Source organism: Callionymus lyra, chromosome 3 (assembly GCF_982586985.1).
Source record: "Callionymus lyra chromosome 3, fCalLyr1.hap1.1, whole genome shotgun sequence".
NCBI lineage: Eukaryota > Metazoa > Chordata > Actinopteri > Syngnathiformes > Callionymidae > Callionymus > Callionymus lyra.
The window spans coordinates 39,842,150-39,911,823 of record NC_141820.1 but is presented as its reverse complement, the minus strand read 5'-3'; the positions used below and the strand labels follow the sequence as shown (position 1 = coordinate 39,911,823).

General features: G+C 39.4%; 7 protein-coding genes across 8 annotated transcripts in view; 4 read left to right on the top strand and 3 right to left on the bottom strand.

The window, feature by feature from the left end:
• Positions 1-1,423, bottom strand: part of dnajc2 (DnaJ (Hsp40) homolog, subfamily C, member 2) — a 4,784-nt gene extending 3,361 nt beyond the window's left edge. Inside the window, exons 1-5 of the mRNA XM_087787969.1 lie at positions 1,211-1,423; positions 564-754; positions 409-484; positions 236-334; positions 1-169 (exon numbers count right to left, since the gene is read on the bottom strand). The exon at positions 1-169 is cut by the window's left edge and continues 54 nt beyond it. Of these exons, the coding sequence (XP_087644095.1) occupies positions 1-169; positions 236-334; positions 409-484; positions 564-754; positions 1,211-1,265 (590 nt within the window). The 5' untranslated portion in view covers positions 1,266-1,423. The remainder of the gene's footprint in view (positions 170-235; positions 335-408; positions 485-563; positions 755-1,210) is intronic.
• Positions 1,424-1,600: 177 nt separating this feature from the next.
• Positions 1,601-4,793, top strand: psmc2 (proteasome 26S subunit, ATPase 2). Its single transcript, XM_087787971.1, has 12 exons — positions 1,601-1,751; positions 2,016-2,053; positions 2,132-2,213; positions 2,280-2,379; positions 3,013-3,144; positions 3,230-3,302; positions 3,376-3,471; positions 3,540-3,704; positions 3,777-3,864; positions 4,123-4,325; positions 4,391-4,487; positions 4,567-4,793. The coding sequence occupies exons 1-12, from the start codon at positions 1,682-1,684 to the stop codon at positions 4,722-4,724; spliced, it is 1,302 nt and encodes a 433-aa protein (XP_087644097.1). The 5' UTR covers positions 1,601-1,681; the 3' UTR covers positions 4,725-4,793.
• slc26a5 (solute carrier family 26 member 5) lies at positions 4,757-19,396 on the bottom strand. 2 transcript variants are annotated; one of them, XM_087787967.1, is made up of 18 exons: positions 19,290-19,396; positions 17,477-17,756; positions 16,940-17,079; positions 16,567-16,677; positions 13,677-13,849; positions 12,314-12,478; positions 12,015-12,250; positions 11,792-11,939; positions 10,373-10,486; positions 10,200-10,277; positions 10,032-10,127; positions 9,811-9,917; positions 9,662-9,731; positions 9,512-9,604; positions 6,758-6,865; positions 5,722-5,910; positions 5,398-5,452; positions 4,757-5,322 (listed from the first exon to the last, which is right to left on the bottom strand). In XM_087787967.1, the coding sequence occupies exons 2-18, from the start codon at positions 17,647-17,649 to the stop codon at positions 5,198-5,200; spliced, it is 2,181 nt and encodes a 726-aa protein (XP_087644093.1). In that variant the 5' UTR covers positions 17,650-17,756; positions 19,290-19,396; the 3' UTR covers positions 4,757-5,197. The 2 variants fall into 2 exon arrangements, with proteins under 2 accessions (XP_087644093.1, XP_087644094.1); XM_087787968.1 differs by having other exon boundaries at positions 19,294-19,389.
• Positions 19,397-27,123: 7,727 nt separating this feature from the next.
• Positions 27,124-36,603, top strand: LOC148084961 (chloride anion exchanger-like). Its single transcript, XM_087786025.1, has 21 exons — positions 27,124-27,268; positions 27,530-27,765; positions 28,781-28,920; positions 29,191-29,301; positions 29,370-29,530; positions 29,879-30,043; positions 30,121-30,273; positions 30,360-30,442; positions 30,806-30,953; positions 31,015-31,128; positions 32,075-32,152; positions 32,223-32,318; positions 32,379-32,485; positions 32,838-32,907; positions 32,972-33,064; positions 33,635-33,730; positions 33,997-34,224; positions 34,292-34,346; positions 34,419-34,564; positions 34,638-34,691; positions 35,396-36,603. The coding sequence occupies exons 2-21, from the start codon at positions 27,638-27,640 to the stop codon at positions 35,420-35,422; spliced, it is 2,253 nt and encodes a 750-aa protein (XP_087642151.1). The 5' UTR covers positions 27,124-27,268; positions 27,530-27,637; the 3' UTR covers positions 35,423-36,603.
• Positions 36,604-36,850: 247 nt separating this feature from the next.
• slc26a3.1 (solute carrier family 26 member 3) lies at positions 36,851-43,604 on the top strand. Its single transcript, XM_087786083.1, has 19 exons — positions 36,851-36,978; positions 37,047-37,186; positions 38,498-38,608; positions 38,672-38,832; positions 38,900-39,064; positions 39,723-39,875; positions 39,941-40,023; positions 40,437-40,584; positions 40,991-41,104; positions 41,166-41,243; positions 41,313-41,408; positions 41,877-41,983; positions 42,104-42,173; positions 42,235-42,327; positions 42,406-42,501; positions 42,589-42,795; positions 43,275-43,329; positions 43,390-43,520; positions 43,584-43,604. Exons 1-19 carry the CDS (start codon positions 36,851-36,853, stop codon positions 43,602-43,604), a joined length of 2,157 nt encoding a protein of 718 aa, XP_087642209.1.
• Positions 43,605-44,123: 519 nt separating this feature from the next.
• Positions 44,124-49,977, bottom strand: cbll1 (Cbl proto-oncogene-like 1, E3 ubiquitin protein ligase). The gene is made up of 6 exons (XM_087787966.1): positions 49,924-49,977; positions 48,282-48,446; positions 48,101-48,180; positions 45,742-45,825; positions 45,588-45,661; positions 44,124-45,288 (listed from the first exon to the last, which is right to left on the bottom strand). The coding sequence occupies exons 1-6, from the start codon at positions 49,958-49,960 to the stop codon at positions 44,295-44,297; spliced, it is 1,434 nt and encodes a 477-aa protein (XP_087644092.1). The 5' UTR covers positions 49,961-49,977; the 3' UTR covers positions 44,124-44,294.
• Positions 49,978-50,906: 929 nt separating this feature from the next.
• On the top strand, positions 50,907-68,345 carry ppp6r2a (protein phosphatase 6, regulatory subunit 2a). The gene is made up of 24 exons (XM_087787965.1): positions 50,907-51,288; positions 56,714-56,821; positions 57,214-57,468; positions 57,560-57,746; positions 58,006-58,143; positions 58,218-58,283; positions 59,705-59,817; positions 59,891-60,004; positions 60,184-60,310; positions 62,001-62,153; positions 62,392-62,616; positions 62,682-62,746; positions 63,075-63,190; positions 63,252-63,337; positions 64,716-64,796; positions 65,051-65,148; positions 65,271-65,328; positions 65,396-65,523; positions 65,654-65,778; positions 65,843-65,987; positions 66,063-66,136; positions 66,204-66,336; positions 66,444-66,554; positions 67,400-68,345. The coding sequence occupies exons 3-24, from the start codon at positions 57,242-57,244 to the stop codon at positions 67,449-67,451; spliced, it is 2,622 nt and encodes an 873-aa protein (XP_087644091.1). The 5' UTR covers positions 50,907-51,288; positions 56,714-56,821; positions 57,214-57,241; the 3' UTR covers positions 67,452-68,345.
• The last annotated feature ends 1,329 nt before the right edge of the window (positions 68,346-69,674 follow it).

Below are 69,674 nucleotides of genomic sequence, written 5' to 3'. Positions count from 1 at the left end.
TTGGGAACATGTTTCTTTGTAGACCAGCGATCATTTCTTTCGAACACAGATGAGAAGACCTGGAAGAAGTTTTCTTTGCCTTCACTCTTGGAGGGAGTACTGTTGTCAAAGGTCGGGTCCACACTGTCGAAGGCTCGTCTCTTCACCGGGTCAGAGAGAACTTCTACAGCTGCAGTCAGACAAAAAAGTTATCAGGGTCAATGCTGAAACATGAGTAGAGTTCAATTAAGTTTACCTTTTGTGATGCAGGTGAAGTAGTCGTTGTCTCCTTCTACAATCTGCTCGCCAGCAGCTTTCCTCTTGTCCGGGTGATGCTTCAGCACGATGGATTTGTCTGAGGGGACACAGCAAAGAGCATGTGAGCATGTCACTTTAATGAAGCCAGACAAAATACAGAAGGATACTCACGAGCAGCTTTGATCTGTTTCTGAGTGGCCTTGTACCTCAGGTGAGGGAGACCTAACACTGCATAGTGGTCTTGGTTCTACAGTGCAAGAGAAGGCTCAACTTCAAAACAAATTGCTGTATGAATTCAACAACAATTTATCAAATATAGATCGTACCTTCCAGTCTTTAGGGTCAAGTGTGCGGAGCATGGGATACTCCTCAAGCTGAAACTCTTCATCCTCAGACTCCTCTGTGGACTCTTCCTCTTCCTCAAGCTCCTGGTAGGAAGTGGACACATTCCTGTTTCTCCTCTTCAAATAGGCTTCAAACCAGCGACCCACTGGCTCAACCTGCACCTGTACAAAAGCTGACACAACAACACCTGCATCAATATCTGCATATTCATGTTTTGTATTGCCAAGTCAACTTTGAGAATCCCGTGAATTCACTGAATCTGTAAAATGTCACCTTTAATGAAAAGGTGGTTGTATAGTTTAACATAATAATAAATTGTATTTTAAAAAGTATAATATTTGCAATAAATAAATTGAGTACTGTGTCAATAGAACATTGAGAATTGACAAGTGAACTGTTGAAAACAAAGTAAAGCTGAAGCAAACTCGCAATTGAAAGCAAGGCATCCAAAAACATAACATTCGTAATAAATATCTTTAATTGATTTAAAGTTGAAGGGCACAAATCCATGTGTACAGGATCAGTGGTACGTGTGGTTTTAAACGACATGAAGATAAATATAGCAACAAACCTGATAGGAAATAAGTGCTTAGCAAGCTAACGCTCATAGAATGCGCTCGTATCTTACCGGCAACAGTGGCAAGGACAACCGTATCTTCGCCTTCTGGAGCTTTGAGAAGCATGTTGGACACTGGATTTTCAGACGACCATTCAATAGATAAAACTAACGCGTGCTAGCTTTCTAAAGTGCTTCTGTTCTGGGCCCGCTCATGAACGCACCACCACATGGACCGGCCTCCCGTCACGCCACGAACAAGTCCGTGTTGAGTAGTTGGTTCCGCTTAAACTTGAATTTAATAGTTAGTTGTTGATAAAATTGTTAATACACATAATTTAAAAATAAAATTACTGGAATCATTATCTCTAAAATAATAGTTGAGTTTACTCTAAAAAAAAAATTTTTAAAAAATTAAGACAGTGGTCCTTCTTCTTTAAGCTCCGACCTTTACTTCCGGTAAAACTAAACTGCAGCGTAATACTACAGGCTAGCTGCCGGAGGAGCTCGGTGTCTAACAGTAGCAGTTTATTAGCAATAAATATGCCGGACTATTTAGGAGATGACCAAAGGAAGACAAAGGAGGAGGATAAAGATGATTCCCCGATCAGAGGTATAGGTCTTTTCCCGACCCTATTTTTGTTTTTAGATAGTGATGTATTAGCTTTATTGCTAAAGCTAGCTTATTCGGTTGGAGCTGCCTTTCTTTAATAAAACCAATGACATTTTATAAATACAATTTGCCATTGTAGTGAAATATAAACCAGAATGCTTGTGTCGTTCAAGATTACGATGTGCAATGTTTATAGTTTAAGAGGAAAGACAGGGCCTTTGTTGTTTTTGTCTACTCACGGACGTTGTGTTTTAAATCCCTCAGCTTTGGACGAAGGCGACATTGCGCTCCTGAAAACTTATGTGAGTATGCTATTCACAAGAATAACACAATTTAATCGATTATGCCCAACTTATTTGTTTGTTTTCAAACTCTGTCAGGGTCAAAGCACCTACTCCAGACAGATCAAACAGGTTGAAGATGATATCCAGCAGCTGCTCAAGAAGATCAACGAACTGACCGGTGTGTGATCAGACCTCATGCTGTTACATGTTACATGCTGGACACTCATGTGTATTGTTCCGACAGGCATTAAAGAGTCTGACACAGGCCTGGCCCCTCCAGCTCTATGGGATCTAGCTGCTGACAAACAAACACTGCAAAGTGAGCAGCCACTGCAGGTAGCAAGGTAGAGTCACATTTGTTTTTTTGTCTATTGACAATGACTGAACAATAGTCCATTATCCAGTTATCTATGTGCCCTCTGAAGTGGTTATAAACTCCTTTGCAGAAAAGAAAAATATGTAAGACAAGGCAAATTGTATCAAACCTTTTGAAAAAGTTGGATTCCATTTTTAACCTTGTTGCTTGTTTTTACATATCTTCTAGCCTTACCTTTTCCCGCATTTTTGTAAATTAAGTTTCTTGTACTTAAATATTACTTAAACAGTTCACCCAAAATTCAAACATCACTTATTTTCTACTCACCCTCAGGCCGACGATCCGATACCATTGCTGAAATATTATCATTCTTCTCTATTGTGAAATAAAACTTTGAATTGTATATATATATATGTGTATATATATATATATATATATATATATATATATATATAATCTAAACGAATCAAATAATCTAGTGTGACGCCGATTCCCAAAAGTTGCGCATGCGTGTCTGGGTGTGAGGACCTGAGAGCATAGAGGTCTGGAGGACTTTTATTATGATCGCTGTTTTAAACACAATTTGGATACAAGAAAGGCTTAACAGTGAATAATACTTTTGTAGTGTTTTTTTTTTTTAAATAATGATTGGTGTTAACAGATGCACAAAGATCATCAATGCAGACTCGGAAGACCCCAAATACATCATCAATGTGAAGCAGTTTGCCAAGTTTGTGGTGGACCTGAGCGACCAGGTAGCTCCAACCGACATAGAGGAGGGCATGAGAGTGGGGTGAGACGCTTCTTCATTATTTAAGTGTAATTATTGTGGATGGATGGAGAACATGTTAAGGTGTTAATCTGAATATCGTAAATAGTGTGGACAGGAACAAGTACCAGATCCACATTCCTCTGCCCCCAAAGATCGATCCAACAGTCACCATGATGCAGGTATGAATCTGACACAGGAGGTATTGTGGTGGAAATTATGGTCCGACCTTGATGGATACTTTTCTTGATGTAGGTGGAGGAGAAGCCCGATGTGACCTACAGTGACGTGGGTGGGTGTAAGGAGCAGATTGAGAAACTTAGAGAAGTGGTGGAGACTCCACTGCTGCATGTGAGTCCTCCCTTATTGCAACATCAGTTTGACCGATTCAAAAGCTGACCACTTGTTCCTCTCACCAGCCTGAGAGGTTCGTCAATCTGGGAATTGAACCACCAAAGGGTGTGCTGCTGTTTGGACCACCTGGTACTGGAAAGACTCTGTGTGCTAGAGCTGTTGCCAACCGGACCGACGCCTGCTTTATTAGGGTCATCGGATCTGAGCTGGTGCAGAAGTATGTGGGAGAGGTGAGTGCAGAAGAGAGGCATCCGCATCTTGGAAACACTAGGAGCAGAACATTGACGTTTGTCTGTTTTCAGGGAGCACGGATGGTTCGAGAGCTATTTGAAATGGCCCGAACTAAGAAGGCTTGTCTCATCTTCTTTGATGAAATCGACGCCATCGGAGGTAAAGCTGTAAACACTATACAAATGACAGCACCTTTGGTCAGTAGTTTGGTGCCCACATGTTTGAGCTTCGAATGTCCTGTAAATGAAGTCATGATTGTAAGGTGTATTCATGCATTTAGACAGTAGAAATTCAATCTGTGTTTTTGTGATTTTCTTTTGCTTTAAAATTTAAATTTGAGTCTCATTTTCAACTGATGTCTCAAGGTTCTCAGGATAAATATGTTCAGTGTTTGATGTTGGAATATAACCTCTTCAGGTGCTCGTTTTGACGATGGTGCTGGTGGAGACAATGAGGTCCAGAGAACCATGTTGGAGCTCATCAACCAGCTAGATGGCTTTGACCCACGAGGTAACATCAAGGTTCTGATGGCCACCAACAGACCAGACACCTTGGACCCAGCTCTCATGAGACCAGGTCGCCTAGATAGGAAGATTGAATTCAGCCTCCCGGACCTGGAGGTGAGAACACTGTAGAAAACCTTTTTTTTTTTTCCCCTTAATTCTTATGTATTTCCTGTCACCAGGGTCGCACGCACATCTTCAAGATCCACGCTCGCTCCATGAGTGTGGAGAGGGACATTCGCTTCGAGCTGCTGGCCCGTCTGTGCCCCAATAGCACTGGTGAGATGCAAACCTCCCATTCAACGCCGGAAATGAGTTCACATTTGACATCAAAATTCAAACATTGTGTGTCTCTCAGGTGCCGAGATCCGCAGTGTGTGCACTGAGGCAGGAATGTTTGCCATCAGAGCTCGCAGAAAGATCGCCACTGAGAAGGACTTCCTGGAGGCTGTGAACAAGGTCATCAAATCCTACGCCAAGTTCAGTGCAACACCCCGATACATGACCTACAACTAAAGTTGCATTTGAAAGAATCGAGTCCAGATGTATTTGTTTGTTCACATAAAAATAAAAGTTTATTCCAGACTGAAATTTCTGATTTATAACAACTTTGTTGTTGCTATGGTAACTTCATGATGTCTGACCTCATGTCTTTGAACACATTACAACCAATTATTTCTCTTTAAAAAAAAAAAAAGTCACGCAAGTGACCAAACAGTCCTTCCGCTGACTCGCCAGATGATCACAAACTTGCGCCCTCTACTGGCTTACCATAACAGAAAGGCCTCACTTCTGATTGACTCATTTAAAATGGCAGTTTCCAATACAAGCCACTTTGAGCACCTGTGTTGGTGCCCCTTGAAGGAGGGACACATTCCAAAAGTCTCAAGGCTTAACAGTCATTGAAGAAGGCCTCGGAAATGTATGTCCAGATAGGACAGGAGGTCCTAGACTGGATCTACCAAAGTTACTCTGCTCGGGACTTCCTCTCAGCGCTGGACTGGTGGCGTTCCTTGACAGTAGACCACTGCATCGTGGACAGTTGGAAAAATGATCTTGGGTTCAATTGGGTCGGTGAAGAACAGCAAGGCGTCAAGCTCAGCCAGCAGACCCCCTTAATGACACAATACAGAGAGGTCAGAGTAGATCATATTTTTTAAGCTACAAAGCAGGTATAGAGGTTTCTTACTGCTGCAGCCGGCGATGACTACTTGCACGTCCACATCTGCATAATCTCTGATGACCTGCATAGAGTAGACCTCTGATCAGTTAGGTTTAAATCACTGCCTAACTGGTCAACAGTTTCCTTTCAGGTAAGATTTATATTAGACAGATAGTTAGAACTAAATTGTTTTTCCAATTAGCACACAGCAATACAGATGATAGATTCATAAAAATAAGAAGAAGTTTCTATAAAAAGAAAGTGCAAGATGTCACAATCTAAATCTAAAGAACATAGATCAAAGACAAATAAAGACAAAGGATACAAAGATTAACTGTTAAAAGAAAAAACCTGTTTGATGGCTTTAGCTCCCACTGAATCAATGAAGCAAGTCGAAGTCCAGTCTAGGACAATGGAGTGCACCGTGTCTAGAGCCTCCAGGAAGCCTTCCTCCTCCTCCTCTCGGTCCTGCAGAGCTCCATTTTTGTGTTCCTCGTCAGTGTAGGACAGAATCTCATGAGTAACTCCTGGCTCCTTGTCCTGATCCAGATAGTAATTATTATTTTTAAAATAATAATTAAATAGATCAATAATAATAAATACAAATAAATATAGGTCAATTGATGCATCTTTCAAGGATCATTTGAATAATATTGCTTCTTCATAACATGTCTGGTAGATTTTTTTTTATCTGTGCATCACAAGCAGGCACATCCTGATCAGACAGACGGACGGACGGAGACTTTATTGATCCCTCTGTAAACAGTAGTTTGTTAACCAATCTCCTCTCTGCAACCGTCACCAGGGAGTCCTAACCTGTCCAACCTGGACAGGAGGGCTGGCTCTGTGGTTGGCATGAAGCTGGACTCACTGGACAGCAGAATGCTGTTCCATTCATGGTTCCGTTCATCACACTACCACCATATCTTTCTGTTGGTAAAGGATGGTTCTTTTTTCCGATATGCAGTGCTACTTTTGCTCAAGATGTAATGGAACATACTGCACACCTTCCAATCAGTTCAACTTTTGCCTAGTCAGACCAAAGTATTTTAGAAATTTTGAATTTCTTCAGATCTCTGCATGATCTCTAGTTTTCAGGGATCTTTTGTGGACTTCCCTTTTCCAGGTAGGTCTTATTTAAGTGATTTCTTGATTGAGAACCGGTTTGGCGGTCATTTTACAAATGACATCAAAGAACAGTGACCTTCATTAAGAACAACTGATGTCAGTTCAACATTCTTTCAGTGTGACAATAACCTCCATGTGACTCATGCGTCAACGTTTGATCGAAGGCAGGTTTGGAACAAGGTTTGCACAATAGTAACGTGCATGTGAGTTTAGCGGTTCACAGTTAAATACAGGTCAGAGAGGCTGCAGGTCCACTCACCTCCACAGGGGGATCATCTTCTGCCGACTTTCGTTGATAGCTGACTTTAACCTTCTTCTTGGCACGTGCTTCTCTCAGAGTGTGGATGAGTTCAGGGTTCACGCCCGTCTGACAAACACAAACAGAGGCATAAGCTGTAAACATGATATAATAATATTATATTATTTTATAATAAGATTTTTAAATGGAGGTAAGGGTTACTTCCTGTTGACACAGCACAACAACTATTGCAAGACTAAGCAATAAGCTAAAACTAAACTTAAGAGTAAACTGGACTGGTCCTGAAACACAGACCATGTATATAAGAAAGTTCAGAGTAGACTGTACTTTCTGAAGAGGCTTCGATCATTTAACATCTGCAAGAAGCTCCTACGCATGTTCTACCAGTCTGTGGTGGCCAGTGTCCTGTTCTATGCTGTGGTGTGTTGGGGTGGGAAGAGTGTCAACAGGCTGGACAGGTTGATCAGGAAGGCTGGCTCTGTGGTTGGAATAAAGCTTGACTCACTGGTGACAGTTGCTGAGAGGACATCACTGAACAAACTACTGTCCATCATGGATGATGACAGTCATCCTCAGAACACGGTCATCAGTGAGCAGAGAAGAAGATGGAGTGCACAAATGCTCCTTCCCAGGTGCAAAACAAATAGACTCAAGGACTCAATAATTCCTCGGACAAATAGGGATTGTATAACGGGGGGCAGGAGTGGAGTGAAAAGATGATGATATTCTATGTTAATCTTTGTATCCTTTCTTTGCGTTATTGCCTTTGATCTGTTTTTTATACTTTGTCATCCCATCCCCTTTTCTTTTTTTTTTATACAAAACCATCGTCTGTGTCTGCTGTAGACTGGAATACCAATTTCCCGAAGGAGATCTTCAAAGGGATTAATAAAGTTTATCTATCTAAACTATACTGCACACTAACACACACTAGCACTCTTGTCCATGATCTTGAAGAAGGTGGTGTCTGAGCAGCTGTCATTGTTCCTGGATCAGATAAACATCCATGAGAAGTTTCAGTCTGGCTTCCATGAACATCACTCTACAGAGACAGCCTGAAAGTGTCCAGTGACATCATGATGTCGGCTGATTTGGGTCAATACACTTCTCTGGTTCTCTTGGATCTGTCCTCAGCCTTTGCAACAGTTGATCACCAGATCCTACAGATCTTATCATAACTTTCTGGGCGCAGTTTCAGTGTATCTGCCAATCAAATAAGGTCTGAATCAGCGGATCTGTTGTGTGGAGTCCCTCAAGGTTCTGTTTTTGGTCCTTTATTATTTTTGCTGTACTTGATTCCCTGGGTAAAATCCTTCAGAGATATCCTGATGTTTCTTACAACGTTTTTGCTGATGACATCCAGCTCTATTAATCATTTGATCCAACTGAGCCCTGGAGGCTGTACAACTTAGTCAATTGTTTGCTAGAAATCAAACAATTGCTGAGTGAAAAAACTTTGCAGCTAAATGTGGACAAAACTGAAACTCTGGTTATTGCTCCTGATGATAAGGTTCCAGGTTTGAGTCAGTACTTGGGTGACTTAGGTCAGTCTGTCAAACTGAGCCTCTAAACTTAGGAAAATGATGTCACAACACGATCTGGATCTTATAATCCATGCGTTTGTGTGTTCTTGTTTAGACTATTGTAACAGTTTGTTTTCGTGTCTAAACGAGAAGGAGCTGTCTCGCCTGCAGTTAATACAAAACTCTGCAGCAAAAATTCTGACCAGCTCTAGTAGAATAACTCACATTTCTCTGATCCTTAAAACTCTTCACTGGCTGCCAGTTTCTTTCAGGATCAATTTTAAAATTCTGGTTTTTACTTTCAGAGATATTCATGGTCAGGCTCCTCCTTACATCAGTGATCTGATCCAGCCTTACACCCCAGCTCGGGCTCTGGAGTCTGTGGATCAGAATCTACTGATGGTTTCACGCACACTCACACACATTAGGAGTGTCAACAGGTTGGACAGGTTGATCAGGAAGGCTGGCTCTGTGGTTGGAATGAAGCTGGACTCACTGGTGACAGTTGCTGAGAGGACATCACTGAACAAACTACTGTCCATCATGGATGATGACAGTCATCCTCTGAACACTGTCATCAGTGAGCAGAGAAGCAGATGGAGTGCACGAATGCTCCTTCCCAGGTGCAAAACAAATAGACTCAAGGACTCATTCATTCCTCGGGCTATTAGATTGTACAATTCTGAGTTCGGGGGCAGGAGTGGAGTGAAAGTAATTGGATGTTCTGTTCTATGTTAGTCTTTGTATCATTTTTCTTTGATCCATGTTCTTTATCTTTAGACTTAGATTATATCATTTTGTTCTATCTCTTTGTGTTATGTCTCGTTTTTATTTTGATTTATTTTTCATGAAAAATTGCTGTATTTTCTGTGGCTATTGGAAAAAAACAATTTCCCGAAAGAGACCTCCTGAGGGATCAATAAAGTTTTACCTTACCTTACCTTACACACTACCGGACCAGAGGAGAGAAATCCTTCAAGGCTGTTGATCCTTAGCTTTCAAATGATCTTCCTCTCTCTGCGCTTGATGGAGTCTACTGACTCCTTAAGAAACATCTTAAGACATTCTTATTTGTGCAGGCTTTTCACTGATTTTCTGGGACTCCTGTTTTTGTGTTATGTGTCTTGGCCTTTAATAGTATATAGTTCTAACTGTGTATTGTTTGTGATTGTTAAAGTGCTTTGTGACCTGGTCTAGGCGCTTTAGAAATAACCCTTACTTACTAACTTACCTTCTTCTTGAGCACGCTCACGTACGCATCACTGTTGGCGAAGTAGATTGGAGAGTTGAAGTGGAAAATCTTAATCCCCTCACATTCTGCCGCCTGGGAACCACAACACAAGTTTTGATGGGAACATTTCAACCTCCATCTTCCTCTCACCTCTTCGTACTCATCAGCGTCAAAGTATAGACCGGTACCAGGAACATGACCCAGGATGGATTCTTTGGGGCTGCGGAAGGAGTAGGGCCGTCATGTTGTTTCATATTGACACAGATGTAACGTGACAACATCAAAGAACAAATACACACGTCTGTGTTCTGTAGATGACAGTAAGCAGGGCCACTCCAATGGCCACCAAAAGACCATAATCCAGACCCAACAGTACAGCTGCTGTGAAAGCTACAACCCAGATGACCTAAAAAGGAAGTTCATTGTGATGGAGAACACATACTTTTTTTAAATTCAAAATTAACTTATCCGTTTTAGCTTTGCTTCATTTCTTAATGTAATTTTTTTTTTCAAAACTAACCAGTTCTACTTTGCTGGTCCTCCACAAGTGAGGAATGTCTCTGAGCTGCTTGAACATCCCCACAAGGTTTACCATGATAATAGCAGCTAATGCTGTCTGCCAACAAAAGGAAGTTGAAGTGAGAAGACAAAAATCGTAATATCTGTCAGGGGCACAAACTCCACCCACCTGAGGCAAAGGCTCGAACACGAATCCAATGGCTACCACAACCACCAGCACGACCAGAGAGCCCACCAGCCCTGCGATCTACACACAAAAAAAACAACATTAGGAAGTGTCCGTCCGTCCGTCCGTCCGTCCGTGCGTGCGTGCGTGCGTGCGTGCGTGCGTGTTCTGCTTACCTGGGTTTTTCCGCCCGTGCTCTCCTGCACCAAACTTCTGGACATGGAGCAGGTGATTGTGAAGGTTTGGAAGAAGGAGCTGAGGAAGTTGCAAAGACCCAACGCGATCAGCTCCTGAAAATTTATCAGGTTTACCTTTTAAAACTAACAAATATATGTCTGAGAAAAGACACAAAAGCAATATTTTAAAACAAAAGTTAAAGGTCCAAAATAACATTTCAAAAAATGCTGAGCGAGCATTTTAAGCACAGATGACAGGAAATCACACACACAGACCCACTTCCTCCAAAGCCAACAAGTCAACCTCAAAGTCTGTTGATATGGGGAGAAAAAAAACTGACAGGACAAGGATTTATTTCTTTTTTGTCAATTACGATATATATCGAACAAAGATCAGATCAATTTTTGGTCAATCTGAAATGTTCCCGGTGATTCTTAAAGGGTATAACTCTGCTGACTCACTCACATGTTTAAAATGTTAAAATCTTCCTCCCCAAGATGCAGTAAATCTCTCATCATGATGATGATTTGAAGTTAGTTCTTTATTAGTTTAGTTGTTTGTAATGCTTGACTAACCACAGCAATGTGGGCGTGGTTATGGTAAACAAGAGTTCATCTTGTGCTTAATCACTTGTGCTGACGAGTACAATAAAGTTAATTTAGAAGGAGAACACATGAGTTGCCCTTTATCTTCAATTTCTTGATTCCAACTTGGGGAAAAAAACAGACCTTTGTTGGTAAATTCAAAACAAATAATATATAAAATATTTTGTACAAAAAAAACAACTAAATTCTCAAAATACAGTAACATTTTGAAACAAGAACAAGAAACAGGGATAAAAAATGACACAATTATCATCTTTTGCAAGTGTTGCAACAGTAATACTCGCATGAAGCCATGATTTCTATTCATTTTCTCCCATTTTCTTCCTTTTATTGTTACAGGATATAAAGGTTTATTGGTTAAAAAAAAAAAAGTTTTCCTAATAATAAATACTCGAAACCTGATTTATGCAATAGCTTTAGAACTGACACCCGCAAATTGCAAAATAAAAAATGAATTTATTTGTTCACAATTTGTTGTCCTCTCTTAGGTTGGAAAGAGACCAAAATCCTTGATTAAGAACTTAAATAGTTTTAAAAAAATAATGAGCGCATTAAGAGTAGGATGCAATCTGTGAGCCAAAGTTTTGTGAAAAGACTCAAAAGAAAAGCAATTATTTCCCCATATCAAACTGTGATCAAAATGAAAATAACGTGGACTCGTCAGTAATGTAGAGCTCACTTGCATGGCCTTGAGTTACACTGACTTACCTTTCAAAGTTTCCCTGCTGCCCTTAATTATTCAAACCATCCTGGTGTTTATACAAACATACATTTTTAACATAACTTCACCTGGGAACAGCTCTGCTGACTCACCTGGTTTCCATCCACACTGTAATTATGTTGTATTGCAAAAGTCTTTGCAAGAGAGATTCCCATTGAGAAGCTTACAATTGCTATTGCAACTGCATCTGTGATCAGGTTCGGCAAAAGTGAGAAATCTGGGATGACAGGAGGAAGAAGTCTAAGGAAGGACATACAGACAGTCAAGAGTGATGCGTCACCATTGATCATACGACATTGACGCTAGTTATCATACCCTGTGGGAATGTTCCCAACAATTTCCAGGCCGTAGTTCTCTGACAGCTTCATGCCAAACGAGACCCCTGTGGATACGATGACGACGATTATCTCTCCTGGGATTGGAATCAGCAGTTTTTTCTTGAAGCGCTCATTGAGATATTTTATTGCGTATAGAAAGATGAGGCAGGCCAGGCCCAGGAGGACTGTGGTGCTGTTGCTACTGGTTATGTTGCTGAACAGTGCCTTCAGGCTCTGGGGAAAAAGTGGTTCTTTCATTAATGATGCATGAGGAAAACACTTGTATATTTAACTTACATAAACAACAGAGAGGGGTCCACTGAAGCGCCGTGTCTTCACCCCGAGCAGGTACTTCAACTGAGACACCACCACGTGCACGGACGCAGCTGTGGTGAAACCTCGCACCAGGGGCTCAGTGAGGTAGATTGCCACGAAGCCAAACCTGAGAATTCCGAGAAGTATCTTCGTAGTCCAAGGGGAAAAGAGTGGGGAGTGGAGTCAAAGCTTACTTTTGTTTAAAGTAACAACAAAAATTTGAGCCACAACTCCAGATTACAACATGCTGCTTTGTAAACAGTGACTTGAGCGTGAGAAGAGGCACTGAAGTTTAAGTTAAGCTCAATGACACCTGAGCCAATCACATTACAGAATTTGATGCACTGACATTGAAAATTGGTTCCAGACAGGATTTCAAAAACAGCTAATCCAATATGATTTTCACGCAGAGATTAATCCAAAATGAGAAGGTTACTGGGTACCATAATGAAACCGACATAAACAGTTTGTAGCAAAACTGAAAACCAACACAAATTTCATTGCCTCATTTTAGTTTCCGTTGAATTTTTTCAGATAAAAATAGTTCTAAAAGGAAAAATATAACACTTCTCACACGAGTACAATAAAGACCCAAAACATTGCTGACAAAATGTAACTCAGGCAGAGTCTGTTGCGATTGACAACAACTACTTTGTCAAAATTAAACTACCTACCCATCTATCTATCTATCTCTCCATCTACCTACAGGTATCTATCTATCTCGAAACAGGGGGGCAAAGAGCAACAGCAGGTTGAACCAAAGTATCGGACGATTACATCATATTTGTTAGAGACAAGCTGGAACAGATTAAAAAAAAATTTAAAAATTTAAAAAAACTCAAGAAATAATAAATGCATAAAGACTATACTTAGGACTAAGATGGAATCTGTGTGCCAAATGTTTAGTGAAAAGACTCAGTTTGATATGGGAAATAATTCACTCGTTATTCAACAATGAAAACCACGTGGACTCTCCAGCACAGCAGAAAAAACAACTTCTCACACTCAATTAAGTCCCAAAACTTTACGGACAGAAGGCAACTCAAGCAAAGTCTGGCACAGTTGACTAAACTACTTTGTCAAGATTTTACTACCTCCCTATCTATCCATCTAGCCATCTACCTACCTATCTATAAACATGGGGCCGGGGGGTGATGAGCAACAACTGAGTGAACCATAGTATCAATGAAATCAAGCTCTGTTGACGAAGATCTTTCTAGCACATTAGGTCCCCAATTTCTTCTTCAGTGAGCCTTGGCTTCTGATTTCATACATATTTGGAGGAGATGGTCAAGAGGTTAAATTCTTTCTTGCTACAGAATGCTTATACATGTTGTGAACTAACCTGAATAATTCCCACCAGGGTCGTGAGAACAACAGCCACTTGAACTCTTCTCTCATCCCGAGCCAGGGAGGAAGACACGTTGAACTCATTGGCATGTTCCAAGTAGAACATGGAGTCTGGAGCCTCCCTGACTGCAACTCCTCCAATCATCAGACTTATAACGGCAAAGGTTCCTGCACAACATACACAGCATTATTTATTCGTGACTTTAAATATTAGAGAAGAAAGGACAATTCTTTCATCCATCTTGAGGCAACGATAAGAGAGATTCAGTTTAAGAATGCAGCTGCAGTGCCAAGATGAAGACCTCTGCTGTCACACGTTGATGGAAAGACCCTTAACCTTTAAGTCCATTTGATGAACTGCTGTGATTAAATCCCCTTTACAGTTTCAAGTCATTTGTGGAAAGAGGATCTGACCCGTTTATTATGTTACCCAGAGGTTGGTGCTGTTTTGGAGATCCCACCAACCCATCTTATAATTAATACAAATTTTGTCTGGAATGACTGGAAAATAAAACCTGATAAAACCTCTTTTTTTCACATTATGTTGCAGTGCTTATAGAAATTATCTTACAGACTCATATTTTGCTTAGATTAATTGGTTATCTAAGGCAGAGAAGGCATGTGGAGAAATCTGAGTAGTGTGATGAAGGCAAGTAAGAGATGTCCTTGCAGGAGTATTTAAAACTAGTGCCAAATGCCTACTGCACCATGACATTTATCTTCAGTGGAACAAACCATTAGAGAGACATTTAGAGCAGTAGGATGAAGACATCATGTAGCCAAGATGATAAGACTTCATTGGAGCAGTTGGATCAAAGTAAATATACTACGTTTTTTTTAAAGAGTGTAGAAGCCCATAAGCCCTTTTTGTTCAGGAAGTAGAAAGAAATGTTATATAGATCCCAGTCAAATAATAAAATCCATCAATATTTAATAAGTAAATAACAAGTATGATAAACCTTCTCGGTCCTTCTACGGGGCTGGATTATCAGACATAATCCTGACTGCAAGGACATGTAAGCACTTAAACAAACAATATAAAGAACAGTCAACCATTCACAAGACCTGCAGTCTGGGGTAACCTAGGAATCATGTGAGAGAACAACACAGTCCAAGTGTTTACACTGAAAAGGAGCTCATCACTTTCCCAGTGACTTCAGATCATGTGAAGAGGAAGAGGCTTCCTGTTGCTAGACAGAGATCAGCACTGAGTTTAAAGAAATTGTGAATTATGAAAGAAGTTGAGCAAGGATTTTTTCAGGAAAAACTGATAGAGCCCAACTTCAAAATTAAGTCTTCATCTATGGATTAACATTCACTCCTGCACCAAACAGGAATGTTCTATTGAAAAATGGCTATTGAGTTATTTATTTTATGCAAGTGCTCAGTATTTTTCTTATTTTGCATAACAAACTTTACAATGAAGTTGTCATAAAATAACCCAACACTTACTAAACTTGGGAAATGGAATACTAAGTATAACCATACCACTAATTTAGGTCCAAGAGAGACTCATTTTTCCTTGTGAAATGTTATTATTAAATTATTTTTTTCGGCAAATAGGCCCCATCGGCCTTTAATAAGTAAGTGAGTAAGTAAGTAATGGTTATTCCTTGAGCACCTTTCTAGACCAGGGTCCCAAAGCGCTTTAACAATCAAAAACAATACATAGTTCAAATATATCCTTAGAAGACCAAGACACATAAGACAAACACAGGAGTCCCAGAAAGCAAGGGAAAAGCCTGCACAAATAAGAATGTCTTAAGATGTTTCTTGAAGGAGTCAGTAGATCCATCAAGCGCAGAGAGAGAGGTAGATTCCAGAGCTTAGAAGCAACAGCCTGAAAGGATTTCTCTCCTTTGGTCCGGAACTAATTTCAGGCCCATTTCTAAACTCCCATTCTTGTCCAAGATCTTGGAGAAGGTGGTGTCTGAGCAGCTGTCATAGAAACTGAAACTCTGGTTATTGCACCTGATGATGAAGCTCCAGGGTTGAGTAAGTACAAACTGAACCTGAGAAACCTGGGTGTTATATTTGACAAAGACATGTCTCTAGTTCAACACTGCAGAAAATTGAACAGAAACTGAGAAAAATATCTAAACTTGCGAAGTCGATCTCACAACACGATCTGGAGCTTGTAATCCACACGTTTGTGTCTTCTCGTTTAGACTATTGCAACAGTTTGTTTTCGTGTATAAACAAGAAGGAGCTGTCTCGCCTGCAGTTAATACAAAACTCTGAAGCGAGAAACTGACCCACTTAGTAGAAGAACTCACATTTCTCCGATCCTTAAAACTCTTCACTGGCTGCAAGATACATTTTAAATTCTTGTTCTTACTTTCAGAGCTTTTCATGGTCAGGCTCCTCCTTACATCAGTGATCTGATTAAACCTTACACCTCAAGGGGAGCGATTTTCTCTTTGATCAATTTAATTTTGTCAGTGAAAAATCAACGACTGAGAAAATGGTTGCTTCTTTTAAATGATTTATTATTCACAAGACTCACTTGCTGTAGCCCAGTCATTGTTTCATGTATAAATACGGATGGTAAGTTGTACGCCATTTGTAATTACTAAAGCGGGTCAGGATACTGTTTTTAGGAAGTTGGCCTGGCCCCTTGTTGACAGTGAATGAAACCCCAAATGTTATATCACATATCAAGAAACTAAAGATATGTTCATGATGCTATGGAAAACGTCATACAGGTATGACAAAAGCAATGATAAGGATATCAGAAAACTAATATTTACTCAACAAACAAGACCAGACCTCACAAGTAAGACCTTAATATTACTTATCATATGTTTGTGCATGCGTGCTTGCGTGAGTGCATGTGTTTAAAATGACACAACACATTGAGGGGTATTAAAGCTCATTTTCCTCACCTACTGATATGTGCCTGGATGTACCAAGAAAGGTGTAGAGAATGACAGGATACAAGGACGAGTAGAGCCCGTATACTGGTGGTACAGAAGCCAGCATGGCGTAGGCCAGACCTGAGAAACACAGGCAAGGATTTCTAAAAGCAATAAAAGTCAAGACTTTCTGACAAAATCAGGGATAAAAAGTTATTAACACAGGCAGCATGACTCCATAAGTGCTCAACAAAACATCCAGGCAATATTAAGATTGTTGTAGTTCACCATTGACGTTCTGTCTATAATCTAAACTTTAAAAATCCTAATTTTTGCTGAACATTGTTCAACTGCTGGCGTTGACGCACATACACACAGAAGCCTGTAGTTCAGAGGTTCTAACCTTGAGGAAGCTGCACCATGCCCGTGCTCAAGCCTGAGATGATATCTGAGAAAAGGTACTCTTTCACAGGATATGTGGGAAGCCAGGTTAGAATGGGAAGAAAGCTCAGAACGGTTGCTTTGGCTTTTGCTGATGTACACCTGAGGACATAAAAGATGTTGGCTGGTTTTTTACACATACAAAATCATTTTAAAAAGTTTTGATGAGATCTGAACTGCATTTTCGGAAATCAATGTTTGTTCAATTTTAAATGTCAAATTGTACAAACAGAGGCAAAAATACGTTTGAGAAGAAAGTCTACTTGGATAATGATGTTTGCTGATGACATAGTGAATTAGGAGAGTTGGAATTGTCGTAATTTATGTTGACAAGAGAGACATAAGTGTGCTTTTCTTAATAAGAAGACTGAAATCATGATAAAGATAACCACCAGATAAAAATGTCAACTAAAATATTCACAACTAGTGACATTTAAAGAAATGTTTTGGAATATTTGTCGATATTAGATCAAAGATCAATATAGATTTTAGATCCTACCTTAGCTTCTGCTTCAGCCTCTTCCTCAGACTGATTTTTTCTTTACAGTGATACAGCCGCGACCTGATAAAAGCTTCATTGTAAACCTGTCGGTTGATGGAGATGTTTATCGACGCTTCATCTTCGTGGGCTGCCGATATTAAGGTGGTGGTCGTTTCTAGCTCTCGGTCCATCTTGGGCTCCTAATGTCAGGAGGCGTCTTGATCTATGGTCTATGATCTCTCCTTCAGTTGCATCATCACTCGCCACTCTTCATTCCAAATTGAATGGAACAAATGTTCTGTTGGCAGGAGACAAGTCACATTAAAGAGTTTGATAGACTCCTTTACATGATAATGACAAAATACAATACACAAATCCTGTATCCTGTCATCATAAATCCCTTTGACAAGAAAATAATTGATTCCCTCTGTAATCTTCTGTATATACAGTATTGTCACAAAGTGAAAACTGCATTAAGTAGGATTAAGAGTGTTCCGGTTAAGTGACTTTTGGAATCAACACACAAATTTTTCATAGGCTATGACTAAGACTGAAATTCTAGAAAATACATATAGATAGATAAAACTATAATAAGTAACAATAAGATTACATTTTATCATGAATGTTTATTATACAGTGAAATCTTCCAAGAACAAATTACCCATAGAGATTATAGAGAAATGCAGAAAGTTTTAAAAACAACAACATTTACTTATTGTCTTGTAAAACAAAAAAACATGAATCAAACAACGCTGTAGTGTAAACCAAGATGGTCTTACTAAAATAATTTCCAAGTATACATTTCATATGCATGATGTAATAATACAACAGGTGAATATTTAACAATAAAAATGACATGTATATGTAAATACACTCACAATGTCAGTATGTTTCCTTAAGATCTTGCATCACTTTCGTTGTCTAAGAAATTTGAACATTGAACATTTCCAGATAATTTGTTAATTAATTACATTTTACACCACATCAATCTTAACTGCTATTTGTCATGGAAACATATTGTCTTTTACTTCGAAATTAAGACTTCAAGTGAAAGGCACAGCACTCAACAGAGTTACATCTACACCAGCGTTTTCCCTCCAATGGGGATGAATTATTCTCAGACCTTTTTTTAACAAAAATATTGAACTCTCTAAAAATATAAATTATTTACTAACTTACCTACATTACCACTGTGATCTGAGGGAAAGGCCCCCAAAAGACCAAATTTCACCATAGATATAGAAAATATCTTGATCAAAGTGTCCCAAAATGAAACTTCTATAGTGATGTGAACAGAGAACATGTCTTCCCATGAATCTCAATGGCTCAACTGAATCTTCCAGGCAGACTGCTTTAAGAAATATTTTTCTCAACTTTTCAGAGGTGATAAATAAACAACACAGCAACACAAATTAAAATACTAAACATGCGTTATGGACTAGGTGGAAACTTAAAGATAGGTGCTACATTTCTCATTTGAACTTCATAAAATTGTATGCATAATGAATATAGAAATAATAATACTTAGACGATTCATATTCAGATTACACAAAATGTTGATTTAATACACTTCATTGTCAGTCAACAGATGCTGATAGCAAAACAACAATGTGTAATCATATTAAATTGGATTTGGAAACATCAAAGTGTAAATACATCACTGCGCTTGTTTAATGATAATTATCTTCTTAGTCAAGCGGATTTGACAAGTGGTTTCTCATTATTCCATTAAACAAACAGCCTTAAATCTAACACCCTGCCTGATTTCCAGTAGCTAGCTAACAAGCTAACTTTATAGAAAAAAACACCAAGAATAAAGAGATGTTCTTACCTACAGTGATCGTTGAGAGCATCAGGCGGATGATGGCGCTGTTAATGATTATATTGCATTTCTTCCGTCGAACTTTAACAGCGAACACCTTCACCGACACGGAACACAGATGCTCTCTTTGGTGAGAGACGTCTCACTCCCAGGCGACGACTCGGCACACAACCCCTCTGCGCATGTGCGATACTTTCGTGCAGTAATTATTCTTAACGCTTTTGCACCGATCATAATTGTACATACAAGTAGACATTGTGGTTTGTAAAATACATAAATATAACAATATAAACTTTAATTCGTTTCTTGGTCAGTCATTTTGAAGTATCATTACTGGCGCCCTTTGAGAGTGTCAAGTACATTAACTTGAAATATATGACCTTATTGTCATTTTTGTTTTGTTTATATTCCTAACATAAAAGAAAGAATCAAGGTCACTCGTCGATTTGACTTACACATACCTGGTAATTAAAAAATATATATTTTAAATCTGATCCTTATTAAACGGATAACGTTCAAATATTATGCGTGTTACAATTTAGTGTCCGAGCAAGAACTGTCAATACACGATCTTGGAGATGTGCGTGATCTGGGAGTTCATGCGCAGTAGCATATTTCGATGCGCCGCCACGTTTTTACGTCAAACAAAAACTGACATGATTGTGTGATGAAATAAGCCAGTCGCGTGTTACGTGTTGACGTCAGTAGTCACATGTCCACTCGTTCCCATTTTAACGTGTAACAATACGTGAGTTTTGAACTGCGATCATGCTCTATCACGCGCTCGAGTTTCTCCGGTCAAATGAGTCGCAGTTACAACTGGAGTGCCCTTTCTAGCTAGACTTTACGGTAATATCCCCGAACGCCTCTGATAAGTCATCAATGTGTCATAGAGCCAAAATATGATTATTTAAATATTAATATCTCTAAATTACCAATTTCAAATGTTGTGATATTTTATAAGATACTAGTGTATATCCTCTTCAAGACATCCATAGCAGTCATTCATTGGAACTCTCGATATTTATTGATTTATATTCTCTCTAACCTGTCATATTTGACAATGAAATTCTCACAAATGATCTGAACCCTATTAAAAAGGTTTATATCTCAATTTGTTTTAAACAATCTGTACTTGTGTCACAAAATAATGACCAACAACAAAAAAGTAATATATGAACAGTACCGAGTATGAGCGTGATAACGAAGGATGCTCTTATTTTGAAACCGAGGTTAGTCTCATGATTTTGCACGACGGTCGGGGTTATTACCGTAAACTATAGCGAAAAGGGGCACTCCATTTCTAAGTGCGGCTCATTTGACCGGAGAAACCTGAACGCGTGATAGCTTGACCGCAGTGGTTTTGAAAGGCGGTTTATTTTACTGGGTAATGGCCCAAAGTTTCATGTTTTTGACGCATATAACATACATTCTGCAAATACATTAGTGATTATTGCAAATCATTGCTCGCTTTTAACGCTCCTGTTCTGGTGCAGGAGGAACTGTAAAGCAGCATTTTACCGCTAAAGGGGAGTAAAACTCAATTTTAGACTTTTTTTTTCGTGAGAAAAAAAGTTTTTTTTAATCAGTTAATTTGTCCATCAATATAACATAAGAGAACTCATGATTGCAGTCAAAACAATGAACAACACTAACACTGTAAATTAGCTGATCAAAGGAATCCACAAATATACGCAGAATATTCTTAAAATCAGTGCACAGTGTTTACAAGAGAGGTCATCGCCCTTGGTTTTGCTGATAAGCCTCCAACTGTTGTGGAGAAACTTTCCCTCCAGTCCAGTCAGAGGTCCTGATGTCCAGCTGCTGCACATCTGCTATACACCACAAAACTCCCCTTAACTGGTCAACCATGATCACGTGAGCGGAGGTACTGGCGATAGGAGATATATCCACCAAGTTAAAAGTGTTACTGCCTAAAAGAGCCGCTATTCTGTCATATAGAATGTATTTATGATTAGGACATGCAGAGGTTATAACCCTTAAAAGCAGGGGTTTCAAACCTTTGGAGGTGTGCAAGGGATTACATTTTTTGTTAAGATGGTTAAGGAATAAAGAGAATAAAAATAAATGTCATCATTTATGTAGTTTTGATGATATATAATATACATGTATACATTTTATTTATATATATGCTCCTACATTCACTACTTCAACATTTCAAGTTTTGAAACGTCAATATACCTTTTACACTAACAGTCACCTGACTTTTCTATTAAGTAAAAGGAATATCAGTGTTGTGCATAATTATTTCATTTTATTTTATTTATTTAAATGCTTTGATTCTTTGTTTTCATATTATTTTATATACAGTTATTACGATATCCCCAGAGAGTGTGAGGCGATGCCTACACTCGCACTCACTCGTATCCTCATGAAGTGCTTTGAGCGGCTTTTCCTGCCCGCCATGGACCCCTTCCAGTTTTCATATGGGTCTAACTGCTCGACTGATGATGCCATCTCGCTGCCCTCCACTCAGCCCTCACCCACCTGGAGACTAAAGACTCGTATGTCAGAAATCTGTTCATTGACTTCAGCTCAGCATTCAAAGCTATCATCCCCCAGCTCACCCACAAACTGGACCAGTTGGGACTCAACACCTCCCTGTGCAACTGGCTGTTGGACTTCCTGACAGGGAGAACACAGACAGTTCGGGTTGGCAGTAATACCTCCAGCACCATCACACTGAATACAGCCTCCAGCTCCAACCGGTTCATCGAGTTTGCGGATGACACAACTGTGGTGGGTCTCATCAACAACAGCGATGAGACGCCCACATGCGCCTGCACTTCCTCCGCAGACTGAGGAGAGCAAGAGCCCCACCACCCATGATGCTAACCTTCTACAGAGGCACCATCGAGAACATCCTGTCAAGCTGCATCACCGTGTGGTACGGCGCCTGCACAGGTTCCTGCCGCAAGAAGCTGCATCGCATCCTGAGAGCAGCTGAGAGGATCATTGGTGTCTCTCCCCCCTCCTGGACTTCTATAACAACCGCATCACCAGCAAGTCCATCAGGATTGCTGGTGACCCCACTTACCCGTCCCACAGACTCTTCAGCCTGCTGCCATCAAGGAGGAGACTGCACAGTCTTCAGGTCAGAACCAGCAGGTTAAAGGACAGCTTCTTCCACCAGGCTGTCAGGAGACTCAACTCCCTCCCTGCCCTAACATCACTCTCACCTCTGCTTGGACTACCTGTGCATTAACTTTGTGTTTATATTCTGGTTACTAGTTGATTATTTAATTCTGTTGATTATTTATTTCATTTTGTTGGTTATTTATATTTATTTATTTTCTTGAATGTCTTAATGTCTGTTTAAGTCTTTAATTGTTTCAAGTGTTTAATGTCTGTTGTTAAGTCCTTTCAACTGTATTCATGTTTTGCATCATGGGTCTGAGAGGACCACCATTTCTTTTATGCTGTATGTCTTAATACATGCATATTTGATAATAAAAAAAGAACTTCACTTATAATGGATAATTCATTATTATTGTTTCAAAAGCACATTTCTTTCATCTCATCTCATCTTCTTCCGCTCATCCGGGTTAGGGTTTGGACTGTGTGAGGAAACCAGAGTTCCCCGAGTAAACCCACGCAACTGGGGGAGAACATACAAACTCCACACGGAAGGGTCACAAGTTGCCTCCCTCCTGACCAGGAAGCGAACCACCAACCTTCTTGCTGTGAGGCGAGTGTGCCAACCACCCTCATCACAATTTTCCTCTCTATTTTTTTTAAAGAAAATTAAAAAGATAACTTAACATAAAACAAGTGCTGTACATCTATACTAAATCCACCCATTGTCATTTGCTTTGCCTATCCGCGGTGTGCTTGCAAGGGCAGCAGCGTAACAAAGGACACTTCCTCTGGAGAGAAAAATGTGGTTGACGGAAAAGCTGAGCTGAGTATGTGTTTCTTCATAGTTGAGGTTGAAACTTTGAGAGCAAAAAACCTACTAGAATGTTAATTCAGCATTGTGCCCTAGGTTGTACATACTACAGAGTATGTATAGGGTTGAATTCCAGCCAGATAACCTCTTGGACATCTGGATCTGAGAAAATATTAAGTCTACGCAAAGAACGCAGATTTGCACTCATCTAAGCCCTGATAAATAAAAAATATACATTAAAAATACATTGTGAATACCTTGGAAAATTCTTAAACTTCATTGATGTAACATTTGAACAAATCAAGTGCAAAATAAAAATAAAGGTATTTACAAACAAATTGTACAAATTCATTATTTTGCATCAAAGCTTTCTAAAACCTACTGAACAAATTGTGAAAAACACAAATTTCATAATCCTTCTTTCCTCTTTTGTTCAACAATTCTTATTATTTGGATTTTTGGACTCCAATCTGATTACCAAAATACGATCTGATTAACGAGTGAAAATGGGTGTTGAAGAACTGGAGCACTGGATGAGATCTGGAAGTATTTACACACTAATGAAACACAACACAGGTGGGCTGCGGCTGTTGGGGACGGTCTACAGTTCAAAGACTGGGGGCCGTTCCCGGACGGCTGCGGCCCCACTGCCCCCGCCCTGCCCGCACAACCGTGGCCCCCCTGTGACCCGGGGGACCTGGGCCGGTGCCTGGCCATTGCTCCCCCGGGCTCATGCGGTGGCACTCAACCCGGCTACTGGCCGTGTCCGCAGGGTATTGGGGGGGTTCCGCCGCCGCTGCTGTGGTGGGTCCCCATCTCCTTGACTCGGTCCCCTGCTATGGACTTGTTGGCGGCCTGACGGTCTGGGGGTCCTCCGTCGCCCGGCCTGGCCCCGGGGCCCTATCCCCTGACTGGTTCTTCTGGCTGCCCCTCTGCCCCGGTGCCTGCGCCTGGTGCCTCCCCCTCTCTGCTTCCTCGGTCGTCCTCGCCTGTGCCCGCCCTCTCGCGCCCCCGGTGGTGGTCCGCCTTCTCGCTGGTGTTTGGGGTCGGCTCTGGTGGTTATCTCACCTGCCGGGTCCTGGTCTCCCGCGGGTTCCTGCCGCGGCTTGGGCCCCTGTGTCTGGATCTGCTGTGCTAGGTATGTGCCCTCTGGCCTGGCTATTTCAACCCCCCCCCTCTCCCCTCTATATATCTTCACCCGTCACCGGAGTCTGTATACCTGTGTATTGTCTACATTTGTCCCAAACCCACACCTTTTTATTTCTCTCCCGGAGCCCCAGGGATCCACCTCCAGAGCTGCTGCTGATCCAGGGATCCACGTCCAGAGCTGTTGCTGATCCAGGGATCCACCTCCAGAGCAGCTGCTGATCCAGGATCTTCACCACGTCATCAGATCCCGAGTTCTCTCCAGCACCCCCATGGACCCTCCTACACTCTCCTCTTTTCTCTCACTATTTCCTCCCTCACTCCTCTCCTTATCCATCTGTCTACCCCCCCATCCTTCCTCCCAGCCGGTCAAAGCGGCAGGCCGTCAACAATGAGTCGGGTTCCGCTCGAGGTTTCTGCCTTCTAAAAGGAAGTTTTTCCTCGCCATTGCTCACTGTACAGTGTTTTGTTTCTTGCTCTTTGTTGAATTGCTGGGATCTATTTTTCCTTAATCAACTGTAGTCTTATTTCAACTGTATAGTGTCTTGAGATAACTTTGTTATGATATGACACTTTAAATAAAATTGAATTGAATTGAATCTTATAACATCAAGCCATTGAAGTTATGGGGATGAATTATCCATCATGTCTTTCAAATCAAACTTGTCATGAAGTGTGTAATTGTCAGTCTTGGACTTGAAACAGGACTCGGGCGTAGAGAAGTACAGTTGGGCAGTCTTTTAATCGTCTAAAAAAAATCCAAAATCACTCCAACAGAGGAAAGCTCAAAAGATACAAAAACAAGAAAAAACAAAGGCTAAGGCTTCTAAACTAAACAAATTCAACAAGAACAAAAATCTCTCTTCACTAGGAAAAACAGTCATACTTGAGCGGACAAAACTGTGACAAGGCCGGGTGAACGAACAAGATGAAACACTGGCACATGACAAGGGAGACAAAGACTATTTAAACACATGAGGCTAAAGGGGAACAGGCGGAAGAAATAGGGATTCAGGAAGGAGACAGGTGAGGGAGGGGCAAGTGACCTCACCACGGTGTTACAGTTATGGTCAGGTCAGCTGACCTCATTAAGATTGCCAGAATGCTCGGTCACATCAAACAGGCAGTACAACGATTTGTGACTGATATCTAATCAACGATTACTTTTATTGTCCTGAAGTCAGCATGTTTTAAAACAAAGGGCTACTGAAACACATCATACCATTTCTATTAAATCAAACCTCAAAAATACTGTTTAATAATTTATTCACTAAATATGGTGACTGCTATTTGATTAGATTGTTATCACAAACCTATAAGAATCCGAAACAAGATCATTGTTACAAGCTCAGATAGATCTGTTTGAGATGTCTGGACTTTACGTCATAAAAAAAGCTCTGTCATTGTGACATATCTAAAGAAAAAGACCCAACGACTTATTACAGACACACACGGAATACACATTTTTAGCAAATTGCAAAACAGTTGTTAATGATTATTATGAGCTTTATCTATCAATACTTTATAATACGATTATTATGACAATAATACAATGAAACATGAGCAAATAGATCCACCCTAGATACCTTATTTTCATTCAAGTTTCATGCACATGGAACATCGCTCATGTATAATGGAAGATAGTGAACAATCTGTAAATGAGACCTACTGGGTAACCCTGCTACAGACTTTCATAAGAGACATAATACTATATGCTTCGTCTGAAATGCGAAATAATTTAATAGATATTTTCAAATTCTCCTCTGTGGACAACATTACAACACCATGTTTCCTCCAAATAAAAAAGCCTCAAGGAGTAGTTAATTTTTCTTGAAATACATAAAACTGCAATCAAGTCATATATTCTTGTGAAAAGTCTTGTTTTCCTTTGATCTACAACAGATCCAAGAAGACTTCATCATGGATCAGTCTATTCAGTCTATTTGTTTATCTTTCCTTGGACTTTAGTGTCTCTCAAGCCACACTTTGTTACATCTTGTACATCTTGTGTAGCCAAACACATGGGAATCAAAAGAGGTTCAAATGCATCCCAAACACAAAAAAAATGTGAGAATACAGGCTGTGAAATGAACCTTCCATTACTTAAGTGACTCCAAGGTGTCGCACCTGTGCGTCTTAAAACACTCTTTATTCACATGTGTTGCTGAACTTAGCGTGATGTTCAACAAACATTCCTGTACAGTCCCTTAATCCTGGGTTGACAGCTTCACAAGGTTATTCAAACATTCCTGGTGCATTTCATCTCTGCTCTAAACTGTTCTCTCTTATCTCCGTGTCGCTCCCCACTTTTCTCTCCATTCCCCCTAGTCTCTCTTCCCAGACCTCTCACACCGAGTCTGGTTCTGCTGGTGGTTTATTGTCGGGACCTGTTTTTCTTTTCTCTTATTAAGTGATATTTTAACTGTAATTTTTCATGAGATAACTCTTTCAATACCATTGAGTTGAATCAAAATAGAATAGATCTCAGCTGGAGAAGCCCCCTGTGCTAGTGTTTGACCCCAGCCACTAGCGACCCAATAGTTAATGCAGAACTTCGACTGCAAAAACGTTTATTTGGGAACTGCTGACCTTTGCCATCGCTCCACCTCCTGCTAGAGACATACTTTTGTTCCGAAGTGTAACAGTAACATGCTGTCGTGGCTTGTCCGCATCCTCTCAGGCGTCATCAGGATATCTCCCACATACTCTTGAGAGCCGGAATGGCTCCAAGAAGCAGGTTATAGATACCAAACAGAACAATGGTCAAGGATAAAGCAGGAATCCAGCAGCTGTAAGAAGCAAGGTCTTATCATAATTATTGTTAATCATTACAGCCCCGATAAGAGAAAGAGGTGGCATACATGGATGGATAAACCCTTGCAGATCCACGTCGATCCGCAGAGGTGGTAAAGGACACTCCAGATCACAACAGGTACAGTATTTTTTGAGCTGTACAACTTTATATGCTGCTGCAGTCGGAGGTTATGATGTATTTTCAGTTCAGGATGTAAGAATTTCCTGGTGTGATCTTATCTTAACAAAGAAATTCGGCAAAAGTCAGGAAGTCAGTCCGATTTTGAATGACTCTTGCCCGGGGCAGATTTTGAAAGTATTAAATCTCCCATGCAGGACCTCAGACTGTCATTGTGTCGGGTCTGGACCTTTGTTGTTGATGTTACTAATGTTTGATTAGGGACGATCAAAGAAGTGAGTGGACCTTCCTTCTCACCTAATGTGATTACTGAAACCTCAGACACATATAGAGAAGAAGCAGGAGATCGGACAGTGCAGAAACAACACAATGGAACCCGCAACCAGAGGGTATGTGGTGGCCAGGCCACTCTACACAGAGGAGGACTTCTCAAAGGAGCACCAGAAGATCTACAGACACAGAAAGACCATTGGGAATCATATTAGAGAGTACTTCACGTAAGTAATATTTTCTTTAGATTCCTAAGGGGTTGCATCTTACGAAAAAGATCAGTGAATATGTTTTGGCTGCTATGGACTGTTATGTTATGGGATGGTGCTTTTTTGAGTTTTAAATCTGTGTGAATGAACAACTCAACATTAACCATCATTATGATTGGTGTCTGTATACATGTGCTGATTGATTGGTGACTCATTCATGAAGCTTGTATTGGCTAAAGCAAGGTGATCCATTCTGGTGAGAGACCACAGTGTATACTTTGACTGTGTCATTCTGGAGCTTATCCCTGTTTCATTGGGCGAGTGGCGGGGGACACCCTGGACAGGACGCCAGTCTGTCGCAGGACACACAAGACATACAACCATTCACACTCACACCTATTATTATAATTTATTAGAAGTAGCTGTTCTTAGGGTATGGACTTTTTACCTTAAACCAATCTATATGGGGTCTTTTTGCTGTTTAAAGGCCAACTAATGTGAAATACCAACTTTCCTGACTTAGTTATTATTTTATAAAGTTCTCAGAGGTCTGAAATTTCAGCAAACAAGAGGTTACAAAAGTGAAGCCTATCATGACGTTATAATGGTCTTCCCTCCTCTTCCAGCCAGCTGCAATCACGCCCCACTTTGTTTATACAATGAGTCTCTTGGAGGTGATGAGTCATACAGCGTGTGGTTATGGAAAATAACATTTAAAATCTCCAGAAAACCAAGTTTTTTCAGTGGGCGGTGTTTAAGCACATTTTCTAATGTAATTATTTAGTTAAAAGAGTTTTGTACTAACAGACACATACTGATGAGTATAATAGAGGTCCAAAAGCAATTTAAGAGACACTCAAATCAACACATTAGTTGCCCTTTAGAGTGGGTTGGTCACCTTTCCACAGGTCCACTGTCTTTTCCAAGTAGCTGGAAAAGGCTCAGTATGTCTGATAAAGGGCCCTATAAAGGCTAAAGGGTTGTATTTAATAATTGATTGAATAATTTGAAAATGATTCACTTGTCCCTGCAGATGTGATGCCAAGCGAGCCAAGAACGTAGCTCTGTCTTTGTTCCCAGTCATCGGTTGGATGAAGCTCTATAGAATCAGAGATTGGCTGCTGAGTGACATTGTGTCAGGTGTCAGTACCGGACTGGTGGCCGTCCTGCAAGGTTAGCAAAACGCCAAAAAGGGCTAAAACGATGAGTGCAATTTCAGTTTGTTGAGATGCAAAATTGATATCAGACGGTGAACTCATTAACTCATTTTATAGTTGGTCTTATCAACAATATGCTATTGATCACAATCCATTGCTGTTAAATCTGATAGATAAAGATCATCATTATCATAAACAACTGTTTTGCAATTTGCTAAAAATGTGTATTCTGTGTGTGTGTGTGTGTGTGTGTGTGTGTGTGTGCGTGTGTGTGTGTGTGTGTCAGGACTGGCTTACGGTCTGTTGGCCTCATTGCCTCCATGGTACGGACTCTTCTCTGCATTTTTCCCCGTCATTATCTACTTTTTTCTTGGCACCTCCAGGCACATTTCAGTCGGTGAGACCTCAGTGTATTCCATCCAACATGGCTCTTGTTGTGATCCTAAAACTCTTGATCTCCTATAGGTCCATTCCCAGTTCTGTGCCTGATGATGGGTTCTATGGTGACCAGGCTGGTGCCAGATGAAGGCTCGCCTGCCAACATCACAGCATTTGAAGGGCTGACTCGTGATGAGCAGAGAGTACTGGTGGCCTCCTCTGTGACCTTTCTTGTTGGAATAATGCAGGTTAAACAATAATATTGTCTGCACTGAAGGGGGAGGGGGTTCTAATTTTGTTATACTATGTATAATGACAAATAAAGGTATTCTATTCTATTCTATTCCAATATGTATTGTTTATAGTTGTGTACATTTGTTTTTAAACCATTGTATTTTAACTTTTAACAAACCTGTTCTCGCCATGCCAAACTCAAGTAGAAGAGTGTCTTACAACATTCTCTACATTTTGTGTGTGCGTTTGATTTTTGCGATTGATCTTGTTTAATAACTCAATTGTAAAATTGAGAAGAAATTCTTCCTTTTTGAAACCATGTATGTCAGTAGCTCACTCAAAGAACACAATCTCTCTCTTAGTTGGCGATGGGAGTTCTACAGGTGGGCTTTGTCGTCATGTACCTGTCAGACACTTTGATATCGGGGTTCACCACTGCAGCTGCCATACACATTCTTGTCTCCCAGCTCAAGTTTGTTCTGGGTCTGCAGGTTCCAGGAATCAGTGGACCCCTCTCAATTATATATGTAAGTGTTATTTGAGACTTTATCTTGACTTTATGTTCAATATGTTGATTACTCTAATGTTTTCTCTCTCTCTCTAGACTCTAGAAATCATCTTCAATAAAATAAGTTCCACTAATGTCTGTGACGTGGTCATCTCCTTAGTGACCATGGTGGTTGTGTTCATTGTCAAGGAGTTAAATGACCGGTTCAAATCCAAGCTACCGGTGCCTATACCGATAGAGGTCATCATGGTGAGGATTATCTATTTATAACAAAAGGTTTTTGGAAACAACTGCATAATTATAGGTGAAATTGTGTTTTTCCCGTTTCCCTTCAGACTGTTATCGTATGTGGAGTTTCCTATGCTTTCGACTTTGAAACAAGATATGGCATCGATGTAGTTGGATATATTCCCAAAGGGTGAGTGACTTTGAAAGCGTTGTGTTCTTGCTCATGTTGTATGTAAAATAATGGCTGAGTGTTATTTTGCCCACTTTCTCTCTGGTACTATCTTGTGATATCAATGATATTTGCATTCTAGATTAAAAAAAAAATACTATACATGTTTGTGGTTATCATGTTAGCTGCAAAGCTTTTCAAAGGTACTTTCATTATCAGTGAAAATAACTTAAGTCATGCTTCAGGTATGTAACGTGACTGATAATCTGTGTTTGATTAGATAAGACATGCGGGCCTTTGAAACAACTCTCATAAAATGATTTGTGTGCAAAGTAGGGCAACATCATGCTGTTTTTAATACATCAGGTGATACCTGTTTGTCAGGTATGAGCCCCCAATTGCTCCAGAGCTGTCCATCTTCCAGGAGACAGCGGTGGAGGCTTTTCCAATGGCTATTGTCGGGTTCGCTGTGGCCTTCTCTGTTGCAAAGGTCTATTCAGTTAAGCATGACTACACCATAGATGGGAATCAGGTGAGTTGTCATTATTAATTGATTGTGTAAGTGTGTCATCTAATGGGAGTTTGTCCTGAAGGAGCTAATTGCATTCGGAGTGAGCAACATTTTTGGAGCTTCCTTCAAGTCTTTTGCTTCCAGCACAGCACTTTCTAGAACGGCAGTGCAGGAGAGCACTGGAGGAAAGACACAGGTATTTTATTTGTTCTCTGTAAATACATGTTTAGTACTTGTTTAAAAGTTTTCATCTGTATTATTGATAAAAAAAACATATGTATTCCTTATTTTTATATTTATTATGTTTTTATAACTCATAGTTAATTACTTTAAAAAGAACCACTAAAAGGAATATGTTTAGAACTGAAAGCTAAAGCTTATCCAGATACCAATTGACATTCATGTGAGTGGTCAGTAAGACATAAAGTGTGTTTATATGTCGTATGTAAAATTGTGAAAAGCACTGAAAAAGAAGGAAAAAACCCCATCATAAAGCAGATGTGAAGTTGTGACAGTTTTAGTACTCATAAATAGGCGCTATAGGATATCAGTAAAGCAGATAAGATAACATACAGGGACCCCAGAATGGCTGCCTTTGGGCTTGGTTCTGTTTTTCTATTACTTATTTTGTGTGTTATCTTATTTCATTATTTTATTCTGTTCTGCCACCACAAAAAATCCTATGATGTGTTGGCAATAAAAGTAAAATAAAATACATATAATGTCAATAAGTTTAAAATGCTCCCCCGAGATTTATTTTTTCACTTTAGGCATCTCCTTATTTATTTCAAGGCTGCATTGACACATAAACCAGAGTGAATACTACATCACAACAAAGAAATCACAATATAGATATTCTTACATTATTAACTCCTCCATCAGAGGTCATCCCATAATTTTTTGAAAGGTTTATATATTTTTACATTTTATATAATTGTTATACTAACTGTTAGTGGTTGTAAGCTAATCTGCTTTATTCAATTACTAAGTGAGAAGAAGAATGTGAGCTTTGAGGTGTAAAGCCAGAAAACCCAATTGGCAACTTCACACTATTTTATTTTTATTTGGCTAGTAGGTCTGGCAACTGGTATTCAAGGCAGGAAAAACAAACATTCTTACCAAACTTCTGAACTTTGTTTGAGGTTGCTGGTTTGCTCTCAGCTGTTGTAGTGATGATCGTCACCTTGGCCCTCGGATTCCTTCTGCAGCCTCTTCCTAAGGTAATCAAACGTTTGAGTCTTAATAATTGTTCTGTTGCCTGTTACTTACTACTGACCTCACCCTCACCAGTCTGTGCTGGGCGCTGTGGTCATAGTAAACCTGAAGGGTATGCTGTTGCAATTCAGAGAAATCCCATATCTGTGGAGGCAGGACAAGCCAGACTGTGTAAGAACTTATACGTTAGTATTAAAGCAAACAAAACAACAACATTATTGCTTTGAACAGGTGGTGTGGATGGGAACTTGTATTGCATCTATTCTACTGGGACTGGATCTGGGACTGGCTGTAGGCCTCGGTATTGAGCTTATCAGCGTCGTTCTTAGAGCTCAGTTGTGAGTATTTTTTTTTTGCCAAATCACTGCAGAAGAGGGAGTTTCAAAATAGATAATATGAAGATAAAACAATACACTATGCTTTATTAATGTGATGTAACAGCACACCTTCTGAACCGCTTTGGTTTCAAGGCCAGGTAATTCTAATGGAAGAAGATATCCAATAATGACAGGAATGCAGAATAGCACATACTTTGTATTTGGCTCTTTGGTCCTCTTGTTGACCTTTTCCTGACTTGATTGAAAATCATTCAGCGGTAACAGTCACTACTAACTGTGATATTAAACACTAAATTAGTGTATTGTATATATTCAGCTGGAAACATTTTTTTGTGGTTTCTATCCCCCTCAGTCCTCGCTGCTGCGTTCTTGCTAACATCGGAGGAACTGACATCTACAGAGACAGGAAGGACTACATTGATGTGAGAAATGCTTGTACGAATAACAAAACACATTTATGTTACTAATCATCTAATTCCTTCTTAGATAGCTGAGCCAGAGGGAATTCAAATCTTCAGGATACCGTCACCAATCTTTTTTGCTAACATTGATTACTTTAAGAAGAAACTTATTGACGCAGTAAGTATCATCTACAAAAACATCCTAAAAGTTTTCTAGTCTTGAATCAACAATCCATAAAGCAATCCATTTTTAAAAAAAAATCTAAATAATAGCTTGAGAATTTAAGATGTCTGCTGCTTTCTCCCTATAAATGTATTTTATTCCCTGTGGTTTTTAAAGTTTTATTAAAAGTTTTCTAGAACTCCTGTGTTTTTCTCAGTCTTATCTTGACCTTTAAAGTATATATTTTATGGAGTATTGTTTGAATCGTTTAAGTGCTTTGTGACCCTGGTCTGGAAAAGCGCTATATAAATACAAATTACTTACTTACTTACTTATTCAGTGTGGATGAAAGTCTGAAGCAAACTACCCTTACACATTCATACGACTAACAATGAACATGTGCTGTTTGGTTTATGTGTGTTTATCATCTCCTTTCCTTTATCACTTATTTTTGCTTTTAGTGTACTCATTCATGTGACCATTAAAAATTCTGCCTAATCGGAAATCTTCGAACTTACAAACTACACAGAGAAAGGTGTTGACTTTGTGTGATTCATAAAGTTACACTTCTTATCTCTGTTCTAGGTCGGCTTCAACCCTTTGAGGGTGTTGAGAAAGAGAAACAAAGCTCTGAGGGTGATCCGGCAACTTCTGAAGAAGGGCGATCTCCAGTGGACATCAGTGAGTGTCAACAGCACTAATGTCAACCCTGAAACATGTTTCCTCACAGAGTTAAAGCTGCAGGACATAAGATATGATGTCAGAAATGTGTTTACACAGCCATACCTTTAAATAACAACTATCCAAATTTGTGTTCTATGCCAAAGTTCGACATCTTGGGTTTGGTCCATGACAATGGCATTACCAGGACGTAGCAACATGACCCGTTTTGGAAAAGTTAAAATTCCTGAATACATTTGTCATAAAACATGTCAATTTAATTACAGAATGGTTTCCTAAACACTTCAAGTACACCAATCAATCAACTAGACGATGAGAACAACAGAGAAGATTTGGACCTGCCATCCAACTGCATGGACCTCCCTGCTCAGGTGGATTGGGGAGCTACGCTTCCTGCTAACATCATTGTTCCCAGAGTGGAAATCCACAGCCTGATCCTGGATTTTGCTGCGGTCTCATTCTTGGACATCTCGGCGCTAAAGGGGCTTAAAACTGTTAGTCCTGGAAGAAGATATCAAAAATGCTGCTGTCAGGGTTCTAAAGGTTGATCTTTTGTTTCAGATGCTGAGAGAATTCATAAGAGTGGATGTTGAGATCTACATTGTAGCATGTGATTGTAAGTGTTACAAAGTACATTACTGCCTGCTTGACGTTGATGAAATTTCTCTATCTCTGGTGTTGTTTGTAGCTCACATCCTTCAAAAGCTGCACGACTGCAGCTTCTTTGATGATGAAGTCCGCCCATCGATGTTCTACCTGACGCTACATGATGCTGTGTTGCATATACTCCAAATACATCCAGAGTGCACTGTAGAGAAAAAACATTCTGACAAGGTGAGGTGGCCAGGAAAAATATACATTTTCACTTTAACTCACACATACCTAAACTTAACTCATTTATCAACAGATCCTCACAACTGTCACGGTGCATCATTCAGAGGGCACCTTGAGGAACCGAAATGTGAGTTGTTTGTTATCATGAAACTTTTTTTTTTAGAAGAAGCAAACAACAAAGTTGTTGCATGACCACATGTCTCACACCAAAGTGGCCAGGGGGCCACTGGAGGTATATGCTTGTTGACTCTGGCATCTTTGATCCTAGTTTGATTTCTATTTTGCCATTTAATGTTTTGTGGGCTTTTCTTTTCATTATATACATATACATACTCTTTTGATTTTCCCTTGCTGAATACGCACTCGTAAACGTAGACATTAAATGGAGGGCAGCCGAATTTGTCAGCAGGTTGCAAGTTTGAGTCCATTGATACATTCATCTTCAGATGCCTTTTATGGAGATCATGCAATTTCAATAAAAACGACAGTTCTTCCATTAAGCAAGGAAATACCGACCAATAACTCCAGTGAAATTTCTTAATGATGAACTTAATTTTTTTTTTAATCTAATAATAGCTTGACAATTCAAGATGTGTCCTGACCCTGGAATTGTATTTTATTCCCTGTAGTTTTTTATAGTTCTTATTAGAACTATTTGACTGAAAAAATGTGTGGGGGTGATAAGCATTTTGCAGTTTAATATTCACAGCCTGAAACTTCTATTTTCTGTGACAGTGCTGGAAGAGGCCCCAAAACCTCTGATGATTTGTGATTTAATTAACTTTTTATCATTTAGGAACTCATTTGACACAACATTTTCTCCATCCACAGGCACTGGAGCCAGAGACCAAGTTTTGAACATCAACCAAAGAGTTATGCTATAATTTAACATTTATACTAAGGAAAAAATATGTACAGTATATGCCATGTCAGAATTGTGTTTTTTTTATAGTGTAAATAGAAAATGATTTGCAATACAAATTTTTACATTTTCTGTCAACACAATCCCACTCCCAACTCGTCATATTTCAAAGTTAGCAAGCGACGCCATTGAAATGTGACGATATTAGAGTGAGACTGTGTTGGCTGTGTAGATGTTAATAGTAGAAGGTTGAACTGTAAAATACTGTATATACTTGACGTTCAATAACATCCTTATATTCATATTTCATATTATAATAGGATCGTTTAGTTTGTAAAAATAAAATATCTGGTTAAATAAAATCAGTAAATTTAGTGGTTAATATAGTCATTGATAAACATCAAAAGAAAATATTTTATGACACATTCGATCAAATTTGAATCTCTCATTGTCATTCGGTTAGCTGGGCAAAACAAACATTTTCAAGTGACAATGAGTCTAAATTCTATTGAGAGGAAGGACAGATAAAATATATATTAAAATTGATGTGTGAAAGTCAAGGCATGGTTGCCAAATCTGTCCTTTCTAGTCAGTTCATATGTTTTGCATCAATTCATATTGACAGTTTAAAGCAATCTAAAGCAATTTAGCTGATGCATGTGCCATGTAGTGCCATAGGTCTTTCGGGTTTCCTGGGATTGTCTTTTGTTCCCTCTAGCTCTGCCTAGTGAACTACTTGTTTTAAATAGTTGGCTCAAAATTCAAGTATATATCTATAAAAAGTGCACGTCAATATCATGATGATTTTGAATGTCAATATGTTAATAATAACTTAAAATGTATTTAGCTGAACGTGAAGTAGCTGAAAATAATATGTACATTCATGTTAACAATGATTATAGCACTTTGTTTTCTTATGTTGGTTTGACTGTACAACTAAGTTAAATTGTTTAGACAGATATAATGACAGAGATAATGAATACATTTAGCTCATTATAGTTTTATTCAAGAGCTTCTAACATCAACAATAGCAATTGGGCATTCCATGTTCTTTCTGTCATGTGTTTTGTATGTTTTTATGGTCAAAAAATAGATTCTAACCAACTATTGCCATGAAAGATAACACTTGTGTGTCTGTCTGGAAACATTGATGATGGAGGTAGAGAGGTTTATTGAAATATTTTTATACGATGTTTCCCAGTGCATCCCTTTTTTCTGAAGACAATTAAAATTATACAATGGTTGTAAAAACACGTCTTCTGGTGTTAATGATTGATGTGTGTTTGGTGATAAAGGGCAAAAGAAAGATATTGATCTCAGATCAGAGAAACTCAGAAAAACTCACACCTCTGAGCCCGCAAAACTTGACCAAAGGTTCCTTTTGTGTTCGCTCTTACGGAAACGTTTTATCTGAGACTTTGAGGATGGCAATTTCGAGGAAACGCTATGTGGTGGTCAGACCTGCATTTTCAGAGGACGAATTGGCTGAAGAGCATGAAAGAATCCAAATTCGCCACAAAACTACCCTGGATCATGTCAAACGTTACCTGAGGTGAGCCAGCTTCTAATGAACTTGAATGTTCTCAAGCCGCAAAGTTAAGGTCTTTCTCTCTGGTTTAGCTGTGACACGAGGCGAGTCAAGAAGGCAGCGCTGTCCCTGTTTCCCATCATAGGCTGGATGAGGAATTACAGACTTCGACAATGGTTGCTGGGAGACGTAGTCTCAGGCGTCAGTACTGGGATGGTGGCCATCATGCAAGGTGAGGAAAACGTTCTGTTGGATGGAGAGGTCAGTGGAAAGAGGAAACAGAATCCAGAAGTAGTCCACTGAAAGAAAATTCTCAAACGAGGGCTATTCATTTTGACAAACTAAAAACAAATTATAAAAATGAATTGTGTCTTTCCATTCATAATATTGAAAAGTAAGTAAGTTATATTTGTAGAGCGCTTTTCTAGACCAGGGTCTATGTCAATGCATTGCAAAATATCCTTTAAAATCCCTAAAATAAATGTGTATACTCAAGATCATCAAGTGACAGGTGATCATTAAACACTTTTATTTTTTTAAATTTAACTTATATTATGTAATAGTTGATCATCTGTTTCTTGGCAATTGCATGATTAAGTGATTAATGCTAATAATCTAGAGACTTTCTAAGATCACTCGAAGAGCAGAAACCTTGACTCATCTAAAGCATTTTGTAATTTTTGCTTTACATTTATTTTTTGTATATAATTGTTAATAAAAATAGTTAAGTGGAACAAACTGAAAGTGGTAAATCTTAAAATGATCCATGGACCCGGTTGATGATTAAAAACACCTGGAAAGACAACAAGAAAACTATATTATATGAAAATCAGTTAATGTATTGCCACCAGATCCTTCACTACAAGGGCTTCATTGACTTTGCCCAAGCACAATATTAGGCAAGTTTCCATACTAATATTAGTGATGGCAATTCTCCCCCTACATGTCTACTCTTTTGATCACTGCAACACCTTTTTCAACTCAGAAAATTTAAAATATTCACCAGCTGATCTCATCTTACAGTTCTATTCTTCCTGGTCCCGACTACTGGCCGCTACTCTCCGCACATTCTCTAGTTTCCACTTCTACAATAACAACTAGACTCTAGCCTCTCAAGTAGTCTGATCAAAGCTTGTCCCCTCCCTTCAACTCTCATCATTTCCACGATCCTCTCTTATCTCTGGTTCAGCCCACCTACTCTTAAAACTGCTGCCATTCCACTAATACTGAGTCAGGTACCAGTCAGGCTTCCTTTCACATCAAAGAACTGAAACAGCCCTGCTCGAAATCACTGACCTTTTATTGTCATCCTCTGGACTTCATTCTTGTTCTCCTCAACCTAACTGCAGCCCTTGTAATAATGTTTAACTCATTGTACCTCTCTAAACTTTGAAAATTCTATCTTACTGTTGTTTTAACAGTGGGGCTACTAAGATGGCAGATGGGTGCCACGGCAGAAATCTGATATACAGATACATCTTAATGATTGTGCTCTGCATATTTTGTGGTCAATAGTAAAGGAAAACCTGTGACTGTCCTCCAGGACTTGCCTTCTCCCTACTTGCCTCCCTGCCCCCGAGCTACGGCCTCTACACCGCATTCTTCCCAATGATCCCCTACTTCCTTCTTGGAACCTCCAGACACATTTCTATCGGTACGTAACCTAAAAATGCCAAGATTAAAATCAGTCTGCGATCACAGTGGCATTTTTCTGCAGGGGCTTTCCCCGTCCTGAGCCTGATGGTGGGAGCTGTGGTGACCCGTCTTGTGCCTGATGTCGGACCACCAGCCAACATCACTGACTTCGAAGGCCTGAGTTCGACCCAACAGAGAGTATTGGTGGCTTCCTCTGTGACCTTCCTCATGGGCATTTTCCAGGTACGGCACTTTATCTTTTTACATACTACATTTCAGTTGTATCTCAATTCATCTACTGCACCTTCAGCTGGCCATGGGGGTACTTCAGGTGGGCTTCATTGCAATCTACCTCTCAGACACTCTGATTTCTGGATTTACCACCGCAGCAGCCGTTCACATTCTTGTTTCCCAGCTCAAGTTTGTGTTGGGTCTGACTGTCAGGGGCCTGAGCGGCCCACTTTCCATCATCTATGTAAGTAATCCTGATCATTGACAAACCAGGTCAAAGTCAAGACATACCAGCTAGAATAATGACATATGGATTTTTTATCTTACAACAGATTACTGTTGTTACCTATTTTTATTTCTCTCAAGTGAATGCTTTTTACAAGGAGTTTGTAGATTAAATAAAAACCCTCATAAGAGGTTAAATAGAATATATGTAACAAACCTAGGACAGAGGCCTAAAACCTTGGCTGCCAAGTCATTTAATGTGGACTGCCGGATGGTTGTCTGTATTCTTGTATTAATATTTGTGGTGTGGGCAGACACTTGTAGGAAAGTAAAAATGTTTTCAACTGAAACGGATCAGTGATATCCCTGAGTCTGGTTCAGCTTGATGTTTTTCTCTTCTTCTATACAGCCTTATTTAAACTGTAAAATGTTTTGGGATTACTTTGTTATGATTTGACACTTTGAATATAATTGAATTGAATTGATATGACTCAAAACATCAGAACTTACTTGGCTTAATGTTGACACTGTAATACTTCTCTGGTATTCATTTAACTTTCCTTATGTTTTATATGAATGAAACTAGCTGTAATAAAAGTCAAATAAAAATAAATACAATTTCCAGAGTTATTGTATGTGGTCAAGGGTTAGCGAACACGGCTGTGTTTTGTCCACAGACTCTGGAGGAGGTATTTGTCCAGATAACTTCTACAAACATCTGCGACCTGGTGATGTCAATAATCATCATGTTGGTGGTGTTTGTTGTGAAAGAAGTGAATGACAGATTCAAGGCCAAGCTGCCAGTTCCAATCCCTATTGAGGCTGTAGTGGTAAGTTGACTACTAACCAGAGCGACTGCCTTAACTTGATGCGGCATTTCTTTATATCAACACAGACAATAATTGCCTGCGGTGTTTCATATGGATTCAACTTCCAGACTAGGTTTGAGGTGGAGGTTATTGGGAAAATGGTCTCAGGGTAAGTTTTACTTTACAGTGAAGAATTTAAATTTGCAAACTCATACTGGACACAGTAAAATGAAGCTTTAACCGAATTACACGATAAAACATTTTTATGGATGACTGATGAAATCAATCATCAACCACAACATTATGACCACTTTATATTATAGGTTATATCCGCAAGACTTATATGACTGCTAAAAAATTCCATGTCATTACAGAGTTTTCTGAGTCATAGGTAAGAAAAAAAAGGACAACACAACTTTTTATTGAAAAAGCCAAGACCAACACAAAGTTTAATAAGACGGACTGCAAGGAGGGCTAGAATCAATAGCATACACTGTTTGGTTGGTAGTGGTAATGTACTGTACTTGAAATCGAGGAAGATACTCAAAACCTAATAAACTAAAAATGCATTTAACTGTTCAGATACGAGTCACCCATTGCCCCCAGTGTTGCAGTCTTCCAAGAGAGCGCAGTGGAGGCTTTTCCCATCGCTATTGTGGGGTTTTCTGTTGCATTCTCTGTAGCAAAGGTCTACTCTATTAAACATGACTACACCATTGATGGCAACCAGGTGAGTTAAACAGATGTTGTAAGTTGTAAGAGGCTTGAGTTTCTGACAAGGAGGGAAAGTTATACGTAGGTTCAGAGGGGTAGGTTATAGAGGTTGAATCCAGTATTATGTTATTATTAACGATATTGGTAGTGCTTGGTTTAGGGTCCAAGTTTAAAAGATTTAAGATGAGATAAGGGACATGGTTAAGCTGGGAGTAACTGGAAAGGGGCAAATTTGTCAAATTAGCCTGCTATAATTTCCTTCTTTCTTGGATAGCTTACGTTGCAAGGCAGAGGCAAGTTTAGGAGTCCCAAAATACTACAACTATGGGCAGATGACTGAAGAGCTAATATGTTACTGTGTGTAGAAATATAAGTTTGTAACTAAAAATAATTATCTTGTCTTGAAACTTTTCTGAATAAAGGAGCTCATTGCTTTTGGGGTGAGCAATATATTTGGAGCTAGCTTCAGGTCATTTGCCGCCAGTACCGCACTGTCCAGGACAGCAGTGCAGGAGAGCTCAGGAGGAAAAACCCAGGTCAGAATCTTTAAATCACTCTTATATTGTTTGTTGTTTTTACTCTTGTCCTTACTTACAGATTGCAGGTATGATTTCTGCCATGATGGCCATGATAGTTACAGTGGCACTTGGCTTCCTGTTGGAGCCGCTTCCCAAGGTGAATCCTGTCTTAGCTAGTCCTTCTTGAAAATCTTCCTAAAATGAGCAATTTTGTCTTCTTCTGCAGTCCGTTCTAGGCGCCTTGGTCATTGTCAACCTGAAGGGAATGTTGATGCAGTTCAGGGATATTTCATACCTTTGGAGGCGAGATCAACTTGAATGTGTAGGTCCTGAAGCACATACAAAGTCTAATAACCACAAATGACATGCTTTCCTTTGATTTTTTTTACATGTTAACTGATTATTGTAGTCATACATATTTCTGCATTTAAAAAACAAACAACTTAACACATCTTCAAATGACATCCCTTGTATTATCAATTCCATAACTCAGACTTTTAGTATTTCTGAGAAATCACAGGGGTGTTCCAAGCCCAAGATAAGAGACAAACTCTTAAACATTTCTTATCTCTAAGGGAGAGTCCATACAGAAAAATTAATTTTGGGCCACTTGTATGTGCTATCGTGTTCTTTGGCTCACTACAGATGAACTATTGATGTAACTACAAGCTTTGTTTTTTAGATCAGCTCTTACTTCACCACGACAAGCAAAACAAACATGATGTTTTTTGCTGTCATATAGTTCATTAACTGTTTTGCATTTTCCTTGAAACTTGTTGTACATAATTAGGTAGTTTGGATAGTGACATGCGTGGCTTCCATACTGCTGGGACTGGATCTGGGCCTGGCTGTCGGTCTGGGTGTGGAGCTGCTGTCAGTCATCTTTAGGACGCAATTGTAAGTGTATTCAGTCTTAAATAAACAATATCAATGTATAAGTAAAATACTTAAGTCAAACCCAGACAAATAAATTCCTATTCAGACTTTAAAAAATGTACCTCATGTTTTTCTCTCCAGTCCACGTTGTTCTATTTTGGCTAATATTCCAGGGACAGACCTTTATAAAGATCGAAAGCAGTATCAGAATGTAAGGCAAAAATAACCTATTAAGTTAAACTTTGACTCAAAAGCCATGTATTTTTTCTAAGATTATAGAAACTGAAGGGATGAAAATCTTCAGGATACCGTCGCCTATCTATTTTGCAAATATAGAGTTTTTCAAGAAGAAGCTCCTGGATGCCGTATGTACAGTATAGTATTCAGAAGATGACTTTCACAACATGTTATCGAAATTGGGTTGTTGTTTTTGGTCCTCCAAGGTTGGTTTCAACCCATTAAGGGTTCTGAGGAAGAGGAACAAGGCTCTTGAAAAACTCAACAATATGTTGAGGAAACCAGGAAATGAAATCCTGGAGGTGAGATTAAAGTCTGAAGTCCAAAATCCAACAATGTTATGAGTGTATTCAAAAACTGAAAGTGTTTTTTATCCTGGAATCTGTCAGGCAAGCATCTGGGAAATCTTCCCAGAAACTGGTGACAGAAGGGTTTCAGAGAGTCCCAAAGATGTCTCTATTCTTCCCACAAATCTAGACTGGAATGCTCACTTTCCAGCTTGCATCGTTGTTCCCAAAGTCGATCTCCACAGCCTGATCCTAGACTTCGCTGCAGTGTCTTTCCTGGACGTTTCAGCCCTCAAGGGACTTAAAACGGTAATTTATAAAACAATTGGAACCAACATTGTTTATATTAACTAATAAATGACATTGTTAAAAAAGTTTAAATAAGCCTTGTTTTCAGTCCAAGTAGAAAATAATATTGTTACACATTTTCAGAAAAAGATTATTTATTTTTGTAGCAGCACAACATTGGTTTGCTTATTTAAACATTGATGTAGCCATTAGGCACTAGGAGTCCTCTTCCCAGATTGAATTGACTGATGTGTCTTTTCTATTGATAAAAACTTGTCAAGTAAAAGGACAGATATTTGAATGAAGATTCTGTGAAATATAAGCTTATATCTTACATTTTGTCCAAGCTGTACTTGACTTCTGGCCCTGGGAAGCAAACTTCGGCAAACAGATGATAATGGATGGATGGTTAGGATTTCTAACGATACCATCTGTACTTTGTAAGCCATAAAGTTCTCGTAATATTTTCAAATTGTAAATGTGTTTTTTCTCCTCCTTAGACAATAAAAGACTTTCTGCGAGTTGGCGTGGACGTTTATATTGTGTCATGTGATGGTGAGTTTCAAGCCGCTTGAATTTAAGTTGAGACTTTTTCATCCCTAAACTTTTCTGTAGCGCTGGTGTTTGAGAAACTTCACAGCTGTGCGTTCTTCGATGAGGAGATACTCACCTCTATGTTTTTCCTGACTGTTCATGACGCCGTGCTCCATGTCTTGGACAAACATTCAAGTGAAACACGGAGAGAAGTACGATGATTTAAATGAATTTCAATGAATCCTGAAATCTTCACAAATAATCCTTTTCTGTAGTTTACAGAAACAAAACTATAGATAAAGCACCTGGAAGAATCAAGAATGATCAACACTGGCTGCATTATGATGTAGTTGTACAGAGTACATCAAGTATTAAACTGTGTTCTGTGTGATTTCAATAAAGAACTTGTGTTTATCTAGCTTTTGTTGGTTTCCTGAAAAAAAAAGGTAAATAGTGACAAACTATCTCGTGCGGTCAACTAGAATGTGCGATGGGAAAATATGTTGAATAGTTAGCTGTCAAAGAGTGACTAATGTGTTGATTTAAGTGTCTCTTAAATTAATCTTGGACATCTATTGTACTCATCAGTAGGTGTCATAGATAAGGAAAATGTTTGGTTTCCTAAACTTTTCTGTGAGTAGTTTGTGTTGTAGGATTACACGTTTAAGACATTCTTTAAATTAAACAAGTTTTGCGTTTCATCATAAAATGATGTTAATGAATCAGATGTTATCCTGATGGTACATTAAAGAAAAAAAAAATCAACTTCTTTATGTCTCAGTCCTTGTCACATCAATCCAACATCAAACTACCAATTAGCAATTAAAATTTATTGAGTCAACACCTTGATGAGTTCATAACATACAGGTGAGATCAGCGAACATATATACAGAAAAATGAACTATAAGCCATTTAAAAAAACAGTTAATAACTAACATGTGCAACACAACACATTTGGCAGTTTAAAGTTCTTCCTACACAGGCTGTTACTGATAATGATAGCGATACCGGCTCTGGTCTGGGTGGTGGGGTCCTGGCATCTGTCCTTGGGGTGGTGGTCCCTGCATTCGAGGAGGTGGTCCTCTAGGAGCAGGCCACATCCCTGGACTGAGACCTCCAGGCTGGTTGAATGGGGGGCTCAGTGTGCCTTTGTCCTCCGGGAACTGTGGCATTGAGTTTGGGTTGTAGTGGTGAGGAGGAGGGGCGTTGACAGGAGGAGGTCCGCTGTGCTGTGGAGGAGGCCCAGGTGGGTGGCTCATGTATGGGGGCAACTGACCCATGAGGTGTCCTGGTGGTGGGGTAATTGGTGGTGGTGTGGACATGGGAGGAGGAGCCTGGTTGTAGACCAGGTGTGGATTTCCTGCAGAGGCCGGATGCTGCATGGGGTGGTTGATGGGGGGAGGTGGAGGAGGAGGTGGTCCAAAATGCTGCTGTGGTGGCGCCATCATGTGGTGAGAATGTGACACAACCGGCGGCCCACCAGGATAGTCCCCTGGGCGATGGTGTGGGGGTTGACCAGGGAGTGGCCCTCCAGGATGAGGGTCCCTGGAGGAGGAGTCATCATGGATGGGCACAGTGATGAGGTTACTGTGTTTTCGAGTCGTCACCGTTGAAATGCGGAACGTTTCAGGGCCAAGAACTGAATTCGGGGGAGGTCCGTCATGAGACGGTGGCGGTTGACTGTAGGGATCGTGGGCACCATGCTGCATGGGGTTGGGCATATGGATGTGGTTCTTGCTCATATGAGGAGGCGGGACACGGAATCTTTCTGGGACCTCTGACACAGGTGGCAGGTGCAATGGCTCCTGTCGACTTGAGGACTTGGCTGCCCTCATGTGGCGGTGGTTGACGTGGGCCTGCAGGTCACGCTGAGAGAGGTAGGTGCGTTTGCAACCAGACACAATGCTGCACATGTAGAGAGAACCGCGGTGGCACTGCTCGATGCGCTGGACCTGGTCAGTGCAGTTGTATAGGGACAGACTGGACACATGGAGACACAATCAGATGATTAATATTCAAATGAACAGAGCATGTGTGAAAACTATTAAACTAAATGATGTCTCAAGATGTCTACAGAAACATTCAGGCACCCATGTTCTTCAGCTTTCGCTCCATATGACAAAAGTGCACAAACTTCACTTTCTAATGTTAGAGTGGAGACGGGAGCAAAGAGAACAAATCTTTTTTATGCCATAAATTAAGAAAATAGACTTCTCTTCATGACAACATGTTTCGAATGACAAAAACACCAGCACAATCAGTACGATTGCAACACTCACCCAGGGCACATTTTATCTCCCTTTTTTTCGTGAAGCAGCGCGCACTCGTAACAAAAGACGTGCTTGCAGGGAATCTGTAGAAAGCCAGTTGGAAAGTTATTAGACCATACGTATCCAACTTTCTTTGATGCAAGGACATGATCATGTGACCTACCATTCGTCCATAGAGGTGAATGGGAAGGCCACATTTGTCGCAGAAGTGAATCGGTACTTCATCCCGTTCGCCTATCAAATTCAACTGCAGTCAAGGAAACAACCACATCAAAAGTTACAACAAAACATCTGCACATGTCAAGATCTAAAGTGTCAATAGAATATGTACTCTGATAACTAAGAATGTAAACATCTACACATGAAAGGGTTATACAGATGACTAATTATAACAGTTTGAAAATATATAAATTGTTTACATAATTCCCTTCTCTGTGTTCATTTGTCCCCAATATATAAATGCCTACAAGTGCTTGGGAACTGCTAACAAATATGAAAAGTACAACAATTGTATTCATACATGCGTGTTTATTGTACTTAGGAAGGTTTCAAATGTACAGAGCCCCAGGCATGACATTGTAAATTGTGGCCACAATTTAAACCTTTAGGAATAACTATAATAGGCCGACACTCGGTTTTTTCGATCTGTTTAAGACATTATTTATATTTTCATATAATTGACACCAGAACAAAAGAAAGAACCAACTTCCAAACACATTTAGTTATTCCTTAAAACAATGCAACTTACTGTGGCCAATGACAAAATATATAAATTGCTACATAACAATTAGATTTGAAAAAAAAAAATCACATTAAAATTACAATAAGTAGGCAGGTTTTTAACCCAGGAATTCGAATGAGTAGCCATCTGCTGTAGCCGTGAGCTTTACTGGCCTATCACATGATTGGGGTTAAATGCTATCCAAGAATTTAAAGATCGAGCTACTAATTAGCCTTGAGCGGAGTAATATTACAGTAAGTGTGGCTTCGTCGTTTACCAACTTTATGACATATTTTCGAGCACCTTGCAACACATAAAATTGTTCCGATGCCAGTAGGTCAAACCAGATTAGTGTTGTGTCGTTCGCGAACGATTCGTTCGAAAGAACGAATCTTTTGAGTGAACGTACTGAACCGAATCACTTCATGAAGTTATTCGTTCCTTTCTCAGTTCAGTTGAAGTCACTCAGCCGCGATCGTGCCGGTGGGAGGATTCTATGATGATGATTATCATGATATGATGATGATGATTCTATGATTCTATGACACGCTGAATCCTCGGCATCAGCGAACGACGCAGCTACTCGTGGGTGCGGGGGGAGGGACTGAGGAGGGAGAGAGGGACTCCGCTACAGAAGATTTAGTTTTAAAGGATTTCTTATTTTAATATTTGTTTTTACTTAAACTAGGCCTTTTTAATTTATTGTTGATTGCATTAAAGTTTATATTACATTTTATTATTATTATTATTTTTGTTTTATTTTGACTGAACGAGGATTCTCATCCGGTGATTCTCAAAAGAGTCGGTCAGTGAGTGAACGAGGTCTCATCCGGGGATTCTCTAAATATTCGGTCTGTGAGTGAACGAGGTGTCTCATCCGGGGATTCTCTAAAGAGTCGGTCAGTGAGTGAACGAGGTCTCATCCGGGGATTCTCTAAAGAGTCGGTCAGTGAGTGGACGAGGTCTCATCCGGGGATTCTCTAAATATTCGGTCTGTGAGTGAACGAGGTGTCTCATCCGGGGATTCTCAAAAGATTTGTTCAGTGAAAAGGATTCTCTTCCGGTGATTCACGCATCAGGGATTCGGTCAGTGAACGAGGATTCAAGTTTGGCTGTGAACACACCTCAAGATCTTCTCTATTTGCTCATTCCTCGCGAATGTCACTCGTCCTTGTCCGTGAACGCACCAGGCGTCTTTTTTTTTTTTTTGCATTGTCCCTGAAGTGCAGTGAATGTGAACCTCGGGTCTGAATCATTAAAACTAGTAACGGATTGTTTGGCTGCGTTCAGGAAGTAGAAGAAATTGCAGTCAGGGCTCCATAAGCACAGTTATTGATTTGGTGAATGAACGAATCTTTTGAACAAATCATTTTAATGAACTGATTCTAGTGATTCAGTACAGTCAAAAGAACTGCCGTGCCCATCACTAAACCAGATTTGATACATAAGGCTTATGAGGCGCACTGTTGATTACTAATAAAATAAAAGATTTTAAAATACAGTAAATGAAGTTATGTGATGCATCCGTTGGGTTGGCTATAATATAGTACCTATTTAAAGTGCGTCTACAAACAAACTATCGGTAGGGCCTTGCAGTAATGGGATGAGGTGTTTGCAACGAGGTAGAACTTCAGTGGTTATTTGGTGCAACTGGGTCTATCCGGATAAGCGACAGTCCTCAACTACAAATGTAGTAAAATTTCGTCTCAGACTGTATTTTTTGTCTTAATGCACTTTATAATTGAGTTTGACACCCCTGCAACAAATGAAGGTTCAATAGGTGATGATTTGTGAGTCACACCTTAAAGTCCCAGAACAATGCCTGATGAAATCTCCTCTGACCAGAGTCGAACCTGTCATCCTGCTTGAAGCCAAAATTACCTGAAAGAAAGACACAAATTGGAAAAAAATACAAGAACAATGGTTTTATGAACAGACAAATCGGGTAGAAATTATTCATTCAGTTAGAAAAGTATGCTTACTATCTTCCACAGAGTCATTTTTCACCGGCCTGCCAGTAGGTCTTTGGACGCGGGTCAGTGGTTTACTTCTCAAGGGCTGCTTGGAAAGGAGCTTTATTGGAATGCGCCGGCGGACATCAGGACCACCCAAAGTCCCAGAGCAGTCGCTTCCTTGAAGATCATTGTCTGTTCAGAGGGGAAAAAGACATGACACAAAACTTTATGAGCAAATCGACAAGCATAAACTCTCCAACTTCTAGGAAGACATACCGCAATCTTTTCCCTCGAAAACATTGTAAATGGTCCACATTACCCATTGACTGAAATAATCCACCCAAATGAAATGCTTTGAGCCAAGAAGCCCAAAGAAAAAAGTGACAACAAAAAGTTCCTATAAAAAATAAACCAAACAAGATTATGGGAATTATTTTACCAATGTCAAACACCAACTTTCCTTAATCATTTTTTACACATTTTTCTAATGTTAGTCTTCCACTCCAAGATGCAATAAGTCCGTCATGCTGACAATGCTCAGTTTAATAAATAAAAATAATAAAGTTCTACCGTGTCTGAAAGCTCTGCAAACAAGAGGTGACAAGAGCGTAGTTCATTATAAGCAATAATGGGCTTCACTCCTCCAGCCAGTTGACTTAAACAAGTCCCTTAAACGAGTCCCTTGGAGAGGTGACAACGGCGGTGACAAACCCTGATGCTTGACCAATCAAGGCAGATCGGGCATGGTTATGGTAAACGAGATTTAATTTCCAGAAAAGTGAAGTGTTTTCGGAGGGCAGGGTTTATGCACATTAAGTTGCCCTTTAAAAGTTTGTTCTCACTTACATTTTTCATGAGCATCATAACAAACAAGTCAAGATCATAAAAGGGAAACACCAAATTCAAATGTGTATATATATTATATATATATATACCACTGTCGCCAAGTGCTTTCTAACTATCATTCTGCCGTTTGTCTTTTCTCTTACAAGAGCTAGTTTAAACTGTAAAAGTATAACCCTTGTGAATTGGCACTTTAATTGCATTTAAACAATATGTTATCCTTAAAGAAAGGTTTTAAAAAAAGAGGCAACCTAAACATATACAGTACAAAGATATCGCTTTTCTTTTCAGTATTTGTATTGCGTTGACTGAAATACCCTTAATATTTTATCATCACAGTGGATGATTAAAAAGATAAACCACATGGAGTTTGAATAGATTCAAAGTTTGTCATACCTGCTAAAAGTCAAATAACATGTAAATGTGAGTATTATCAGAGAAAAGACAACACTTGTGTCAGCTATCATCATCTTAGCTTAGCTTAGTCCGCAATTACTTAGCGTCCAAACCTAGTAGAAACTAGTGGTTCTGTTGAGTGTTTCCTTCAATAAAAATGGCAAACGCGATAAAGTGTGCGGCGTTTATTCATCATTTTGGCGATTTAAAGCTTGACGTAAACTTTAGGACGACACAAGCTAGCGTTAGTCGCTGTTAAGCTAACCTGGCCCACGTTAGCAATAGTGCTTGGTTAAGCCCATTCCGAATCGTACTGCTAATAAATTGGGGAAATGCGTTGTGGAGAATTAAAATAAAATAGCCTTATTCAAATATTACTACAGTCTACGTTGTAGCAATTAAGTGTAGTAACTATAGAAGAATCACTTACCGCTTTGGTCCATGATCCAGCGAGTTGCGCTATGCATTGTGGGTGAGCTGGGGGCGAGGAGGAGCAGGAAGAGAAGGAAGTTAGAATAGAAGGATTCGTTTGCATCCAGTACGAGGGAAACCATGTATACTGCCTAATAAACATTGCAACATTTACACACGAGTCTAAATAAATCGGTATAAACACGTTTTACAATACAGTGCGATATATATCATAAATATCGCATGTGTGTGTATGTGAGTATATATATAAAATGTAAATATCTACATTATTTATATTTCCCAACTGACTTAGATATTCTCACAACCTCAATAATGTTTTATTGTATTGTGTGTGTGTGTGTATAAAATGTAAATAACTTAACATTATTTTTATTTATATTGCTCAACTGACCAAGTAAGACATTCTCACAACCTCGATAATATATGTTTTATTGTATTTGCATTTCTAGATCTGCATCTTGCAGCATTAAGACATGACATTCTAATAAACTGATACATGTTCAAATAAATCAATCAAGCTAAACAACAACAATATATAGTGAAAGATAATGATAAAAGACACCTTTTAACTTCAAATACATTTTAAAGAACAAAGCTCCAGTGTTGAGTAAAGGAGACCAGGTTTAATGGCCGACTTAAATAGAGAATGCAATAAGAAGTGGTTAAAAAAAAAGACCCCGTCAGAGAGGGCGATATCACACAACAAAGCTCTTTACTGAACTTAAAGTAAAAATACAACAGAAAAGGACAAAGGCGTCCATAAATGATGACATTTACACATGTGAAGTTGTACTATTTCAACGTGTCAGCGTTCAATCAAATCTAGACATGTTAAGATTAGCATTGAGTAGGTTCAGTAAACTATTAGTTGTGATAAACAGGTAACATAAACCACAGTATTAGAGGAAGTGATTGAAGAACTGCAGAACAGTTACAGTACTACAAGTCTGTGCGCGTTCCCGTGTTTTTTGTGCGCGCGCTCTCTTAAGCATGACCGCCATTTTGATTGGAAAAATATGATTGAGTTTTTTTCCTGATTTGCATGCTAAACTTAGCAGTCTAACAGCCAAAATCTCAAGTAGCACAAGTTGATATCAACGCTTATAGACTCTCCATGTCGGACACATGTCTGTCGTGTGATCCCGTAGCCACGTCCGTGAGCTAACTTGAGTAGGCTAACAGTAGCCTGACCCCTTCTTCAAAACAAATCACTCATAGGCTAATGTGTGGTAGCTAATGCTGTTAGCTCGCAGTTAGCCCGACTGCCAGTGACTTGGAGGTTGACTGCTTGACGGCAGCAAAGCGCTTTCAACCAGAATCTAACCAGCGCACGAAGGAATTACTTAACGACCTTAAACCTAAGGTAAGTTTGTGACTGAGTTGCCAGTTTGTTGTAGCATGTGGCTGCCTCCGACAAAGTTGAGCCTAAGTTGTTTAACTCGGCTCAGGACACGTAAACTGTCAGTGGCTAATTAAGGAACTAACATTAACCTTAGCTTAACCGTGGCTCAGCCAGACGTGTTCCCTCGAATTCATTCCAATTTCATTGAAGACCATCATACTATCGTTGTTCAACTTTGACACACTTAGCCTATAAAAATACTTGGTGAAAACATGCGCCATTCTTTATGAGTTAATTTGGTTCTACTAAGATGAACTCTCGCATGCATGTTCATTCTACATCTCCCTGTCACCCGCGTTTCCTTTTATTAGAAAGAAAAACAACATTTTTATCTGAATTGTTTAACTTTTAAAAGGTAGAGGCCAGAAGCCATGTCAATAGAAGTCAAGGACAAGATGAATCAATCTCTTGTTAAAATGTCGTTCATGCAATGTGCTTTTATGTTGATTCCATCAAGTATTGAGATTACAGGAAGTTAACCGTGTAGTGATTGGCTGATGTGCCACCAGCAACTTTCAAGTCAACAGAAATCTGAGCTCCTATGTTGTTGTTGATCACTCATGCCAAGTCTGCATTTCGTTTGTGACCATCAATCTGACAGATGACTGACACCAACCTCAAGCACATGATGCATAGGTATGTAAAAAATAATAATCTTGAAGGTATGTTTTAATTCTAAACGAGTAGTCATACAATAGTCATCAATGATGTAAAAGTATCATCATTGAACATGGATGACCAATAGCTCTATTTACATAGCCCTATTGGGGGCCAAAAGTCCATAAAACTTATGAATCATATAGTAAGTAATAATAATAATAGGTAATTAGTATTTATAGAGAGCCTTTCCAGACCAGGGTCACAAAGTGCTTAAACAATCAAAACAGTACTCAATAAAATATATACTTAAAAGGTCAAGATAACACCGAGAACAACACAGGAGTCTCAGAGAATCAAGGAAAAGCCTGCACAAATAAAAATAATACATTCTTGTTAGGATCAACCAGCACACCTAAAATTCTGTTCTCTCATTACTGTAAAATGTAATGTTTTGCCAAGGAACAGGTTACTTGAGTGTCTCATGTAAAGGGTTACTTGGTCCTTTTGTGCCATTAGAACTAGATGAACGGCCAATAAAATATTTATTAATATTTATGTATTTCTATTTTCTTTTTAAATAATTTGTATATTTGAAGTTTCAATTAATTTTTATTGAAGTTTTTTAGGGTTTGGATTAAATGAATTACAATGATAGTATATTTTCTAAATTTATTTATTTATTTATACTGGCTACAGATGGAAAAAATATATAGAATATAGAAAAAGTATTTTTGACTTTTGGAATTACAATATCAAACATAAAAAAAAAAAAATCAATCAAATTATTGAATTCCAAATTCGAAACAAATTCTACTTTTCCATTTGCGAATGATTTCATTAAATTATTCCAAAAAACATACCAACCTTTCAATATAGAAATTATTGAATTCAATTAATAAAATGATTAATTGGATATTCTGACGCAACGGATATACTTCTGTAAGGGTGTATCTGGGCTTCACTCCTCCAGCCATCTGTAATCACTCCCCGCTTTGTTTATACAACAAATCCCTTGAAGGTCCATATGTCTTTCCACAGGACTATACTCGCCAAATTTATTTCCCCCTATAGGAACTTAAACACACACACTTTTTCTTAATTTTCCAATTGATCTCACAAACCTATTTATTGAAAACGATACACAAATCTGCATTTCTTCCTCATATACGTTTTTATGTGATACTTTTTTAAATTGGAGTGATATAATGTTCAGTTATAGCGTTTCACGTTTATTTATAAAATATCTTAAGATATTGAATGCACCACAGCAATACTATTGTCATTGAATGCATCTTTGATGTGTGTCAAAGGGGTTCAAAGAAAATCTTCGAGTCTAACTCATCCATGTATTCATTGTTCATTTATTTAAAACATGCACTTCTTTCTATTTATCATTGTAAATGAATATAAATGGCCGCTTATAAAGATTAAAAATTAGCCAGTTCGGCTCTTGACTGGTCAACCTTTCACATGACTCATTTTTTCTGACAAGTGAGCTAATTGAACTGAACTATGACATATGAAGTAACGAGGCTGTTGCTCCTAAGCTTTGGAGAGATATTCCGCTCCGTCTGCATTTGATGTAGTCCTTTTAATTTGTGCAGGCTTTTTCTTAATTTCTTGGAGCTGTTGTGTACTTGTCTCCATGTTGTCTTGGCCTTTTAAAGCATGTATTTTAACCGTGTATTGTTTTTTAAAACGTATTAGCGCTTTGTGAATGGTCTGAGAAAGGCGCTTTACAAATAAAAGGTTTCAATTTTATTTAATTTTTTGTTCGTTTCCTTTTTTGAGCCATCATGTAGTCACGTGACTTACGAGCAGCGCTGAGCGCATCCGAGCAAAACAAGCGAGAGAGACGTAAACACTCCGCTTTAACCCGTTGATCAATGACTTCTACAGAAGCCAAAGAGCAGCAGTATATGACAACTGTGTGGATAAAATGCTACCAGTGTCACAATAACATGGAACAACATGTAGGGCTTTCGTCTGCCTGTGCGCGCGTGTGTGTGTGCGCGTGTGTGTGCACGTGTTTGTGTGTGTTTGCTTATCCAAAGTTTGTTACCTTGTACAATCACACAATTAAAATTGTGTAAATTACAATATATTAATGTGAATAACAGATGATGCACTTAAGTACAAGAGAAACTGTGCAAAATGTTCTGGAAGAAAAGGCAGAATGAGTTACCAGTGTTTTGACTTCTCTTTACTCTGCGCTGAAGTGATTTATTATTGACTAATAAATGTTAACATCACACTTTTAGCACGTTTTTCAGTGTTTGCAGTGAATATATTATGCTTGTTTACAACTCTAATTAAAGTAGCTAGATTAACCTTCTCCCTTTATTTCAATGTATAATTATTTTGCCTCTATTTTGAAAATTGCCTTAATAACTTTATCTTAACAAACACAGAGAAATACATTTTACTGTATAATGAATATGTATTGTATTAGCAAAAAACAGGACATTGAAATAATAATGGAATATTAAATCGCATTCACAATATTTAGGAAAATAATTGAAATTATATTTTTTTTCAATAATAGTTAAGCCCTACTTAAAAAAAACAGTAAAGATCAACGCGTTTTTTTATGGTTGCAGTACTTGTTACTGCACATACTACAACATAGTTACCTAATAACGCATTGCTCCCAACACTTCTGATGAGAGGTCGAAGAGAGGTCCAAGAATGATAGAACAGCAACTGAAACCACCAACCACCCTGTTCGAACCAATTGTTATTCAGTCTTACATTTTCTTATAAATCAATCAATAATTAAAAAAAAATCCTTCTTCTTCATGAAAGCAATTACCAAAAATGTTTTATTCAATATTTTCGTTGCATGACTTCTTTTATTCATATTCTCATGGCTTCCATCTGAATTGCCAAAGTGTCATTCACTCTAGGTCTTTTTCAGTATCTAAGACAACATGGCAAACATAGCCTTTATTTACATTGTGCAAGTGAGAGACCTTTTAAATATTGTCTGCATTCCCTTTCTCTTGATTTCACTATTTGAACATAACACAGATGTCGAAGTTTCCACAGTTTCCTTTTTTTTCTTTGAGTGGGCCTCTGGTAAGTTCTATTTTGGGTGTAAAATCCAGAATTGTCTTTCCTGCTCAGTGTCAACAGGGAACGTTGGTTGGGTTAATATTGCAGTTGTGTACACTGTAAATGTATGCCAGATGGATGCTGCTGCATGTGCAGCGTAGAGGGTAGGAAGGTCCACCTCAAGAGAAAAGGGGAAATCCGGAAGCACTTTGATTTCCGACTTCAGGTTCACTTTCACGAACATGTTGCTTGTGTGTTGCTAAGAGAGACACAATGCTAACATAAATACAGCACGATAATACCACAGAGAGTAAGTAAACTGTTTAAAGCCTCACACTCGTCCTCCATGGTTTACTTTTTCACTATCGGATGATAGGGGTTGCCAGATGAGAGTCTTTGAAACGATACTGTTGCGACACAAGTAGAAGTTTAGCAGTTCTTGCTCAACGGTTGTCTAAGTATAGAGTGATCAGCATGCTAACAGCAGTGTGTTCTTCGTGTATGTTCAACTAACCATAATAAGGCAGGCCCACTCTCTAGACCACAAAAACGATGCTAGTTGTCTCAGTATCAGTTTCGATGCTCTTAATAATTCAATTCAAATATATCACAATTCTCAGAGCAATATTTATTAAAGGTTACGATTAAACTGTGTAAAAAGAAGGATCAGTGGTAAAGTGTAAAAATAATCACATTGAAAAGTCAACAATGAAATTGGAAAACCTGGGAATTTTATTTACCTGTTACTACTCTATTGACTCTTGGATTACTGAATATACTGTTTATTTCCATTTGCAGTGATTGTGTTTGCAATCCATTCATGTCTTAACATGATGATGAAATGGAGCATCAAATCAATCATCATTGCATGGTATCATTGCATGGATAGTTTGTAACTTGTTGTTTAGTTACTTTGGTTATAATTGAGCGCTCCTATTGCATATTTGGATCACAAGGATTGGCTCTAGGTCTAGCTCTAGGGCTCACCAACCTTTTTTTCAACCATCAATTTGTTGATCACTTCTAAAATAACTTAATATGTATTATTATGGATAAAAAATATTCTTCTATTACACTATTCACATTATTGGATCTTCAATAACTACCAATGGGGCAAAAAGAAAGGAAAAACAAAATCAAACATATTAAGATATTGTTTGAAAAATACAATACATAAATCAAAACGTCAATCAATATTTTAATACTTTACAAATGTTAAGATATATGGATCAAGGCTTATGTTTTAAGGATCTCTTGCTTCGTGTACATATTATGATGATCTTAATTTTAGAAGCAATAGATGAATCATGAGAAATGCCCACTTTTAGTTGGAGAAATAAAGCTAGAGGTAAACGCCATAACCTGTAAATAGCATTCAAGATAAAAAAATGCATGAACATTTATTTGACTAAAATAGAACAGAACATTTTATGTGGTGGAGAAGTTGGATTGTTGTTATAATTGTACATTAAAATCATTATTAAATGTTGCTGCCTCTTCCATATTAATTTGACAATGCCAAAGTGTAGCTCTTAGAAGTCGCCTAAGGCAAGGCAGCAGATGCTCACTGAACTTAAACTGCTTACCATGCTGAAGGACTGCTTGGACACTTGACACCTGAATGTTAAATTGGCCTAACAGTTAATACAATAGGTTGTCAAAGTATTTTATGAATTATGCTTGTTCTTTACTGTGCTCAGGTGATTAATGATCTCTGCCCTTTGTTCTACAGGCTATGGTGAGTCTCTACATGTCTCATCTCTTTGACGACTGCACAAACACAAATGCCTGCCTGCCCAAAAGGAAGTTCTAATTAAAGATATCCACATTGTGTCCCCTGGTGAGTTTGAGCAGTCTTTCTTGCTGCATTTCCACTAAATACCTGACTATCCGTTGTCTTTCATTGGTTTACAAATGTTAGTTTGACTTCCACTTTGATGAAATATTATGCATGTAAATAGTTTTGACTTGTGACTTTCTGTTAAGAGTGTTTGAAAGCAAAATGATTAACTGTACAGTCAATATCTATATTTTTATAGCAATATAATTTTTAATATCTCTTGTTACATTCTGTTAATGTCTGAGCCCTTTAATGTTAAAAAGATATTACTGGTTTAAATAAATCATATATGCCTCGTTACCTCATCTTTTTTTTTTGTTTTTGTTTGTGGAACCAAATGACCTTCTTATGCACCCTTAAAATCTTTCTCCTGTACTCTTTCTACTGTCCAGGGTTGTGTCCCCCATCCCAGCGGCAATCATGTTCTGGAAGTTTGACCTGCACACTACCTCCCACATTGACCAGCTGCTGGACAGGGAGGATGTGACGTTGAGGGAGCTGATGGAGGAGGATGATGTCCTGCAGGAGTGCAAGGCCCAGAACCGACGCCTGTTACTCTTCCTGTCCCAGGATCACTGCATGCAGGAGCTGGTCAGCCTCATCACCACAGAGCCTTCCGAGGACCTGGAGGAGAGAAGCCGCTTTAAGTGAGGAAAATCAATTCTTAATTTAAACAGTCATAAAAATAAGTGTTTGTTTCCTCTTGCTGCACATTTATATCTGGCGTTTTCTTTTCAGGTTTCCCAATATTGCCTGTGAGCTCCTGACCTCTGACGTGTCTATCATCAATGACAAGTTGGGTGGTGATGAGTCCCTCCTTGAGATGTTGTACCACTTCCTGGAACAAGATCCGCCCCTTAACCCGTTACTTGCCAGCTTTTTCAGCAAAACAATCGGAAATCTTATTGCCAGAAAAACTGATCAGGTAGTGTGTCACATTCCCTTGTTTATTAATACTTATGCCTTCTTCTTCATCCGCTTTATCCGGGGTCAGGTCGCAGGGGCAGTAGTTTCTACAACGAGTCACACAATTCCCTTACTCTTGCTACATCGTCAATATTACAGTTATTTTTAAATCTTCAGTTAAATATTAGAGCTAGAGGAATGATGGACTTTTTGGCAAGACTCTGGTATATCAGAGTGTGTTCTACATTTTGTCAAGCATGGATGTTCTCTTCCATCAGGTGATTGCCTTCCTGAAGAAGAAGGAAGGTTTCATTGGTCTGGTGCTGAAACATATAGATGCCTCTGCCATGATGGACTTGCTGCTCCGTCTTATCAGTTATGTGGAGCCTGCCCCATTGAGGCAGGATGTTCTACATGTAGGTTCTGTTTTTTTCCTTGCCCTGTTGCCACGTTCTGCCTTATAATTCTTTTAATGCTTTATTCCTCCAAGTGGCTGAATGAAGAAAGGTTGGTCCAAAGACTTGTAGAACTCATCCACACTGGTCGAGATGAGGAGGTGAGTTCTTGTCACGCCACTTTTTTCGTTTTGCAACAAAACTACAGCTCCTGTGCATGTCTGAAGTTATTGTATTAAAATGAAATTATAGAGGTAGACCTGAGAAACCCAAGAAATATTTCAGATGTTGATGAAGTTGTGGGTAGTCAAAGTATTAAAAAACATTGATTGTCATTGCTTAAACTGCATGTCAGCTACCTAACTGGTCTGATGGCACAAGGAAATGTCCTCGTAAACAAAGAAAAGATTTCCTTGTGGTCACAGCCAATGCCAAAGATAACACTGAGGAAAAGTGCACACCTAGTGGAAAGACATTTGTAAGGAGTCAAGTATTCCATGTCACATGAAGTCATAGATGGCAGTGAAATGGGCCACTGTTCTTTTATTAAACTGCCTATACAATAATAAGAATAATGGCATGTTTACAGGGAATATTTCAAAGTATAATTGGCTGCTTGCCATAGAGGAAAAAAAAAAGTTTCCCGATCAATCTCTTTCATCACTGAATACAAAAATCAGACGTGAGGTGTCAAACCCCAACAAACACGTCTCCTGTGTGGAAGTTTTATACTATGAGTGAGAGCGATTTAAAACTTGCAACAACAAATGTCACAAAAATAGTTTATAGAGGTAGCACGCTAAAAAGCTTTTACAATAGTTTTTTACATTTTTTTAAAAAGTTTAATTCTACTAACCTGTGGTGGAATATGGTGAGTTTTTGTGGCTCATGACAGAATATGAGAATAGGACAGACTGAGCAGCAACAGACTGGAGTTAACCCAGCCCACACACATCTACTGGAAAATCGTAGCTCATTCAGGGATACATCCAGGAAGAACACAAGGATGGACTCATGGCTGAAGAAGCAGAGATGCCCCTCTTTATTCAAAATAATCTAACCAAAATTCTCATCAACAACAAGTCGTTTGCAAGTAAAACAGTTTTGTCTTAGTTAAGGTGATCAAGTTTTTCCAAGATCATGTAGCTGTTGATTTCATATATATATATATATAATATATATATATGTGTAATAGGCAAGAGATGATTCACATCAGTCGATGTGAATGAAGTTATTATTACATTATTTCTCGACATCTTGCACAAGTCTGATAACAAACCACCAGCGTTCTCTTTCATCCACAAGAGCCCCTGATTTAAATGGTATATTTCACTTTGGTGTGGTATCATGTTCCAGCAATTTCATGTCTGTACCTGGAAAGTCTTTGGTACAAATGGTTGATTACGCAACATCATCTTGGACTTGATCCGACTTTTTAATACAATAAAGTTTGTATTGCATGTATAAATACAAAGTCATGTTGTCATTTTGATAGTTATCATTTATTTGGGTTTAGAATAAAGAATCCATCAGGGCTCATAGGGTTTTAGCGTTGTTCCTCACTCATTCATCTCCCTTTCAGAGACAATCAAACGCGTCTCAAACGCTTTGTGACATCATCCGCCTTTGTAGAGACCCGTCCAATCAGATGCAGGAGAACATGGAGGGTGACCCACTATTGACCGTGCTCGAGTCGTAGGTTTAAATGGTCATAGCTCAAATTTGACTGTCAACTTTATTTCATGTCCCTGTGGGTTTGTGTGTCCAGGCAAGAGACTGTCGCCGAACTCCTCAAAAACATGTTCGAAGGGGAGAAGAGCGAGGCATCCATCGTAAATGGAACCCAAGTGCTACTTACCTTATTGGAGACCAGGAGGTCTGTGTAAGTCGGTCCACCATAACGGATAGCCATCTTTCAGGAGTTCATTTAAGAACTCCCAAATCTAATTTATTTTCTGATTAAAGGTCTTTAAGACCCTGTTGATGTTTTGAGTAACTATTTTGTTTAACATCCTGATTGCCTCAGTGTCATAATGTTTCACCTCTTGTTTTGTCCATCAGGTTGGAAGGGCTAATGGATCTGTATTCTCAGGGTTATGAAAGGTCTTACACTGTCAACAGCAGTATTTTAAATGCAATTGAGCCCCATTTAAAAGACTTCCAGCAACTTCTTATGGATCCCCCAAAGGTAAATGTGTCTCCCTTTACTGCTCTACTGATTTTCAACATTTTTTACTCTTTTGTTTTGGATTAAATTAGTTACTACCATTAGTTACTACCATTACATGCACTGTATGACTGAGTTTTTCAAATAGTTCAGGGATCCCAGATATTCGCTATTAAGCAGAAATTTCAAGCTAAAATGGTAATTTATGTCGGTTGCTTCTATTGATATACGGGAATGCTCTGAAGTGAAATACCACAAGACTATGCACGTTTGGTTATGAGTTATAATTGGGTTATGATTTTGATATGTAATAACACCTGTTTTGTGTAATGGTTTCGCTTTGGTGAGTTTGGGATTACTTCAACAAGTGTCACGCTTTATACGACTTGAGCCATTCTCATACCACATTTCTCATGCTTAATTTTACCCATTACTCTACATTTTACCCTACAGTTTTTTTTAATGATAATAAACTGTTCTTTTTGATTGAACTAGCCTATCATGGAAGACGCCACGCAATATCGACCAATCAGAAGCAACTTTAAACGGGTCTATTTTTTATTACAGCATCACTACTCGCACAGATGGAGACAATGATCGAATCATCGTATTTTAGCAGTAACATCTAACTGCTGTCAATCTATTAGTTGTTTGGGTTTCTACTGTCATGAGCTTCACTTGCATTTGGAAAGTTATTTCTAAACTTTATGGTAAATTCCCAAAACGCCATTCAGAATAAGGAAATAAACTTTCGGCTTTCAAATTAAGAGTAACATTACGCTTGTAACCATTTTATTCATCAGAGTCACTCTTGTTACTGTTTAAAGTCCATGTTTTAATCTTGTTTATTATTCTTAATTTTTATCTTATTATTTATTAGATAATTTTCCATGTCCATTGATTATTTTTAAACTAATACATTTTGATTTTGATTTTTGCCCAAAAAAAAATGGCAGGTTTGAGATTTGAAATTTAAAAAAAAAACATTTTTTGAAGAGAAATCTGTCATATATATTTTAGCTGTGACTCGTACATGTCATTATTAAAGATGACTGGTTTATATGCTACAAATCAATAATTATCCCAAGTTACAAACATCAAATCAAAAGTATTTTCGAATGTTGAAAAGTGATTCCATGTGTTTTATTTTTTTACCCTGTGATCAACCAAGAAGGTATTATTGCTTCCACTGTATAGGCAACATTTTCCTGATAAAATTAAATTTCTTGGGATTGAAAAATGGCCCCAATTCTCATCACCCACTGGGGCTCTGCACATTGATCCAACTTTAGGCGGACCCCTTATTCTTGCAGTGTTTTTCAATTCCTCTAATTTATAGCTTAACAGAAAATCCAACTTAAACAGAAACTAAAACTAAGTCTATCGCTGAGATATTAAGTCATACTGCTACTGGGACGGCTGGATATCTTTCAGCTCAGAAATATTTTGTATTATTTGTAGCCCTTGTGTTAAGTTGGTTGATAGTGCATGTGTGTGTGTATATATATATAATGTATATTATAATACGTTGCATTTGGATTATTGTTCTTGTTGTTCTTGTGATCTATAATTATTGTTGTCAAGTTTTGAACAAAACGTAGACCGAGCTGTGACGTCTTTTACATCCTCAGTGTCACACGAACATGAAGGGAGGGGTAGACTGCAGTTTGACATTCAATAACCTGTTAAACTATGTCCGTGGTCTGTTTAGAAAAGTGCAATATTGACGACTGTTGGCGTCCTGGAGCAACCACTTGGGAATGCTCGTCTACACGTGGCCCGGCTGGTGGCTGCTCTGCTGCAGACCAATGCCACTGACATCTGTCAGGAGCTCTGTAACCTGGGCACAATGGACCTATTACTGGTACGCTCAAAAACTTCCTGCTGCTATGTGCATGATCTCTAAAATGTAACACAGCATATACATTTAATCTGCAGTGGTTAAACATATGAGGGCAACACCTCATCACACTACTTGACCAAAGTGCAGTCAACCCTATAATAGCCTGTCTTTAAGCTATGCAAACAATTTCAAGTTGGTTTGATGTTGATCACCGTTGTTTGTGTGTCTTGACCAACTTGCTCCCTTCTTCTCTCATCAGGATCTGTTCTTCAAATACACATGGAATAACTTTTTGCACTTCCAAGTGGAGCTTTGTGTGGCGGCCATCCTGAACCACCCTGCCTCGGAGGAGCGGCCAAATCAAGGCCTGCAGAACCACAACGACAATACCGCCACGTCAGGCCCTGAGGCCAAGGCAGAGACAGGGGAGACGAGCGGGACCACTGACCCACAGACTTCTGTTCACAACGCCCTGGTGGCACATGTGAGACACTTTGAGCGATGGTGGGGTTAGTGCAAAATTGTGATGGGCTTGTGTTCCTCCTGTAGCTCTTCCAGAACTGTCAGTTGGTACAAAAAATCCTTGATGCCTGGGAGGAAAACGACAAGATACAGTGAGTTCATCCTAATTTTCTTTATCATTCTCTGCTTTTTAATGAATATAAGGGGTGAATGTAGAATACTTTTTTTTTTTGAAAGCCACTGTCATTCATTATTCATGAAATGTTATGATGTTATAATCTTTTTTATACATGTTTTCATGACATTTGTTCCCTTCTTAGCTATTTCAGTATTTAACAATATTTATTAATTTATGTACTGTTGTTTTTTGGTTCTGTAAGTAGAATGATAATACCACAATTTGAATGTTGTATGTCTTGCTGGAAAAGGAAAGATTCCCTTTTTTCTGTCAATCTTTTCAACGTGAGATGTGGATTTCAGGGCAGAAGGAGGCACCAGAAGAGGAAACATGGGTCACCTGACCAGAATCTCCAACATGGTTGTACAGAACCTGGAGAAAGGACCAGTACAGGCCCAGATTTGTGACCTCATCAAAGGTGAGAAGCTGTTAATAGCCGGATCTCTGTTAAAATATCAATTCATGCTGAGCTTTTGCAGAGCTGCCTGAAGACTGCAGAGGTCGCTGGGAAAGTTTTGTAGACGAGACATTGAGAGAAACTAACCGGAGGAACACAGTGGAGCTGGTGAGAACTGTTTGAAATCACCTTCTGTCTGGAAGCAGCAGTACTAGCGTATCCCTTGTTTTTGAATTATCCGTCATAATATAATGAAGCAGTTACCTCTAGTGTGTAAGTATAGCAGCAGTCACCAACGTGTTGCTCAAAACACCAGAGGAGTAGCCCTTGGGCCTGTTAGAGACATGTTTCATACCTCTTGTTATGTTTGATTTTGTGTTTCCTTTTTGGCGCCCCATCGGTAATTATTGAGGATCTATAATGTGATTAGTGTATTAAAGGAACATTTATGTATTTTCAGCACTTTTCGGTGCACCTTCAATGAATGGCCTATTTTATAACCTTTTTCATACATGGGGCGCACCGGATTATAAGGCGCATAGAATAATAGATATAGTCAAACGTTTGACTGCGGTTGCGTTATGTATCCACTAGATAAAGCTGTGCTAAAGGGAAAGTCAACAAAACAGTCAGATAAAGTCAAACTTTATTAAGCGTTCTGACAACTCTGTTCACTCCCATGGCAATGATGTTCAAATGATGTTTCAAGCAGCAGCGCGTGAGACTGGTGTTGTGAGCAGACAACTGTTGAGTGAAGTTGAGCACGTATGACGGCTAGAGCGCGCGTTCATGACTGGTTGAGCGCACGTGTATGACTGGTTGAGCGCGCAGCAGAGTGGTTTTAATGTTCAACAACCAAGACACACTTGCTCAAACTGGTGGCAGTAATATCACGCCATAGTCGTACGCCATGATGTGCATCGTAAATCCCAACCTGTAATGACGCAATGATGTAATCCCGCCCACGGCGTGTCGGCTCAGTAGGCGCAGAGTCATGAAAGTGTTTATAAACAAGTCACCCACCAGGTAAAGTTCATGTATAAGGCGCTCCGGATTATAAGGTGCACTGTCGTTTTTTGAGAAAATTAAAGGATTTTAAGTGCGCCTTATGCGGAAAATACGGTTAAGAAACGACTTAAGACATTTTTATTCGTGCAGGCTTTTTCTCGATTTTCTGGGACTCGTGTGTTTGTTGTATTTGTCTTGGCCTTTTAAAGTATATATTTTAACTTTGTATTGTATTTGATTGTTAAAGCGCTTTGTGACCCTGGTCTGGGAAGGCGCTTTAGAAATAACCTTTACTTACTTACTTATCCATAATAATATTCATTAGGTTATATAAGAAGTGTGTAACAAACTGATGGTAGCCCAGTGCTCACAAAGGTGCCCTTGAATTAGTTTACAGTTGCAAAAGGTCAGTGACCCCTGGTCTAAAGGGTCATCTCTAATGTATCGGGAAGAAACTATTCCTTTCAGTGACTTGTGGCTACAAGAGCATTCAGGGTTTCTCTCCTAAATGTTGACAAATTCAAATGATGTCCCTCAGGTGAGCACCCACAACATGCACTCCTCGAGCGAGGACGATGACATGGAGAGCCCCTTCCCCAATGACCTGTCTCTTCAGCAGGTGGGTCAGAACCGCTTGAATAACCAGTTTTCAACACCATAAGCAATCACTCGGTATTCGGAATTTCCTAGTGTCGATCCTTTGTTGCAACATTATCTGAAAAATTCTACATCATCTTCATTTTAAAAATGCAATTGTCATGAATCAAGTTAATAGACCTATCACTTTAAAAATGTGAAATCGGAAACTATAATTTATGTCAGAACTGGCGCCATTAAAGTTCTAAGCATCAGCAAAACCCTTTCACTCCTCAGGCCTTTTCCGATTATCAGATCCAACAGATGACGGCCAACTTCGTGGATCAGTTCGGCTTTAACGACGAGGAGTTCAGCGACCATGATGAAAATGTCAAGTAGGCAGTATAATTGTGTTCACTAATGGTGTTACTGTAACTGTGCTGTCATATGTGTAATCTACCACTCGAATGTGTTAATTTTGCATCAATAACTCGGAACTGTAATATTGTCACTCTAGCGCAACATTCGACAGAATTGCTGAAATCAACTTCAACCTGGACGCCGAAGACAACAGTGTAAGTCCAGTGAAGTTGGTTGACTTCTGCTCCACAGCAGCTGTGCTCAGATGTGTTGTGTCTGCAGGCCAACGCGGCAGCGTTCGAGGCTTGTTGTAAAGAGCGGATACAGCAGTTCGACGACGGCGAGGAAGAGGAGGACATTTGGGAGGAGAAGGAGATCAACTATGCAGCACAAGCTAAAACCAGAACCAGGTGAGCACTATACTGCAATTGTATTTAATTGTACAGGGGTGATGGAGAAGTTCCAGGGAGGATCCTGGAGAGAAATCTGGATCTGTTGCTGTTGTTCAACAACGCTCTTCACACTGTTGTTGCTGCGCAGGTTTGGAGTGTCGCAAACCTCTGAGGGAAGCTCGAGGAGCAGCATGGAGAACGGCAGCCGGGAGCAAGATTGTGGGTCAGATTCCGATGAGGATGGGAACTCTGGGCAGAACACATCAGAAGGAGGTGAAGCTGAGCTGCTGATGAAAAAGATGGGTGCATGTGCCCTGACCCTGCTCGACTCCTCCAGGTCCAGGATGGACGGCAAACTTTAGAGACTCCAGAGGGACCACGGAGCCCGTTAGTCCGTCTGGTTGGGAGACGAATGCTGGAAATGGGACGGATGCCCAGGAGTCTGGCTGGGCTAACTTCACAGAGTTCCAGCCTTTCTCTGGGTGAGCAGTGGCTGACATGAGCAGGTTTACGACGGGTCCAAGATTCTGTACACTAACTGAAAGTGTGTCCCTCAGTTCCGACTCTGAGCAGAGGTGCAGCTCTCCTGTGGACTCGGGTGACGACGCCAAGCTAAAACAAGATAAGATAGGTGATACTTTTGTTTAATGTATACTTGCCTGTCAGTGTCCAACATTTCCTCCTGCTGTCTCCTCTAGTCACGTCTGACTGCAGCTCCACTGCAGGGAAAGAAGGTGAAGCAGCAGACACAACTGGAGGCGGAGCTTCTCCAACAGCTGATGCATCACCAGGATCACCAGTCGCCCTTAGCAAGACAGCTGACCTCAAAATGTTTGTTAAATGTTTTTGAAGCAGTTTAACCAAGTCGGTAGCGACTCCTTTTGTGTCTCAAGAATAGCTGAAAAACATTTGACTCATTTGTGATTTGTGCGCAACAGTGAGGAGACGTTGGAGTCCCTGGAGAAACTTTCTCTCTCTGATGCTCATCCATCTGAGCAGCAAAACAAACCTGCTGAAGATTCATCAGAAATCTCACAGAGCGACAGGAAGTAAGTGACCAACACACGCATACACACACACACAATAGTTGGTTTATGTGCCCTCGCTCACTTGCCCTCTGGGAATGCCCATTGCCATCTTAAGGGACGTTCCATTTCACAGACGGCTAAAGTGAGCTTGGTGAGATCTACCCTTGCTGATGTTGCATCTTTTGTTGTGCGTTCTGTTTAGAAAGTGCACTTTGTTAAATGGTCTGATAAAGACACAGAGCTTCTCATTCTGCTAGGAATGAGGAATGAGCCCTTATTTTGTGGTGGGAGAGAGTAATTATTATTTCAATCAGGGAACATTGAGCAACTCCCGCAAGGTGTGGCTGAGCCATGATATTTTGATCTGTGAGTGGACAGAACATCTATTCCAGTCCACCCCAACCTCTTCCCATCCACTCTCCAGAGTGCCCTCTGTGTGACATCATAGCAAAGGCTACTGAAACTGTTATTGAACACAGTAATGCTGTGTCAAAATGGTTCATTTGAAATAATAAAACTTTAAAGTCTGCATTTAAATTTGATGTGTTTTTAGCCGTCTTACCAAGCGGAGTCAGTCAGTGACTCCTGCTTGCAATTAAGGTAAGGTAAGGTAAAACTTTATCGATCCCTCAGGAGAAATTGTTTAGTTATTAATTATTTAGCCCTTTTTCATTTTATTCTTGTTTGAAAGTTCCTTTGAACTTTAATGTTGTTGTTGTTGCTGAGTACGTGTTTGCTGCTGGTCCAACAATACTTGTATGATGGATGCATAAACCAAATTGTCTTGTAAATGTGGACGGGTGGTAATAATGCTTTTGCTGACGGTGAATAATGTGTAAAGCAGAGCATCATGTGTCTGTCCACAGAGAGGACACGCCCCATCCGCAGCAGGAAGTCTCCGTGAACGGGCCACTGTGATTGGATGGCGGCGCCCTGATCCAGCAACAGCGGCCTTGTAGGCCCCACCTCCTCCTGCCTCGTCCAGAGTGACTCACCTCACCGCTTTTTCTACCGAATCACTCTGCCATGTTTTTGGAGCCGGACACTGCCAGTCGACACCGAGGTGGCAGAACATGTACAAATATATAAATACACCCGACGGAGCAGACGGCCATCTTCAAACGCCTTCTTTTCTCTCCTGATGTTGCACACGTGCAGTTTTAATGTAGCAGCGATCTTAAATCACGACACCATCCGTGGTCGTGGTTATTTTTTTACGTCCTGGAAGATTTCTCAGCTGCACGTCGTCGCTGGCTCCACATTTGACCCCTTAACGCCCCGAAATCTCTTTCTCAGCTCGTCTTCTTCGGGAGCACTTATGCAGCAGTGGACAGCACAACATTGTCGTCTGCCCGGATCAGCTCTGATAGTATTACTGTCTCCTGCTCATGTGCAATAACGTCACTTTGCCATTTTGATTTGATTTGGATCTTTGATTTCTTCTCACGCATGTTTAACCGGCTCTGCGTCGACCTAGCTAGTGAGCTAAGACCTTCTGATTGTATCGACCTTTTAATTTCTTACGTCTCCTCCGAATCAACCAAACATTATCTACTTATACTCCAATATTATCTCTTTTTAAGTGGTTTTACAAGCAATCTGAGATTTCTGTTTTGGTTCTCTCTCTCTCTCTCTCTCTCTCTCCACGAGTTTTGGAAGAGTTTTTTAAGTTTGATTTCCATCTGAGCTGCAGGGTTGGAGCGAGGGCAGGTCTTCTGGTGATCACTGATGTGGTTTGACAGCGTTTCAGGTTCTACCATCATTGTTCCAAATTAATGATATTAAAGCGTCTGTTGACAGCATTATACCAGATGTGTGTGTGTGTGTCACAGCGTTTGTCTTGTTCAAACAGAGTAGACTCCCTGCAGTTCAGTCTCCGTTCACTCGTTCCCCTGCCTTCTTCATTCTGAACCATGGCTGAGCCAGAGAATAGAGGTTCCACCCATCTTGACCTTGTGAAGCACAAGCCTCTTCAAGTATTTATATATATATACCCAAGCTCTGTTCAGAGGGTCCCACATTTGACATTGTTGTGAATCACTGCTGTGTATTTTTTTCAACATTCAATCGATCTGTCGTCCGTGTGCGGATGCTCTGTTAAATAAGGGCTTCTATGGGTCTAGAGAAGATCCTGTACTTCAGTCAATGATCGCTTTGCATCGATTACAAAAAAGTAAAACTATCCAAGACCGTGTACAGGGACTAAGAAGGGAAATAAGTAGTTAAAAACTGCATGGTTCGTTTAGGTTTTGACAGAAACGGTCGACCATATAACAACACGAACCTATAGACCGAGGAAACGACTGTATTCTGTTTTTGTTTTTTTAAGATAAAAGATTTACAATTTTCCAACGCTAATAGACATGACATTTTTAATTTTTTATTCAAAACGGTTATTAATGTAGACCAATTATGACCCTGCGTCATTTACTTATAATATCCCGACCACTTTTCATCCCACTTGAAAGTTTAAGCTACGAAAGCATTGAGATTGTTGATGTAACCCAGTTTGTCCTTGAAACTCGTTATTCATGTCAAAGGTGAATACGAGGGTCCATGAGTCCCGTTTCCAACCTATCAAATGTAAACCAGTAAGAAGGAAGGTGGGCGGATACAAGGAGCACTCAGGTCGCGCGGTGGTGAGTTCAAGTGCTGTCACAATAAAGTGAACAGGAATGCTCCACAAATGAAAAAAATAATGTCGACAATTATACAAATAACACATTAGTCAATATAAAATGTAAGAATTTTGAAAGGTACTGTACAGTATTTTGCCATTAAGACGAGATGGTTTAACAGGTTATGACCAAATGTCCCCCGATTGGCATCAATTAAAAGCATTACATTTTTTTGGATTTTTGAGCAATGGTTTTAAAAAAAAATCTGTTCTATCGTTGCTCAAACTATAGGAGATAACATAGAACACAAGTGCACCGCATGATTCAATTCAATTTTATTTAAATTATAACAAATTATCTCAAGACATTTGAAGTAAGACTATAGTGGAGAAAGGAAAAACAGATCCCAGCAATTCAACAAAGAGCAATAACCAAAACACTGTGCAGTGAGCTATGGTGAGGAAAAACTTCCCTTTAGAAGAAAGAAACCGAGCAAAACCAGACTCATTGTTGAAGGCCTCCT

Bases quoted from the DNA above. Each gene is read 5' to 3' on its own strand.
- psmc2 (XM_087787971.1), top strand. From the start codon at position 1,682: ATGCCGGACTATTTAGGAGATGACCAAAGGAAGACAAAGGAGGAGGAT. The intron at 1,752-2,015 runs GTATAGGTCTTT...TAAATCCCTCAG, and splicing joins AGATGATTCCCCGATCAGAG to CTTTGGACGAAGGCGACATT. The intron at 3,303-3,375 runs GTATGAATCTGA...TTCTTGATGTAG, and splicing joins CAACAGTCACCATGATGCAG to GTGGAGGAGAAGCCCGATGT.
- slc26a5 (XM_087787967.1), bottom strand. From the start codon at position 17,649: ATGGACCGAGAGCTAGAAACGACCACCACCTTAATATCGGCAGCCCAC. The intron at 16,678-16,939 runs GTTAGAACCTCT...TGTGTTTCTCAG, and splicing joins CATGGTGCAGCTTCCTCAAG to GTCTGGCCTACGCCATGCTG. The intron at 12,479-13,676 runs GTTAGTTCACAA...TGGACTACGAAG, and splicing joins CCCTGGTGGGAATTATTCAG to ATACTTCTCGGAATTCTCAG.
- LOC148084961 (XM_087786025.1), top strand. From the start codon at position 27,638: ATGGAACCCGCAACCAGAGGGTATGTGGTGGCCAGGCCACTCTACACA. The intron at 32,153-32,222 runs GTAATCAAACGT...CACCCTCACCAG, and splicing joins TTCTGCAGCCTCTTCCTAAG to TCTGTGCTGGGCGCTGTGGT. The intron at 33,731-33,996 runs GTGAGTGTCAAC...ATTTAATTACAG, and splicing joins GCGATCTCCAGTGGACATCA to AATGGTTTCCTAAACACTTC.
- slc26a3.1 (XM_087786083.1), top strand. From the start codon at position 36,851: ATGGCAATTTCGAGGAAACGCTATGTGGTGGTCAGACCTGCATTTTCA. The intron at 40,585-40,990 runs GTGAGTTAAACA...TTCTGAATAAAG, and splicing joins ACACCATTGATGGCAACCAG to GAGCTCATTGCTTTTGGGGT. The intron at 42,502-42,588 runs GTGAGATTAAAG...GGAATCTGTCAG, and splicing joins CAGGAAATGAAATCCTGGAG to GCAAGCATCTGGGAAATCTT.
- cbll1 (XM_087787966.1), bottom strand. From the start codon at position 49,960: ATGCATAGCGCAACTCGCTGGATCATGGACCAAAGCG. The intron at 48,447-49,923 runs GTAAGTGATTCT...CCCTCTGAACAG, and splicing joins CTGGATCATGGACCAAAGCG to ACAATGATCTTCAAGGAAGC. The intron at 45,289-45,587 runs GTGAGTGTTGCA...CCATGTGTCCAG, and splicing joins GGAGATAAAATGTGCCCTGG to TCTGTCCCTATACAACTGCA.
- ppp6r2a (XM_087787965.1), top strand. From the start codon at position 57,242: ATGTTCTGGAAGTTTGACCTGCACACTACCTCCCACATTGACCAGCTG. The intron at 57,469-57,559 runs GTGAGGAAAATC...TTTTCTTTTCAG, and splicing joins GAGGAGAGAAGCCGCTTTAA to GTTTCCCAATATTGCCTGTG. The intron at 62,617-62,681 runs GTGAGACACTTT...TTCCTCCTGTAG, and splicing joins ACAACGCCCTGGTGGCACAT to CTCTTCCAGAACTGTCAGTT.